The sequence below is a fragment of the Acanthochromis polyacanthus genome, chromosome 10 (assembly GCF_021347895.1).
Source record: "Acanthochromis polyacanthus isolate Apoly-LR-REF ecotype Palm Island chromosome 10, KAUST_Apoly_ChrSc, whole genome shotgun sequence".
Taxonomy (NCBI): Eukaryota; Metazoa; Chordata; class Actinopteri; family Pomacentridae; genus Acanthochromis; species Acanthochromis polyacanthus.
Window position 1 is genome coordinate 10,767,471 of NC_067122.1, and position 51,885 is coordinate 10,819,355.

The 51,885-nt window shown below is 39.5% G+C and overlaps 4 protein-coding genes across 6 annotated transcripts; all 4 read right to left on the reverse strand.

Moving 5' to 3' along the window:
• Nucleotides 1–1,557: 1,557 nt before the first annotated feature.
• On the reverse strand, nucleotides 1,558–22,478 carry klhl3 (kelch-like family member 3). Of its 2 annotated transcripts, none has more exons than XM_051954918.1 (15): nucleotides 22,295–22,478; nucleotides 19,881–20,039; nucleotides 19,288–19,394; nucleotides 19,078–19,199; nucleotides 15,917–16,079; nucleotides 15,505–15,614; nucleotides 12,606–12,722; nucleotides 11,518–11,667; nucleotides 10,624–10,741; nucleotides 9,361–9,558; nucleotides 6,740–6,841; nucleotides 6,525–6,653; nucleotides 4,886–5,026; nucleotides 4,409–4,552; nucleotides 1,558–4,243 (listed from the first exon to the last, which is right to left on the reverse strand). In XM_051954918.1, exons 1-15 carry the CDS (start codon nucleotides 22,342–22,344, stop codon nucleotides 4,215–4,217), a joined length of 1,839 nt encoding a protein of 612 aa, XP_051810878.1. In that variant the 5' UTR covers nucleotides 22,345–22,478; the 3' UTR covers nucleotides 1,558–4,214. The 2 variants fall into 2 exon arrangements, with proteins under 2 accessions (XP_051810878.1, XP_022075435.1); XM_022219743.2 differs by having other exon boundaries at nucleotides 19,881–20,015; nucleotides 22,295–22,475.
• Nucleotides 22,479–25,977: 3,499 nt separating this feature from the next.
• Nucleotides 25,978–27,631, reverse strand: LOC110969628 (heterogeneous nuclear ribonucleoprotein A0-like). Its single transcript, XM_022219745.2, has one exon. It carries the CDS (start codon nucleotides 27,550–27,552, stop codon nucleotides 26,653–26,655), a length of 900 nt encoding a protein of 299 aa, XP_022075437.1. The 5' UTR covers nucleotides 27,553–27,631; the 3' UTR covers nucleotides 25,978–26,652.
• Nucleotides 27,632–29,816: 2,185 nt separating this feature from the next.
• Nucleotides 29,817–34,130, reverse strand: LOC110969629 (heterogeneous nuclear ribonucleoprotein A0-like). The gene has a single exon (XM_022219746.2). The coding sequence runs from the start codon at nucleotides 34,049–34,051 to the stop codon at nucleotides 33,167–33,169; it is 885 nt and encodes a 294-aa protein (XP_022075438.1). The 5' UTR covers nucleotides 34,052–34,130; the 3' UTR covers nucleotides 29,817–33,166.
• Nucleotides 34,131–35,814: 1,684 nt separating this feature from the next.
• Nucleotides 35,815–50,200, reverse strand: maea (macrophage erythroblast attacher, E3 ubiquitin ligase). 2 transcript variants are annotated; one of them, XM_022219740.2, is made up of 9 exons: nucleotides 50,090–50,200; nucleotides 46,177–46,359; nucleotides 43,686–43,889; nucleotides 43,384–43,506; nucleotides 42,083–42,159; nucleotides 41,823–41,931; nucleotides 39,752–39,885; nucleotides 38,521–38,716; nucleotides 35,815–37,740 (listed from the first exon to the last, which is right to left on the reverse strand). In XM_022219740.2, exons 1-9 carry the CDS (start codon nucleotides 50,156–50,158, stop codon nucleotides 37,645–37,647), a joined length of 1,191 nt encoding a protein of 396 aa, XP_022075432.1. In that variant the 5' UTR covers nucleotides 50,159–50,200; the 3' UTR covers nucleotides 35,815–37,644. The 2 variants fall into 2 exon arrangements, with proteins under 2 accessions (XP_022075432.1, XP_022075433.1); XM_022219741.2 differs by lacking the exon at nucleotides 50,090–50,200 and adding an exon at nucleotides 49,050–49,248.
• Nucleotides 50,201–51,885: the final 1,685 nt, after the last annotated feature.

The window sequence follows — 51,885 nt, forward strand, 5'->3', positions numbered from 1 at the left end:
TCCAAAAACTGACAAAAACGTCATAGTTTAGTATGTCGTCCAAAATGTGACAAAAATGTCATAGTTTAGTATGTCGTCCAAAATGTGACAAAAACGTCATAGTTTAGTCCACTTTTTGGTCTGATCCGGTCCAGGTTTTCCTCAACTCCAGTCCGGTCCGCTTTTTGGAGCGATCCGGTCCAGGTTTTCCTCAACTCCAGTCCGGTCCGCTTTTTGGAGCGATCCGGTCCACGTTTTCCTCAACTCCAGTCCGGTCCGCTTTTTGGAGCAATCCGGTCCACGTTGTCCTCAACTCCAGTCCGGTCCGCTTTTTCCTCCGATCCGGGCCACGTTTTCCTCAACTCCAGTCCGGTTCACTTTTTGGAGCATTAGGTCCACGTTTTCCTCAACTCCAGTCCGGTCCACTTTTTGGAGCCATCCGGTCCACGTTTTCCTCAACTCCAGTCCGGTCCACTTTTTGGAGCCATCCGGTCCACGTTTTCCTCAACTCCAGTCCGGTCCACTTTTTGGAGCCATCCGGTCCACGTTTTCCTCAACTCCAGTCCGGTCCACTTTTTGGAGCGATCCGGTCTAATGGGTCGGCGATGTATCAGACAGCTTCTTCAAATCCAAACTAAATACAATCAAAAGATCAAACTAACGTCATTCAGGTGCAGTCGGACAACGAAGTTGCGTTCAGGAGCATCGGAAATCGGAATATCAGATGTAAATTTCCAACGAAAATTATGGGGGGTGGGGGGGGGGGGCACACGGGGTGGCCAATCAGATCACAGGGGGGGCCACTGCCTGCCTGTGCCCCCACGGATGAGCCGCCACTGCCCCTGATACAGATTAAAGTTTCACTGAAACAACTGGTTTCATGCCGTTTAATCCAAATTTTTAAGACTTTGACTATCTATGGTTCCAAATTTTCTTCATGAAAAGAGAAACCAACATATTTTTTTGCACTTTCAACTACATTGTAAAAAATAGTCTATTTTGTACTGTATTCAAATCAGCAAAAATATTATTTTACATACATTTGCTGTTATTTGAAAGAAAAATCAAGTGCATTACAGGAAGCTACTAAAATCATAGAACAATGTCTACATTAAAAAAAATGTTTTTACAAACGATACTTTGTTCTTTGACATTTTCTTACTGTATTTAAATCAGCAAAAACATAATTATCTTACAGAAATGTATTATTGGAAACAAATGTGTATTAAGGAATTTTAAAAAATGGGAAATTGTTTTTTAAAGTCATAGTTGGCACATTTTCCCTGTTTTGTTAAATTACACACATCAAAGTATTCAGTTGAATAACATGTACTTCGAAGAAAAATGCCAGTTTATGTTCTTCTATGTAGCAATTAAACAAATAAAAACTAAATGCATACTTTTATCCTTTCAGGCACTAAAAAAAGTCAGTTTTGAGTTGTTTTTTTTGCTAAGTAACCCTGCTTAGTTTTTGTGTTAAAGTTTTACAAATCACTTGTAAATACAGTGACCCAGCCTCAGAAAGTCCAAACATCAAGTCACATGAACATGTCGATTAATGAACTCAAAGTCAACCGGTTGGTTCACAACATCCACAGTTTATATTAAAAATAGAACATCTGCACTCAGTAAGAACATTATTAGGAAATTTCAGCTACCACAAAGATTCTCACTTCAAAGCCCATTTAGTAGCTGCTGTGGAGATTCTGACCATCATCAACATGACTAAATGCTCTGTAAGATGAAATACATCAGAATTAACTCTAAACATCAACCACACAAGTGTTGTTTTACATTTTAGTCCATCAAACTGCATATAGTATTAAGTTACTATCGATTATGGTCTGTAGAATCACAACGCTTATAGATTGAAAAATGTTTTTTTCATTAGTTTCCATTATTTTCTGAACATCGTCAAGTAAATATGACCTGAATTAGCTTGAGACAGATGCCAGTGAACTGTGTGGAGTTTGTATTTTAAAAAAAGTAGTGATGACAGTTTTGATTGTGAGGAAAAATCCTATTCGGTGGTGGGTTCAGGTGCTGATGAGAGGCTTCAATGTCCTCATGTGTGCCTGAAACCACCTCTTATTTGCCTAAGTGCATTAAATTATCTCCACTCGTGCTATTCAAGAGTCTTATTCTCAGTTTGTGATCCATTCTTTGCTGCTAAAGTGAAAAGTGTGACATTATTTCTGGATCTAGTGTGCAGTGTTACCTTATTAAAAAGTTCCAACTTTAATTTTGTGCTTCAAATACTCCCAAACTGGTGCTATCTGCTGATTCTCTCAAAAAACTGGAATGTTCACAGTGATCACTTACAGCATCTGAAGCATATTTCAAGTCGCTCCAAGTCTTGAATCATAAGAACTGAAACTAACATGAAACATTCACTCATAAACCTGCAAGTCTGGATGAGACTAATGACTAGCAACAGTACAATCTTATTAGCATTTCATGTACTTCCAATTCCGTCAAGTAACTGATTTTTGGAAGATCACAGACAGAAATCGAAGGTTGGCCCAAAAAAAATTAAAATAAAACCTTGTATAAAACAGCTTCGATAAATCTATATTCTTCAAAGCGATGGCACCATTCAGTGAACTAATAACTACATCTAAAATATACCCACCGTCATCTAAATGGATGTGATGAGGGCACGAATGCAACATTATCAGGCTGACAAAATGACTTCGTTATTAGTAAATGCTATGTGATCAACTGAACCAAAACAATAAATAAAAATCTTAAACCTGCATCTTTTACATAATTTTACAATTGAACTTTTACAGTGCATTTTGATATACTCCGTAAGACAATGAGGAGAGACAATTCATTATTTCAGTTTGTTACTAAGCGATAAAAACATCTCCAGCATTGTTCTGGTTCTGATCATCGTAACTGGCACATTTTTCGTTTACAATTTCTGATGATTGTTGGCTTTTAAATGGTGAGTTTAAAAGCTCCCATGAGTGTGATCAGTAACAGACAGACAGCAGAGCAGCCGTCTGTCCAACAGCAGGTCGGCGATCCAGTTCGTTGGTCAGTCAGAAAGACGGGCAGACGTCAAGCCGGCCAATCGGTGAGTCAGACAGCCAGCCTGCCGGTCTGCAGCAGTCAGTGCAAATGATCAGTGCATCAGTAGTGTGCTGAATCAAGTCCCATCACTTCAGATCAACTGGCTCGGAGCCTGAAGCCACAGCAGTGGTGCTCAGCCCCTTTGAAAACTCAAAAATATTAAATATGACACTTCATTTGCATAAGGGATGTTTTGTACATTCTTTATCATATCTTGCAGCTCCTTTTAGATAATGGCCTTTGAGATGAGAACCGATACTTCCTGGCAACTGAGACGTAACCACGCAGCAACTCGTTTTTCATTTAGTCCGACTGCTGGACCTGCTGATGGTCGGCACAAGAGTCACACAGCGCGATTCATTTCTCTCATTCAAGCTGATAAAATAGTTGCCACAAGCATTTTTTGTATTCTAAGAACAGGGGCAAGTCTTTTTTTTTTTTTTAAATGGCTCCCACTGCGCACCCGCAATTCCAGGTTTATGAATATAGCTCTTGCAACAGCCAGTCACAGGCCAGCGTTGCAACGTGCAGATTATTGCAGCGACGTCCTTAATGCTGTAAGCAGCCAGTCCGTCTGAAGCAGCGCATTTTGTGCAGCCAGTCGACGTTTTGTCAGCTGGTGTTTCAAAGTATTCAGTTCTCGGAGTCTGATACAGTCCAACATGTAAATGCTATTATACCACTGAGCTTCGAAAGCACTTCATCCATTTGGCGCATCGATATCACTTCCTTCCTGGCAGCGAGTCTTTCCAACGTCCACATCTGAGTGAGTCTCATGACAGCTGATGCAGCTGCTCGGTATGTGCTTGGCGTTTGGAAACTTCTCCTCAGAAGTTTGTATAAGAACACAATCCTGAAGCCGTTGCTTCCTATCTAGTGCAACAGTGTCCTTAAAAGTCAGGATGTCACAGAGCTCTAAAGGAAATGGCTTGGAGACAGCAACAACTTTAGGTTGTGGGTAAAGCCCCCAAAACACACACACAAAAATCAAGATTGATTTGTGACTGTGTTAGCTGAGGATTGAGGGCGTCTCTTCATTCTGGATAATATCTATTATAGGCGTTACTTCTCCATTTGCCTGTTGAGCTTCAGATGTCAGGATGAGTCTCTGTGCAACTGGCTGCTGACTCAGAGTTGATGCTGTGTGAAGCTTCTGGTCATAGCGGCTTGTCAATCACTGCTACTCCTGCAGGAGTGGGAAACGACCATCAGTGAGAGAAAACAGCTTTACCAACATTGTAGGCACCCTATGCTATCTGTTTGACCAGCACAATTGGCACATCAGTTACATGCTCTTTCATTCATTGTTATCTATCTATAACATGAGTAGATAGTTTATGCTGAGACCTACCAGCATAGCTGCGTCCGTTGCTCATGTTGGTGGGAATGAGGCTCCACTTGTCTGTGGCTGGGTTATAAAATTCTACAGAGGAAAGGTTGCAGGACCCATCGTCTCCTCCGATCACATACAGCAGCCCGTTAATGGCACAGACACCTTGAGAGGAGAGTAGAACACATTTAACAACTCTTTTTGTCATTTATTTTATGTCCGTCTTGGTTTTCATGAATCAGATTTCAAACTCCGATAAATGGGCGAAAAGTTAGAGAATGTAGCTCAGTCCAAGGTGGTGTACAACCGGAACGCAAACAAATCCGTCTAATAGCGTTGTATTCATCCGCTCATCAACTAGTTCCACATAACCAGTTCCGACATAACGACCAAATGCCGTAGGTCGATGACATCGCAAACCGAGGACCCTCTGCACTTAACATAAACAGCAACTACACTTAACTGAGCTCTCTGCTGTGTGTGTGTTCTTTGTCTGACCTGCGTTTCGTCGACACATGTTCATGTCGCACACCAGTCTCCAGCTGTTGGTCTGTGGGTCGTACACCTCGACGCTCTTCCTCACCAGAGGACCGTCATGTCCACCTGCTGCATACAGCTGACCGCCCAACACACCCACACCTGGACAAGAAGAACACATAAAAATGCTGCAGAGTTGTCTTTCGGGAGCAGCTAATCACTATTTACGTGATCACCAAATCTGCTGGTTACATTTTATTGTTTAACTGCAAGTTGTCCGCTATGATTTGTGAAAGACAAAGACAGTATATTGAAATTACTTATTTTATCTGGCCAAAACTCCAAAATATTAGGCGTTAGAAGATTTAATACAAATACCATAACAGTCTACTGATGGACTAATTCATCGACTTCTTTGTTTTGTTGAAACACGGTTCATGTTGAGTGTAATGGATTAAAATGTGCTGATCAAAAAATGAAGGGAATACTTAATCATCACAGTACTACGTCAATTCAACTAAACTTCTGGGATATTTATCTGTTCAGTGAGGGAATAGAAGTGATTGTGAATCCACCCCTCAGTCAGTTAAGATTTGTGTTTTCCACGGTCCAATCATTGATTTAAACAGTTTATGGAGGAAAAAATGACATGAGAATGAAGTGTTGCCTTAAATTGTTTAGTTTTGTTCAGCAGTGCTCAGAGTCCACCAGAGGGCGCTGCTGCTTCATATGTAATTGGCAGCAAGAGCTCAGTATTGTTTCAACTGCAGCACGGCATCATGTGATAATGTTGGCTTAAGGCAGGGGTGTCAAACTCATTTTAGTACAGGGGCCACATTCAGCCCAGTTTGAGCTCAAATACGCCGGATCAGTTAAATCAGAGCATAATAACCTAAAAATAACCACAATCCCAATTTTCTCCTTTGTTTCAGTGCAAAAAAGGTACATTCTGAAAATGTTTACATTTAAAGGAATTGTCTTTTTTTTTTTTTTACAAAACATCATGAACAACCTGAACTTTTTAAAGAAAAATAAGTGAAATTTCAACAATATTATGTCTCAGTTTATCATTTACACATTACAACTATAAAGGAACAACATTTAGTCACAGGTATCTGGAACTGAATGCTGTATTTTACTTTATCATCAAAACGCCAAAAGTCAGACAAAAAACAACAAAAACAAGTCAAAATATTACAAAAATTAGACCCAAAGTGACAAAAAATGGGCGACACAAGCGAGACAAAAAAAGACACAAAATAACAAAAACGAGAAACAAAACAACAATATGATAAAAATGAGGCGCAAAAAATGACGAAAGAACAATGAACAATCTAGTATTTTATTTGATGATAAAAAAAAACTTGTCATGGTCTAAAAATTATTTTAAATTTATAGTTTTACTAATTTACAATCTGCAGCTATGTCGTCTCTGTAATTTTTACACTTTGAGGGCCAAATTGGACCCTCTGGAGGGCCAGTGTTGGCCTGTGGGCCGCGTGTTTGACACCCCTGACTTAAGCCATTATTGTACCATTATTAGAAAACGTAATACTTAAAGTGATCATCTCTAGTGTGTAAATGTGTCCACCACTGCTGCTCCCTCAGTACATTTTGTGTGTCGGTAGGGCAGGCTACAGTGTGTGTTTGTTGCGTTTACCTGCTCCACTCCGCCGTGTGCTCATGTCAGCTACATAACACCACTGATCAGACACCGGGTCGTACTCTTCCACGGTGCTGAGACACTGACGTGAAGCTCCGTCATAGCCTCCTACCGCGTACAGCTTACCTGCAGGCAAACACACAGTCGTTAAAAATTAGTGATATTTCGCTTTTGCGCTTTCATTGGAATGGCAACACACGCTTTGTTCTTACCATCCACCACCCCTACACCCACACTGCTGCGTCGTGTGTTCATGGAGGCCACGTATATCCACTCATTGGTTTTATGATTGAACGTCTCTACTGTGGACAAACCTGTAGCAGATATGCAGAGAGATGAAGGGACAGAGATGACACCGGCTGAAACGTAGACATAAAACAGAAAAACGAGCAGGAAGGCAAACAAAAAGGTGAACAGCAGTAAATGGTTACTGAGTGTGCTTGTGCATCAATCTGTGGGTGTTTTTCCATCCAGCAGAAAGGCCTTTTAAGGTTACATCTACACTAATACATTTTTGTTTTTGAATGCCATTTTGAAACAAAAACAAGCTCTCTCTACAGATATTTTGCAAAATGAACATTTTCCTCCACCTCTGAGCTTCTCATCCAAACACAGACAGTGTGAGTATGTGTGTTTCCGTGTGGATATGGAGAGTTTGGAAAGCGATGATGTTAAATGTCAATGTCGTGAATGCCCACTGGTACTTTGTGTAATGATCATGTGCCTGAACTCGATGTTGTCTCTACATCTGAATCTGCAGTTTGAAGCCCATAGAAACAACAAAATGAAAATATCTGCTGGTCTGGTATTTGACGTATCATTGATATAGGCTGGTCATGTTTACATCCTCATGTGTTAGGACATATTTTGCAAAACGATGGTTTGTGTGGAAAGCAGTTTTTTTTTTAAAAAAAAAAACTGAAGAGGAACAGATCATTCCAGAAAAATATCCAAAGGCCTCAAAAATTCTCTGTCCATACAAATGCCTGAAGGCGCAGATCACACAACTTTTCCTGTACAATGAGCAGGGACTGAACTTCTATGGAGATCATACTATGGTGAAAAATAGGACAAGAAATTTATTTGCTGAGACCAGAGGTGTCAAACATACAGCCTGCAGATGACTTTGTAAAGCGTAAAAATTACAGAAAAGACATTAACTGCAAATTGTAAACATGTAAAAACAATTTCTCAACCAAGACAAGTTGCTTTGATCTTATAGTAAAATACTAGATTGTTCATTGTTCTTTTGTGTCTCATTTTGTAATGTTTTGTCTTTGACATTTGTTCAACATTAGTGTCATTTTGTGCTCTTTTTGTTTCACTTGTGTTTTTTGTCTAAATTTTGCCATTTTGTGTTTTGCCATAATCATTGTTTTGTGGATTGTTTTTGTCATTTTGTTTCACGCTTTTTTCATTTTTGTCTTGTTTTTGTTGTTTGTCCATTATTTGTTGCTTTGTAACTACTTTGTCTAATTTTTTGTCTCTTTTTTCATGTCGTTTGTCTCATTTATTGTTTTTCGTTTTTATCGTTTTGTGTCTCATTTTTGTAATATTTTGTATGTTTTTTGTTGTTTTTTTAAATCTTTTGCTCTCTGACTTTCATCATTTTGATCAAGTAAAATATTTTATCATTCGGTGCCAGTGCCACTTATTTTTCTCAAGAAATTTCAGTTTGTTCAGGATGTTTTGTAGAAAGATAATTTCTTAAATGTGAACATTTTCAGAATGTACTTTCTTGCACTAAAACAAGGGAAAAATGTGGAGTTGTCGTTATTCATAGGTCATTATGCTAAGGTTTTACTGGTCCGGCCCACTTGAGATCACATTGGGATGTATGTGGCCTCTGAACTAAAATGAGTTTGACACTCCTGGCTTAGACCAAAAACAAAGTCATATGGATACTGAAAGTATAAGGCGGTGATGGCGGCAGAAAAAACATTTTGTGAGTCATGGAGTCACAAATCAGTGAAGGACACTGATAAGACCCGAACAGGAAGCAAACGCTGGTGTCATTGTTTAAAAAAGTCTCAGTTTCTGGCCATTCAGACTGAAGCTAAATCACAAGGTTGTCAAACTAAAAACTAGTCAGCAGTGTTTCCAAACGGTTTCAATTTTGGAAACGCCAGAGCAGGGCAACGCAAACGTTAGACAATTCCAAACAAAAATCCCTGAATGTGGATGCAGCTCAAGAAAAGAAAACGGCTCCATCGCCTCCTCAGTTTAACACTGCCGTTGTGCTACTATAAGCAATTATACCTGCTCACACTGGTGGTACAGTGCAGCTGAAGAAGAGTCAAATATTGATGCAAAGTCTGATGGGAAAAACTCCTTTCAAAAAATTTTAGGCATTTTTTTTAAAAATCTGAAAATACTTGTCTTGGCCTGGATGGGAACTAGTGTAGTGTGCATCACTGTGGGTTAATAATTAAATCTGGAAAGTTAAGGAAGGGTGTGAAAGCTAAACACATTCAGACCTTGTTAAATTTATATCTAAGTAATAGCCATAAACTGCAGACTTTCAACAAGCCATCTCAATACAAAGCTTTTTCAGCCTGGATAGTACCAAGCGTAACTTTAAACTGCAGAGTCGAATCGTTCCTTCTCTCAAGTTTTGCTTTAGCTTTACAGTCCCACACAATATCCAGAATTGCAAAACATATTTTCACCATGAGCAGCAACTGCATGACTGCAATCCTCCAAAAATTAGTATTTTCTTTTCTTTTGTCACAGTTTCACGAGACCTCAAATCTGTTGTGTGCATGTTACTCGACAGCAGACACAAACAATAACCTCCTGCTAATAACTACTAGCATGGGTGCGTGTTGTGTACCTATGCTTCCGTTAAAGCCTCCCACAGCATACAGTAAATCCCCCAACACAGCAGCTCCCAGTGTGCTGCGCCTCTCCTGCATGCTGGCCACTGCGCTCCACTGGTCTCTGAGTCCATCGTACACGTCCACCGTTCGCTCCCGCAGTGAACTGTTGAAGCCTCCGACTGCATACACTCTGCCTCCCATAGAAACCACACCTGGGGAACGAAACAGAAGCAATCTGAGCATGTCGTGGCTGGTGAAAATGTACTGAAATTGACTTATATTTGGAAATGCATTTCAATTTTTGGATGCTTAAGGTAAAAACGGCTTTGAAGGTGTAAGCCCATTAAAAACTAATTGCTTACATGTTGTCTCATTGGCACCGATTTCATGAAACCAACCAAAAATTTTGTTTTACTGTAGAATTACAGATTCTTTCCACATTTTATGTTCTGTGATTTTTGCTAAAGGTTACTGTATGGTTATTTTTTTTTTTTAACATATTCATATCAAATAGGAACGTGTGAAGTTTGTAATGTTACATTTTATTAAGATGCTGTCAGCTGACGTGTTCATTCAGCTCTGAGATCCTGAGATTCTATTCATTATTTTGCGTATTTCTCTTATTGTGTCATTACACAGCCAACAGTCAGAGTGCAGAGGTTGTTTGTCATTGTTTATCAGATAGATCAGGGCTCCAGAATGCAAACAAAATGGTCGCATTTGCAATCTCTTCATGAGAATGTGGGAGTTAAAATTTCAAGTGGTTGCATTGAGCGAGTAAATGATGATCATTAAGCTGTATTAGTGTCGCTTTAAGCGGCACAGACAGCTTCTGTGTTAACCACAGTGGTGGAAAGTAATGCATTTTTAATTTCAGTGTACTGTGGTCTTTATGCTTAAAAATGCAATCTTCATGTGAAAAGTGGAGCACACACACATGCGCTGCATATCGAAAAGCGTGCATGTAGAAAAAAATTATTCGGTTTCATCTGGGACAAATCTGACAGTACAACTCCCTGGTTTACCTCATTTCAAAATAATTTTGGTCTCAAACCTGTCAGAGCACTGCAGCTACCAAGCAGCAGCTAGATACAGCAGTGAGTCTGCAATGTGAGGCGTTGGTAAATTGTAGCATCTATTGAAAACAAGATGTTCAGCAAAGGATATGTTCTGCCTGTGACAAGGTGGTTGGTGTGACTAAATGAGAAAGCTGGCCACACAAGTACAAAAGTCCCTGTGGAGCCCTGTAGATACTATGCACTGAAACACTAACTAACCTGCTCGGCAGCGTCTTGAGGGCAAGTCTGCTACTTGGTACCAGCGATCTTCCTGGAAGTCGTAACACTCCACACTGCGGATGGCCTTGGGAGCCTGACCACCCACCACAATCATCACCTGCACATGAACAGAGTCAGAGTTAGACTGATCACAGTAAGAAAAGCACTCAGAGACTACTCCGTCAAGGCTGCTCAGTCGTCGTATCACTTCAGACGGCTGAAATCTTGAAAAATTGGTGGCAGAAATCATGGCGCCATAGAATGTGGCCATTTAATATAGATGTACTCACAAACAAAATGTCGTTATGCTGAGCACGGGCATGTGTTCCGCATGTGTACGTTATGTACGGATACTGAATCACATGACCGAAATATGCAGCAGGCGGCGGGAATTGATGAGACTTTGAAACACCCCCACAGTTTAATCAATTGTTTCTGGTATTATTTCCAATGGATAAGTCTCAATAAGTCCACAGTGGTGGATTTGTAGTACGATCAATCATGTGATCATCAGCAAGCAGCTGTTCTCACTTGTTCTCATAGTTACAGTGACACCGTGCCGCTATCTCGCAATGATACAGAAATCTTTAACAAATCCGTGGATCCAGACTATAAGCTTCATCACTACCAAAATCTAATTGGTTGGACCTTGTATCATTTTTGACCGTCCCTGAAAATTTCATCCAAATGCTTTAGTCCAGGTTTTTAATAATGTTGCGCACAGAAAGACAGAAACAAACCGAAGGACAAACATGCGCTGATCATCACATAACTGCTGCGTTCCTTAGTGGAGTAATACAGTAGCTTAGCATAAGGTGCACACATGTGATTGTTTTAGTAAGGACTACAAGTTCCATGTGTCTCATCGAGCATCATGTATGTTTGTTTGTAAACCTTCGGGATGCTGATAGGAGTTCGTGGTCGTGTCCTGTCGTTCTTGATGAGGTGTCGCTGGTCAGCCGGCAGCAGGTGATACTTCATGGCTTCTATGAGAAAATCTTTGCAGGTGTTGTTGTTCTTTATCAAAGCTTCTTCCTCAACAATCTGAAACAGGCAGCATATTTCACCTTCATTTACTGCACAAAGAAACAGGGCTCTATCATGTACTTGAGTCAGCAGGTTATTAGGCCTCTGGGGATAAACTGATTTTAAATACAAGGATGCATTGCTCCATGTAATGATCTCTGCTTTCATCCAGCCAATCTGCTGTTATCATGCTTGTTTACAATCTATTGTTATACACATGTGTACTTGTAAAAAGCTAATTAGAAATCCGGTTTTCTGCATGAATGGCAAAAAATCCGCCTTCTCTGGAGAAATCTAGCTGGGAAAAATAAATCCGTTCTCTTCTAATCCCCTCCTCTGATTATGGAAAACACGTTTCTTGATTGCACGACATTAAAGAAAGCAGCCAAGTGGAAAAAGCTTCCTGCAACCCAGTTACTAAAGTGAATGTAATAGCAGTAATAATGGGCAGTGAGCCCAAGAACTGACTAATGTACTGTACATTCAAAAAGAAAGCAGTGAATTATTACAATATCTACCCAATTCACTCCAGTAAATTCTGAACTACAATACTGTTAGTTTCAGGCATTATAGTCCAATGAAATGATGGTTAGATATTGTACTTCTTTAAAAGGACCAAAATACATCATGAAGCAACTAAAGCATTTTGGTCAACTTTATGTGTGGATGTAGCAGCACCTGGACTTAGTTAGATCTCGATTTGGTTTCCACTCATTAAAGAAGATTCTTCTAAACGAAAAGGCTCTTGGAGAACTAGTGGAATATCTTGAGGCCTGATTTACCACAATATCGAATGATTTAGAAGAATGAGAAACCTGACTGACGCGAATGTTTGGTGGTCAGAGATTTCATATCAGGTTACGTTTTTATTCATTTAACGACGCAGCAGGCAACGCTAAATAAATAAAGTTTAAAGCTGATTTTTTTTGCAGAGCACAGCAGAAAATGTCTTTTACCTGCACCAGGTAATCTCTGGACAGTAGTGGAAGTCTGACATGCTCCATTAATTTGGGCATGTACTCCAGGCGAGCCGGCTGATCGTGTTTGATCCAAGATATCATTGCTTCAAACACCTGGGAGAGAAATGAAAATAAGAGTCAGACAGCAGCAAAGAAGAGAGCACAATGAGTTAACATAGAGACTCAGATGATGAGACAAAGGCAAAAGAAGACTGATTTTTTTTTTTAACAAATGTACTGTAGTCACATTCCTTGTTTGAAATTATTTTCTTTGTCTTAACTGCTCTTCAAAACACAGCGACTTGTCTTTGTCAGCACTTCACTTCACACTTCTTTGGTGTGAAAAACCCAGATTTTTTTGCAATCAAAGGCCAAAACTGAGAGGAAAATGTATTTACACAAGCAGAGTATTATCACATCACAACACCTGGTCAAAAGCTATGTGAAGTGGGCGTGATTGGCATTTTTGGGAAGCTGTTGGGCATCAGAAATGTGTGGGATGAGAGGGTTTCAGACACTGTTTGACAATCTGATGAGCACTTCACCTGAAAGATTACTGGTGCGAGTCTCCTAGCTTAGCTTTAGCTTTTGTGAGAACTGCAGTGCTTGAGCTGTAGATACTGTGTTCTTTCATAGAGAAATAACAATATCGATTACTCCCAGCAGCAATCAACATAACAAAGGGTGAAGGCCGCTCAAAACAGTAATCTAATGTTCCATATTCATTGATCTGCACACATTCACACTTGATCATCTCTGAATGGCCTGTGGAGCAGCTCGACTGGAGCAAGTGAGGGACTGAGTGTCCCCCCCCGTGGAGCACAAAGGACATCAACGATGGTTGAAGGCAAGACGATCGTTACTCAGTTCCCATCCAGACCTTTTCTTCTTTCAGTGTTGAAACTCACTGATGAAACTAAAACTGGAAACCCTCTATCAATTACTGTAGGGCTGGCCCGAATAGTGGTTTCTGGTCTCCGGATATTCGGGCCCTATTAAAGACGAATATCCGAATATTCGTTCTGCCTGTAACGTCCGACGGGGTGGCGGAGACGGCCCGAATATTTGGATCCACTCGTCTGGTCTCCCAGACACAAACTTTGCACTCTGCCTTCGTTTTGTCTTCAGTTAAACTGAAGAATTCCCAAACAGCGGAGGTCCTCGGCATCTTGTTTTGTGTTCATGCAACGAAGTGAAGCGTGACGTCAGAGTCGGCAGCAACCTGGCCATTCGGGTGGTGTTAAACAGAAATGGATGAGCCAAGATGAGCTGAAGGCGAAGGGAAGAGATGAGCTCTGAATATTCCTATTTTTGTCTGGGGGGAGGAGGGGGTGATCACATACACATATGTGTATATATCATAGACATATGTGTGTATGTTTATGTGATCACACGACGGGATGAGCCGATATGAGCCGATGTGGGCCGAAGGTGGAGAGAAGACAGTAACGCTGAATATTTGTTCCATCTGGCAAATATCTGGATACCAAAATTAATATCCGGATACTGCCGTAGCGAATGAATATTCGGATATTCTCGATATTCGGGTCCAGCCCTACTATCAACATGACACAAAAGCTGGATCCGTTTCAGACTGATGAGAGACACATATCTTGTAATATGATGCAGTGCTTCAGTTTAAAGGGAACAATCAGAAGTAATTCTGTCATGTATTGCTGAAATTTAGCCATACCACAACAAAGAGAGAAAATCCTGCTCACTTCCTTGTTGTAAGGTCAAATTGAAAGTAGTGTGTTTCACTTGGTGAAAAAAACTGCATAAATCTACAAACCAGTGGCACCAGCTGCAAAGCCACCATCTTTCATGGTTACATCCAAATAAAGTCCAACATCAATATTAACACAATGGCTTTAGCGAGAGTTTACAGAAGCACCACATGCATATAGAAAATCAACTAATTCAGGGGTAATTTCAGGTAATTCACAAACTTAACGGTTCAGATAAAATCATGGCTTTTGAATCAGGATTTTTTTGGATTAAAAAGGAGACAGACACTACCATGACTGTCACTGTCATCCAATTTTAATATGCTTTATTTATGCTGAGCTTGGCACTGCAGGTCTGCAGCAAGATGTAGGGAATTATTTCTTGTAGGGGCAGAGGTATGTTTTCAGTGTCTTTTGTTTGTGTGTAAGCAGGATTACTGGATCACTTTCTTTACAATGCAAGATATGGAATTCCCCCAGGTGGAGGACTACCCTCTTTAAGTGCTCTTCTAGTCATTTGAAAAAGTAGCACTGGCAGAAAAAGTGTATTTATTCCAGTGTTCAAGTGATTACACCACTATTCCATTTCTATGAATATGATGTGACTTTAAGGGTAGAAATAGAAAGCAACTGTATTTTAATCATGTGTGGAAGCTCTCAAAATAAAATACCAGGCAGTTTTCCCATTTTATTTTTCAACAAAACTGACTTGTCCTAAGTAGTTAATTTACAAACTTGATTTAACACCAATAAAATACAGAAAATAACTCAACAGTTACTGAATGCAGTCTGTTTGATAACTCATGTGGAAGATGACAGTGTCAAGGTATCTGTCTGACTGAACCAGCCGACACCTTGACTGCTGCCGCTCTGACAGCAGGATGACACACAGCTGTTCTGTCAAAGCCTTCCTGTTGACTGGCTAACCACAGTCCAATGTGCCATCCTCTAGAATATGTCTGCTGCCAGCTTCAACCCATCATATACAGTAAGTATGGGAAGGGACACCAATATCCTAATCCTGTCCCTTTCACACTATGTCTGCTATTTTGCATAGATGAGAAATCCCATAGAAATTCAAGTCTTTCACATTTTATCACTCATAAGGGGAGACAGAATCTGCCTTTTTTAAGAATCTATAAGTATTTGTGTCCACGGTGCTGTCTGACCTTTTCCTCAGTGGAGACAGTGAGTTTGTCACTGGAGATGAGGCTGCACACCTGCTGCAGAGAAAGGCCCAGAAACTCCTCACCCTGCACCACCTCAGTGAAATGCTGCTCTGAGAGACACAAACATGCAGAGTTACTCACGGCACACATTAAATCATTCAGCTAACATGATATATAAATGCACACCATATCGGACAAACCTCAAATGCTAACACTGTTTTGCTTTTTTCTCAAAAGACATCTGTGCTGTCATTTTCAACATGGAATACCCTCCCTGGATATGTAGCAGTTTTCCAGAGGTTTCAGCATTTTCAAAGCAGGCAAAAGTGTTACATAAAAGCAGCACAACCTGCCACACATGCACGTACACGTTGGCAGGCATGATTTGTGATGCCAACAGCAAAAGGCTTACCAGCATATGCGTGGGCCTGGTTGAGAAGCTGTGTGCATGTGTGCAGGTCTGCGAAGGCTCGGATGCCCAGGCAGTTGGTGGGGTGAAGCTGAGACTGCAGGAATTCACAACAAACCTGACGAACATCCATCAGCTGGAGGAGACTGGCAGCCGGAAGCAGAACCTGACAGAAAAGCAAAACGGATTTTATTAGAGAAACGAAAGGAGCTTGCAAGCATGCGTTTTAAAAATAACACGGCAGAGAGCAGTTGTTGCTCACTTACAGCCAAAGATTTAGAAATATCTGGTTATAAGGAAGTCAGTGAGTTGTTTACGGGTACAACCAGTCTCTGAGCAAACAACTCAAAGCTGCATCAACCTTGCTGGTCTGTCGTTTAGTTTAACTCACAAGCTACTCAACTAATCTGCCCAGACGTTGGCTGTGAGTTAATTCAGCAAGCTAAACATGAAAATCTGCAGCCGATCCAGCTGTAACCCAGTCATTCTATCAGCGGGCCGGCGGGATTATGAAACTGTTATTGTTTTCTGACAATGTCTGACACCATGGGCAATAGAAAAGTCAAATAAATAAGTCAAAAGTCAATAAATGGCCAACTGTAAACAAAATAAGCAGTTTTCAGGCAAAACAAATCAGTGTATATGACTTCGATTTCTACAGTGTAGACAGGCAGCTACTACTGCATTTTCTTAGGTCAAAACTTGAAAGATTTCCAGGATGGCACTTTAAATCAGACAAGACCTGAGGTGACAGTAAGTCAACAGATGTAGTACATCAAGTCCACTTAGAATCGTACATTGTATACATAAAGACATAGAATATCAACAATATTATACAACAATATATATTTTGTGTTACACTGGTCATTGTAACAAAGGGGATATACCTCAAATTTAAATCTATTTGGTCCTATAATTTGCAACAGCCATTTCTAAAATGTCACCACATTACATCAACATATCTTCATAAAGCTACTTGTTTTTTTTTTTAAATATAAGTGAACTACCACACCTTTTCTCTATTGTGCTGCCTTACAGACACCCTAAGCAGTTATTTAGATATACACAACAGTGCGGCAAAGCGGCTCAAGTACTGGTGACACACATTACAGTAACAGACACGTAAACACCAAACACCAGTTTGTAAAACACTTAGACATTATTTTAGATTTCTAGGAAGTTATCACAGAGCTAATAATTACATCATAATGATCACAAAGTTAACATATACAGTGTTTACATTACAAACAAATGCATCAGGAATGTGCAGTGGCATCAACTGCATCTCACGATGTTACACTGCAGCAACTGTTGGGCCAGGTTAATTTTTTATTGCTGCACAACACAGCTCTCAGTTGTATAAGTGGTTGGAAAACTGGTCTGTCCGTGTCGGCCGGCAGTTAGTCAGCACACTGTGGAAAGCATGATGCTAATAGACAAACCTACGGTTTGAAGCATCGCTACACATTAGCTTAACTAGGTCAGGGAGACGATCTGTGTGTGCCGCTGTGCCTCTCTGTCCATCTGCACACTCACTCATCCTCTGAGTCAGTATTGTTACCGTCTCCTCTGTTTCCTGTGCACAGCTGCCATGAAACCTTGTGTCTTCTAAAAGGGAGCATCAGGCCCACTGACACACCGTTTACAGCAGCTGTGACACGCTAACACACGCACACAAAGGACTGCAAGCAGGACAAACAACACACATTATACAAAGGAAACACTGAGTTTGAAGAAATTGAAAGAAAAAGTCATATTTTACCGAATATAACAGTGAAAACACAAATTTCACACTCCCAAGTGAGCCAATCAGGCAGGCACGTTGGTAACTGTGGGAGGATTTCCTGCCTCTCTCCATGCACACTTCCTGTGCTAATAATCAGAGGAAGTATTCTGCCTTCAGCTGGATCAAGCTGAGCTGTGAGCAGAGTCATGCATCCACCAAGAGTTAATGCTGTAGAGATAAACAAGGCCTCAGTCCTGCACTTTCACAGCAAAACACTCCTCACAACCAATACCTCCTCTGACATCCTCTGTAGTAAACATCTGCTCTTCAAATGGGTTTGCTCTGAATTTGAAGGAAAAACCAAAGACTTCAAGTGACCAGGCTTTCAAGAGCAACTTCCCTTATTGAGCATGCAGTCGTGTGCAGCACTTACCCTTACAGACAATAACCAAGAATTTATGTTACTATATTGTGATCGGTAAAACACTGATACCTGAAAAAACATTTCAAGTAAATAACAAAATCACTATTTTATCAAAAACAAGCCTGTTCATGTTGTTCCTCTATCAGTGTCAGATATACAGTTTTAAGCCAACAAAAAAGGATTTAATAGTTCAATGTAGAAGTCTGTCTTGAAATTTGCAAAGAAAGGATAGGCACCATCACAAACTGGATTTTTGTGGCAGTTTGTAAATCAAAAAGTTAACTATACAATGGTAGCTACTAGATTTTAGAGCAAAAGTTCAAAACATGTGCATTCTGAATTAGTGGTTTGGCAAAAGGGGCTTAAAGTTTTATAACTGCACACAGCTCATAGAACTACTCTGAAATTCTTAAAGACTAAAGGCCACTTTACTCGTATGAACCCCACTTTTATTACCAGACGTTTGCATAAACTGCTGGACAAAAAAAACAAACGTCCGCGCAAAGAAAAAGGTCAAAGGCAGCTGTTACAAGAAAACTTTCCATCTGAATAACAAGGAAGTTCTGACTAATGCAGCTTTCTTTTTGCTGGAGGCAGCAGCACTGCTTTGATTTAATTATCCAAACTGTATAAAAGGAAAAATGTGTGACAAATGAATTGAGTTGGTGTTTGAAATGCAGCTACATGTTGACTTCTTCAACCTTAAACCCACAACAGAGGAGAGGAATAGCTAACATCTATTTTTCATTACTCTTATTAATAGAATAAGATTTAAAAGTAGCCACTGCTGGTTGCTTTTAGGACCACAGAGGGTAGTTTTACAGCAACTGGTATCTAGAAAGAAAATGCATTCTCACTCTCATGCATGAATTAAACAATTTAATAGAACTGTAGGTTTATTGTTAATATTTCAAGCAAAACCAGGTTTGAAGACGAGATAAAAGCCACAACAACGGAAGAAAAAAATCAAGCAAATATAGGAAAACACTCAAAAACACTGTAACACACACTCACCTGGACATTGTCTTCTGTGACCTCGATCTCAGCTGTGTAAATGTAGTCAACCAGTTTTCTCAGGGTCTGACCGTCCACTTCTCTGATCTCCACCTGATAGGCTTTGCTCTCGCTCATATCACCTGCACACAAAGAAAACAGCTAAACATAACAGCAGACACTCACATCAGCTACAATGCCGAACAAACAACAGTGTGCACGTGTGTGTACCTGTGAACATGGCACAGAAGTAGGGGCTACAGGATGCTAAGACCACCCTGTGAGCTGGCACTTCCACGCTCCCTGCCACCAGCTGGACGTCACACAGCATCTTTTTACTGGAGGACAGAGTGTGACAGATAGTTTAATTTATGAGACTTAACGTGATGGTGGTTCACCTTGTCTAAAGGCTCTGCTAGGTGCTGCAAGAACTGAACCAAAAAACAAAACAAAATTGAACCATGTTGACAGAACTGAAAGATGTTAGAGCCATCGTGTCAGTCATATAACAGGGTAGGGGGAAAAAAAATCACATCACCATCAAATCAAAGTGGACTGCCAGTATCTGTTTGTGACCGTGTTACTTTTATTTTTTTTAGGGTGAACTTTCCTTTTTAAAAATGAAAGTGTTCCAGTTTAGACAGAAGCAATTCACTGCTGCACTGACAAAGCTGAATATGTGTTAATACATTATTTCTGACTTAGAAAGCTCACTAAAGCCTCTTTACTCTCAAAACACAAAACAAAAAAAAATAACAAATGCAGGCTACAGTTAAATCTCTGTATGTGAACAAACAACGCTGGCAGCAGCAGCAACAACACACCTTCTCAGGTCGTTCATCAGCTGAAACGCCTTCCTCATGTGCGTCTGGTTGAAGGTGTGCATCCCTCCATTCACGGTGTCCTCCTCTGATTCTGTGGTGCAGTTTGGATGCGGTGAGGCCGGTGTGGCCACCAGACTGGGAAGACATGAGAGGCAGTGTCTGGATCAATGGAGATAGATGGTGACCCACCAGTTAGACAGGCTACTTCATGGTTTACTCCTGGGGCTTTGTAAAAGAGGATGGGACATGCGGAGCATAATTAAGCCTCCACAACCAAATCTATATAAAAGAAACACACTGAGCTCTTTAAACACACAAATTCATGAACAGATTGTACTATTCACTCCACATTTTTTAGATCAAGTTTATTATCATGATTCAAAAAACTGCAAGACACGAGGGGATGATTTTTGGCAAAGTTCACTGCCTGCCAGTGCTTGCTATTTTTGAATGCTTGCATGATGCATGATCCTCCTTTAATAATCCTCAGTTCTTCATGGTAATCTGCTTTGCTGGTCATGAAACTTAGATGCTGCACAAAAGGCACTCCATCATCTAGAATGAATGATGCATTAACTAATACAGCTTTTTTTTTTTAAAGAATTAAACACCTGGACAAATTTTGATTACTGGATTAAATATTGAATATAAAATTGGAAAATAGATATTTGGTAACAGTGTGCTATTCTAAAACACAGTTTAAATTGTACCCATGCCACTGATATCTTATTATATTAGGAAGATGCTGCAATCAGTGTCCTCAACAGACTGGCAAAAGCGTGATTTTAAACCTTACTTGTAGAGAGAATAGAATAGACACAACGTGTAAATATATAAAATTGCATGTACCATGATATAAGAATAAGCCCCTATTCTCCACTTCTAAAGTCCATTATATGTAAACCTATTCCATTAAACTAATGCATGCCCTATATTTTATGCTCTAAATGCACTAAATAACCATTCAAGCATGACAATTTGAGGATGCTTGTTGTTTCCAAGATAACTGTATGAAAGCATTCCCTGACCCATATCCATTAATCATATTCTCAAGTCATGTGGACTTAAAGGATAAGGCAGGAGATAGTACATATTTTTTCTTCAGGTCGACAAATCCCATGAGGTGATCCAAATCAGCGACGGGTCAATCTCAGTACTGTTCCCTATTCGTTCTGTGTCATTCTTTCTGCAAGAGTTAAAGATAAAGCTGAACGATTTGGGGGAAATGTCTAATGCAATCTATTGAAGAAGAGCTTAATTTAAAACGTGATGGAGAATTACCACATAAGACACAATCAATATATACGGGTTTATTGCTTTTAAAATGCTAACTAATTTCATTCGCAGCAGGGTAGTGCAATTTTTCCCCAAACACGTCTCAAGCAGAGGTGATTTGTGCATTTATTAGAGGCTACTTTGTTGTGGTAAATTTGTCCACGTTTACATGCAGTTTTGGTCTTTGATGGGGATTAAATGACACCAAAATAAAACTAATACAACCAGCTTTATTTTCTCAGGCTCACTCAGACAGGTTTACAAAGAAAAATGACTGCTACCCTGTTTGGTAATGTGGAAATCAGACCTTTTAGTGGGGTTTATATATCAGGAAATAAGGCTTTAAATTCAACTTGTAACCAATTGTGAGTCGTGCAAAGGTAAAAGCAGCACCGATAACAGGGCATCAGCTTGGTTTCAAGTCTTCCAGTTAGTTAGAAAGTGCTTGGCTGTCTTCACTGTGCGTCTACTGTTCTGTGTCTTATCTCAACTCTCACAATGACCCACACCTTGATAGATGAAGGAATAATGATGCAGCTCCTCAAACACACTAGATGGTAACGCAAGACACGACATCACAAGTCTGTCAACTGCTTAATATACATTATACAGTCCATTAGGTCACAGGAAGCTTTGTGGCCAACAACAAAAGGCGGTTTTAACAGGGAATAGTGTTTGTTTTGAGTTTACTGTGCGTCAACCTGGCAGGCAGGCTAGCTCCTAGCATTGCTAACCATTTAACTTCATTGCTAACATAAGCTGATGATAGCTACCGTTAACTGCCATAAATCACTGCTCAAACGACGTGAATACAAACATGTTTTTAGGATTGCTACGAGCCAGTCCACATTCGGTTCACCATGAGAAAGCAACAACCCCACGACAGGTGCCCAAATGTCGACATGTTAACTTTGGTTAGCAACTTAAGTGCATCAGCTGAGCGGCGATGCTAGCTAACGTAACGAAGCTATCCAGTCAACACGGCTAGCTTGAGTTCGTGCGAGAGGAAAAGAGCTATTGGGCTGCTCGTGTTGGGTTTATGGCCGGTGGATCATGTGGGCTAAAATGTTATCCAACAGATGCAGAAGCAGCGTGAATCACAGCTTTACTAAATAATCCCCAGTGCTGAGCCAACTCACCCCAACGACACACCGTCCATCCTCCCGGAGTCAGACACCACGGCGGGCATGAGCGCTGAGCGGCCACAGATCGTCTATTACCGGATGAACCACCGCGTAGTGTGGAAGCGGCACCGGCACTTGTACACTCTGGTATAAGGGACCCACTTCAAAAATATATTTGTTATGCCTTTTTTTTTTAACATATGAAACATTTTAACAGTTCTAGTAGCTGCAGTAGAAAGCAGCTACATTTCTTTATTTATTCTTGATGAGATCTCACCTCTCAGGGGGCATCTTTTTTTTTTAATGCAAAAGAGAAAATAAATGCACAATACTATAAACAAAACCTAAACTAACGTCTAAAAACGAATAGGATGCAATACCTCCTATATATCTCCACATTTCTTCTCCCACTGCTTCCTGTTTGCATCAAGCCTTATACGTTTGTCTTTAAAAACTCCAGAGCACAATTACTTTTCCACATTTCCATATTTTTCAAGGAATCATTTAATGTATTCTTTCTGATTTATCTTTAGAGTTGCACCCCATATACTGATAGACACTCTACTCTTCATGGAGCTACGAACAAATGACTTTTTACAATGAAAATGTCTTCTTAATTCAAAACCTGCAGTTTTATTGCTCAACAGTTGTATGCTATTAGGGAGTTAGTTGCTGCACAATCCTAAATTTAACTAAATCAAGAAATTTTAAAGTGTTTGCTTTGGGAAACAATATGTCTGTGTGCTCATTATATCCCACGCTATACACTATCCTAATACAATTTCATTTAGCAGACATTTTTATCCAAAGCAGTGTACACCTGAGAGTAGATGCAACACATCACTCTGATGCCAGTGTAACTGACACTTTACACAAAGTGAATCAAATAATAAAAAGAAGGACTGCCTCCATATTCTTTGGGGAAACCTAAAATTATCAGTCAGAGATGGATGTTGGAAGCTGTAGGGTGTTCCAAAAGACAATAAGCTCAAACACACACAAAAGGTGGTAAACAAATCGATAAATCAGGCTAGATTTAAGGTTTTAAACTGGTTTCCCCATCGCAAACCTGTGGACTGAGCTGAAAAAAAAGAAGTAGTTTAATGGTGCCAATTCTGTCAAGAGGAGTGGTCAGACATACCACCAGAAGTTTCTTTTCTTTGCCACTTTGATGGAGACAGTCTCAGTCTGGTGCTGTAAGGATCAGATAACCTTCAGCTCATGTTGGAGTGGGTGATGGAATATATTTCTGGAACTCTCCATTTGTCAGTTAGACCTGAAGAAGCCTCTTGGATGTGACAAAATGTCTTTATCATGCAAAATGGGGGGAAAAACAGCACTTATCATGATCTGGTTGACTGAGAATCTACATGGATAGTTTTAGCAGTTGTCTCCACTACATTTTTCAAGTTAGATACAAATAAACAATCTAACACCATGACACAAACCATCTCCCCTCCTCAACAAGCTACAGCAATAAGTTCAAGATGAAAAATATTCAATTAAAGCAAGCAAGACAGACAGAAATGGTACAGCTCATTTCATCACATTCCACATTCCTGTACACAATTACTCACTTTTTAGTCTTTTTTTATTTGCTTTTATTTATTTTTTTTTTATCAGCATGATCATGAGACATAACACTGATCTATATTTTTTCTGGTACTAACATGATAAATTTGATTTTAAGTTGTAAATGGATTATGGTTGCATTTTTTAAAATTTCAAACAATCACCTGATTAGTTACTAGATTAATCAGTTATTTAATTCCACAAAAATAAATACATAAATGCTGGATATAGTCAAGACGTTACAGTCGTGGATTCCTGAAGGCCAAAATGATGCATTTACGTTATCTAAATAGTTTAGATTAATTATCTGTAAATTGACTAATCAAAGAACAGTTTCAAGTCTAACATTAAACATAACATTTTCCAGTTAGCTAGTTTAGGATGAATAAGATTAAACACAACTGCATTTACAATGACAGGAACATTCGTTAGTTTCATTCTGATGATGCTTAAGACAACGCCTCTTTCAGGGATTTAAAGTCTGAATGTGATGCAGATCAGAACACAATCAAAGGATGCAAATCATACTAGCTGAAGATAATTTATATTGTTTTACATGTCGTTCAAATGTGGATCGTTTCATATATATATATATATATATATATATATATATATATATATATATATTGGCTTATTTTGCTTGTATGTCTTGTAGAACAATTAAGAGAGCTTTACTGTCATAATTTCATACAAAGCAAAATTGTGTAAAAATGTATTATCGTGCAGCAACCATACATAGTTTGTACTCTTTGTAAATTTTCCTACTATAAAGTTGGTTTTAATGAATCTGTGATTTGAAATAAGGATAATTTCAGCTATACTGTGCTGGTTGTGGGTAATTTGATGGCAAACAATACCCAGATTGTGCAGAGTGTGCTAAATGACGGATCTTGGAGCAGCAAAGAAATAGGTTTCAGCAATTAATTCTAATGTGAAGTGTTTTATTTATTCTTTTGTTGTTGTTCTTTACAGTCCTAATAGACACAGGAAGCCAGAGAGGGGCCAAGGTTCATGATCAACTGCCACTTTAGCTAATTAGGTAAAAAAAAAAAAAACTTCAAAGCACTGAGAGTTTTAGGTTCAAGCAAGTGAAGTTTGTAAAATATTGCCAAAATGAAACATGAAATTTTTAAACTTAATTTAAATCAAGAGTTTCATTCATGGATTAAACTGCTATGTATTTGTTATTTTAATAATTTCAAGTTCTTTTGTCAATTTTACCTGCCATTTTTTATTTCTTGTTTACAACACCTTTAATTACATTGTTAAAATGCAAATAACACTCAATTCAAATTGTGCTACAAAATAATACATAAATAAATCCACTATACTGCCGATCAGTTTCACTTCAAAAAATGCTTTATTTAATAATCCAACCTTTAGATGTGTTTATGCCCACAAAAGAAGGAAAAAGTAAGAGCTCACCCTTTTTCTTCCTCTCTGCCAGTACAGCTACTTCTCCCCAGAAAATCTCAATCATGTTCACATAAAATCCATCCCTTTTATTATTACAGTGTTAGAGACCATCATTACATTCATGACCGGTACAAAGCACCATTAGCTTGCCAATTAGAAAGTACTTAGATTCCTGACAAATTTGGTAAATTTAATGGCATTTTTTTAACCTAACACTGGCTGTATGTGTGTAGCATTATGAAGGCAAACAAAACCAGGAGTTCAGGAAAAACGTGTTCAAGTGTTGCAATCTTAGGAACCCACTTCACCAGATGCAATGAAAAAGAACGGAGCCTTCAAAGAAGAGAAAGGACTCATTCAGTGCAGTATGAAGTTATTAATCATCATGATATACCCTTGAAAACTGTTCTTCTGCACACATTCACTTAGAAAACATTTGTCATTCTGCATTGGCTCTCACTTAAATTAGTCTTAAAGATCATAAATAAGTGCTTCTGGTGATGCAGATAATGATCTTGATCAAGCCCCAAATTACAACTACCAGTATAAAATGGCCGATGGACTGGAAACGCTGGCATCTATAGGCAACACTCCCCCCTGGTGGTGGCTTTGGGAACTGAAAGAGGTTACAGATACTTTGATAATTCAAAAAGCTAAAAATGCGGGACCTGCTGAAAGTGTAAAATTTGAATTAAGACTGCGAGATTAGATAGATTTTCAAAACATTAAAAACTTTAATAAAAGCAGAATAAAACATAGGGGTGAACTGAACACATGAATTTCAAACAGTTTTAATCTAAACAAAAAAATATATGCAATGGGACGGGAAAGTGGAAAAAACGAATTTACAGTTACCAAAAACACTTCGTGACATTTCTCTAAAAAATACTTTGTCACGAAAATGTTTTCTTTTTTTAAGATCAAGAAACTCAAGCAATCGAGTCCCATGCTGCCCGACACTGCCATCAACTTCACTTAAAACCCTGAGTTCATGATGCAAAAATAACAGACACATCTGGCTGGTTTGCAAGACAAACAAACTCAATTCTGAGTTGAAAAGCAGTGACTGACATGGTTTACGGCTTTACAAATGGTTCAAAACAAGTCTTCCCCCCAACATAACAAAATACAGTTCAATAATTCACAACTCCTAGTAGTAAAGTCCATAATGTGTGGAATAAGGACAGATGGGGTCCGGGTGGGGGCAGCTGGGATCCAGGGGACAGTCTCATTCATTCCGTGTGGGTGATGGGCACTGCTCCCTTTAACTCAACAAAAGACCCCGCACCTGGGCTTGTGTAAAGTGTGTGTGTGTGAGTGAGTGTGTATGAATTCAAGTTCGTTTCAATCAGAAATTTCCCCATGAAGATAATTTGGAGGTGCCACTAATAACCTCCGCTGAAGCCGCCGCTGCCGCCACCCCTGCCGTAGCCTCCGCCGCCTCTGCTGTAAGGAGCCGGGCTCCTATAGGAATAGTTGCCCCCCTTCACGGCTCCATAATTAGAGTGTTGCTGTCCATAGCCGTCCCCAAAGTCACCGTTGCTGTAGCCTCCCCCCATCTGGTTGTCGTAGTCGTCGTATCCCCCACCGTAGCCACCGTAGCCTCCTCCACCACCGTTGTAACCCCCGCCATAGCCGTAGCCGCCTCCGTAACTGCCGCCGTAGCCACCTCCGTAGCCGCCGCCTACTCTTCCGCCGCCATAGTTCTGCATCCCTCTCCCTCGACCTCTTCCTCCCCGGCCACCGGTGGACATCTCCTGCTTGGTCAGAGCTTTCTTCACCTCCACCTTGTTCCCGTTGATGGTGTGGTATTTGGTCAGCACTGCTTTTGTGGCGGAGTCGGTGTCCTCGAAGAAGACAAAGCCGAAGCCTCTCTTCCTGCCGGTCTGCTTGTCAGAGATGATCTCGGCCTTCTCCACCACGCCGAACTGGGAGAAATACTCGGTCAGATTGTCTGCCTCGATATGGTCTTTGACGCCGCCGACGAAAATTTTCTTGACGTTGGCGAGGATGTCCGGGTTATTGGCGTCTTCTCGTGCTATGGCCCTCTTCAGTTCCACGCTGTTGCCTTCGACGACATGTGGCTTAGCCGCCATTGCTGCGTCGGCCTCCTCCGGCGTCGAGTAGGTGATGAAGCCGAAGCAGCGGGACCGGCCGAGTTGCTGGTTCATCACCACCACGCAGTCGCTGAGCGCCCCGAACTGTTCGAAATACTTGCGGAGGCCATCTTCCGTGGTCTCCACGTTCAGTCCCCCGACAAAAAGCTTGCAAAGTTTAGCCGTCATGATTGAATTTCTCGTGAGGATGGTGCGCTGAGACCGTCCCTCTTCTTCTTCAATGAACGACGTCAGGGCGGGCCGTTTGACTCGTTCGCCTTCGTAAGACGTTGCCCTCGCTGATTGGTCAGCTTGAAAAAATGCACCCCCCACAAGCGCAACCCAGCCAATCACAGCATGCTGCCTTCACTTCGTGTCGAAAATCGTAATTTCAATTCCCGAATAAGCGAGGGAAAGCGTGATTTTCGACCTTTGTAATCGTTCGTTTTGTTCTAATACAATTCAAAGCACCGAAAGCTGTGGCCCATTTAATTTCATTGTCTTATATCACACGACCTATTTGATTAGATTGATATTTTGATTAGATGACTACTTGAACACAACAGCCATCAGGTGATCAATGAAAAGGCGAATTAAAATGTAGCATTTCACTACACCTAGCTTCTCATAATTACACTAGACGTCAGTTTTCCATACAATATAACACATTTGGGGAAAATCCGGACCACCAGTGTATGATGTGACGGCTAGTAATCAACAAACTGATGAAATGATTGGATTAAAACATCTATTTCCAGGTATCTATGTCCAGAAACACAGTTTCACGGTGCTTTAACACCTTCACTATTCCTTACATTAAACACAGATAACTGGTCTTACCGGTTGTGAACCAATAAAGAAAGAAAATATGGGAGCAACTACAAATAAACACAACATAAGCTGTGACATTCATTTCTTTTACTTTAAGAATGAGGGGATTTCTAGAATGGCTGAGAAAATGTCTGTCTCGGTGGTTTTGGTTAGTATTTCATAATAAATCTCAGTTCCCTCCCTTTAGGCTGTTGAAAAAAAAAAAAAACTAGCCTACGGGACTACAGCACATTGTGTTGCAACATGACATGTTTTAGTCACTATGAACTGCAGCAGCTCCCATTAGCCACTTCTGAACAGTTTTTGTTTTTTTTGTTTAACAAGGCCGTATCAAGAAAGATGAGGCATTTTGTGGTTTATAATTAACACAAAGCAACACTGAGCTCCTTATTTTCAATGTGCTACATTGGGAATACAAATTCTACAAACTCAGAAGATACTCTGTAGTGTCTGACCTGTATTTTTGTTTGTTTAAAGTTTGGCCCACAATATGACGTTATGCGCCCTCGTTAGTCAAGCCCTTTTAACTGAAAAATGATTTCTACGTAAGATTTTTTCCCCATTTCAACTTATTTTCTAGTTATGATTCCAAGTGAAAACATCCTACAGGATTTTCTTTTGGGGTATCAGAAACTAAGATCCTAGTTGCAATTTAATTGTTGATATCTCAAACGAGAATCTGATACATATGAGAAATCCCGAGTTTTGCCAGTATTGTTCCTTAAAATACATCTGCCATTTTTGTCAATCTTACTAGTCAAGATGAATTAGTTATTCATTTAACCTATCTATATAGAAATCTCAGGAAATCACTGAGGCCATGACCCCATTTTCAATAATGTCCCAGAGTACTATGAAACAGAGAAGTTGCAAAATTAACATTTTAAAACAGGCATACTTACATTTGTATTTTGACATTTGTTGTAAAATGTTCTAGGTGTATGCAGCAGAAAAAGGCAGTTCTCCCAAATTCAGCATATGTAGATTTCAATTGAGTGAATACTTTGAGTCTAGTCCAACTGAATTTTTGTTTGTGTCCAAGATGCCATTACACTTGTTATATATGTTTAAAGGCTCATCATACCCTCCAGGTGTTTCCAGAATATTACACAGAACTGCAAGCAGCTGTCATATGCCTAATTATGCAGCAGTTTTATAACAAACACAAGGAAGAAGACTTAACATGGATATTAACTGTGCACAATTTAAAATACTTACTATACATGTTTACCAAATGAATTTCAGACCTTCAGGTGTGAGATTTGCAGATTGAGATTCAGAAAACATGAAATTTAGGCCTTCAGGAATATTTACAAATCCTTTGCAGTCACCAAAAAAGGCAAAAACCATGATATTACCAAAGCTCAGCCAAGCTTGTTGCATGTACCAGCACTTAATAGTTAAAGCACTGAAAGGCCTCAAAATGTACTCCAAGCAGGGTTTATACAATTCTAGCCTGGCTGCAAAAAAAGACAAGCCTATGGACAATTGCAAACCTCTGACAGAATGAAAATAATCAGCATGACCAGTTGACAACTTTCTTCCCAACTCTTTGTGAGACGTATTACCAGGTCAGGCATGCGACCAAACGTTCAATACAAAAAAGTAACATAACAACTCTCTTGGTATATAAAAATATATAAATTTATTGTGGATTCATAAAAAGCACGTCCAGCATAAGAGAGGTTTCCTTCTCCTACGGGGTGATCAGAGACCATCACGCAAACATTATCCTATAAAAGGTAACAAGAGAACAATAAAATTTACACTCATCACATGCATTACTAACATTTATCACACCAATTTATGCCACACCGGACCAACAGTGTCACAGTACCTCAGACAGGGTTGAGTTCTAGTACTGTGCTTTTTCCTGTTATATGAAATTGCAAATTATTGGTAAGGCATAACCATTGTATTAAAATTTGATTTTGTGATTTTATATACTATAGGTAAAACATCAGGCTTGGAATTACTTATCCATAAAGCACTCCTGTGTTTTTTTCTTTTAACTGACAGTCTGTTATGGCTTGGTTGAGCACAATTTAAGCACTGATTAATGCTGTTCAATTAGTGGTACAAGTCAGTAGAATAAAGCCCACTAACTAAGATGCATAAAGACCTCATTAACAACATATTTAAAGACAAAAACTCAAATTTGCCTCCAACATGCTGCTTACTGGCCTGTTGTTGCCTCCTGATTGTCTTGCAGCCAAATCCCTGCAAATGTTACTGAAAAACAAACAAAAAAAAAAAAACACTGCAGAATTTGTTCTTGCACCAGAACATGATGCAAATTTAAGATGCATTAAATGACCCAATTGCGTAAAATGTTAAGCCCAATTTGTACAAACATGCTGTGAAGACAAATCTACACCACCATTTGCTGGTTGGTCTGTTCACTCCGCAGCCTTTCAAAAGTCAATGAATTATTAACAGACTGCATTAAGCTGCAGGGTCAAAATGCAGATACTGAACTGCTGTCATTTCTTTGGTACTTACTGAATAGACCCAGTGTGCAAGCAGACCATATGGCACCTTTACTGGCAGGTAAATGAATAACATACTTCCAATATAAGCAGCATGTAGGAGCACTGTCTGTATTTTTAAAGACTGCAGATAAAAGTATGTCAATCGCAACTTAAGTGTAGATGAAGTCTTCAAAACCTTTTTATAATGCCCATGTAAAACAGTTCAAACAGTTAAATATTCAGGACTGGTTTTCCCTGCTCAAAGAAAATATTTTGAGTAAATGTACACATTCATGGAATTGAAAATCTCTGTAGACCTTTAATAACAAGAACACTGTACTTTGAAACCCACAGTACCAAAATTCAAATTTACTCTCCTGGACACCTAGTCAGTGGTTTCCAATATCAAGACTCATCTTCTATTTGGTCACTGTTGATGCAAAAGGATGCTGAAAGTCTGAGACTGTGGACTTGGGATGAAACCGTAATGTGTAGCTCATCTCAGGTTCCTGCATCACTCAGAAGGATTTGAACCACCACAACTAGTACCGAAATCAATCCCCGAGTCCAACACAAGGACAGGACAAATAACCTACAAAAGGAAAGACTGCATAGAGGGGTCATGAGGCCAAGAAGGCTGGAAACCTCCGACAAGTGTATTGATTGAAAAGATCATATTAATGAATGGGAAGAATTAAGTACAATACTGTGTCATCAAAGTTCCCACAATCCGGCAACCAAACATATCTTCATAAAACATTTGAATGACAACCACGTTTGACTCGTAAGTGCTTTTGACCATACTGGGGAATCCTTTGTGAAAACTGACTTCACCTGAGGGGGAGAAGGCACAACCACTCTCCGGTCCCCAGTCAGCGTGGAGACACACACCCCAGCGTTTTCGGGGTGATGTCCTGGTGCCCAGGTTACCGTAGCAACCTGGAGGAGATGGGAGAAAAACACAGTGAAAGACTGGACCAAGCATGACTTCTCTGGAGGAGACACCAATCTATTTGTTCCATTATTTTTATTAAATTGTGGAACAAAATATGGGTCCCCTTGCACCCACTTAAATTTATCACAGATCAAATTAATTAACACCCCACCCATTTTTATTTTAAATTAGCTATATAATGTTTAGCTATATTGAGCTTTAAGTTAAGATTAAATAATGGCACACTTGTGTACCATCTCAAAGATATTCCATACATTGTTGACCAACACAGAGTGAAGACAGGTTGATTTACATACCTAGTTTGCTGGATGTGGATATCCTAAAGAGATATTTCAGACTCCTATCACAATCGACCCCAGGTAATCAACAGGGTCCTGATGTAGCCTACAAACAAACTGCTACGGCTATTTTGGCTGGGATAGCCTACTGGAATACGAGTAAGAACACCTAAATGTAGGAATAATCAAAGATAAATATCAGAGCCCTCATGTCGACATATAGATATGTATTCAAAAATGTAAAAGAAAAATGTTAAGTCATATTAGCAATATCTAAAAAACAACTTTTAAAACAAAAGGTCACACCCTACAAAGCCTACATGCATTGGCTGTGGGTAGACTACAACCATTCTGTGTTTCACCCACCTGAGTAAGGGAATAAACTGTGGGAGTGATGCCATGTAACTAAAGAACAAGATGATGACTTATAAACCTGTGGATGAACTTGAGGAAGCCTGGTTAAATAAGTAAAATAACTAAGCTAAGTGGTATAATGTTTTATTTAAAATGAACATACATAAGCATACCAAAGTGTTTTAACAGTAGGTTTTGTTCTGCAGACATGAAAGTATACAATATACATTAGATATTGCTACAGGTAGTGAAAATGAACAATATTTAGATTGAAACTATTACTATGCGTGAGGAATTTGAATACAGTAATGGGGAAGGAAACAAGGAAACTGGATCCTGCAGTATCACGTTCCCGCCTTGCTGAATGACCCAAATAAGTAATTATACAAATTAATATCAGAATGACATAGCTATGAAAACCACATAACATGCTTTCTCATCCTCATACAATGAAATCACACTAAATTTACTCCAGAAAACAAAGTCGAATCTAACTCCTTAAAATGCAAATATTAAAATAATCAGAACTTGTAAGCAAAACAATCCTACATCGAAATTTCAAAACAACGACTGAACGCAAATAAAAAATAATCCCAACTCTAAACGACAACTACACGCCAGTGGCGTGGTTACATAAAAAAAAGAAATCGCTGTGTTATTCTTCGTTAATGTGTCCTAGTCGAACGGCAACAACTGTTGCTCGTTATTATCAGGTGTTCTGGGAAGTGACCTTCCTACCTGTTTGGGTTTTTGCGGTCTTCATTATGATAAGGGGGTCTCTGTCCGTATCTCTGCCATGGTAGGATTGCACGGCAAACGCCCCGTTATTGACTTTGAGTTTTGGCGTCCAAATCCTGGCTGGGGGTAACTTGTGGCAAGGGGTGGGTTGGTTGCTTTCCGTGTTGCAGTCTCATCTAGTAGCCGCCGCCGCCGTAGCCCCCCCTCGGGTAGCCACCGCCGCCGCCGCCTCTGGTGTAGGGAGCACCGCTCCTCTGGCCGCCGAAAGGCCCTTTCATGGGGCCGTAGGCAGAAGAGTGCTGGCCATAGCTGCCAAACTCGTTGTAGCCGTTTCCACCGCCATAGCCGCTTCCCTGGTCATAGCCCCCATAGGGTCCGCCGTACCCTCCGTATCCGCCACAGTTGTAGCCTCCGCCATTTCCGTAGTTGTAGTTTCCGCCATAATCCCTGCCGTAGCCATTTTGACTTCCCCTTATGCCTCTACCAGGCCTTCCCCTCGGCGCCATACCGGTTCTGTTGGCTGCCTGCATCTCTTGCTTGGTCAGAGCTTTCTTTACCTCAACCTTGTGTCCATTGACTGTGTGGAATTTGACCACAACCGCCTTGTCGGCTGCGTCGTGGTCGGTGAAGTACACAAAGCCGAAGCCCCGTTTCTTTCCGGTCTCCTTCTCCGAGATGACTTCGGCCTTCTCGATTTGACCATATTGGGAGAAGTATTCAGTCAGATGTTCCTCTTCAATGTCGTCTTTCAGGCCGCCAACGAAGATTTTCTTCACCTTAGCGAGGGCTTCGGGCTTGTTAGCGTCTTCTCTGGCCACGGCTCGCTTTACCTCGACCGCATTGCCGTCGACGGTGTGCGGCCTAGCCGCCATTGCAGCGTCGGCCTCCTCTGGTGTGGAGTAGGTTACAAAGCCGAAGCAGCGGGATCGCTGCAGCTGCTTATTCACGACGACAACGCAGTCGGTGAGCGTACCGTACTGCTCAAAATGCTTGCGCAGACCATCGTCGTCGGTGTCCACGTTGAGTCCACCGACGAAAAGTTTGCAAAGCTGGTCACTCATTTTGTAATAAAGACGAGCTGATCTCCAGACGAGTTCAACAATGCGCTGATCTCAAGATGGCGGAGGAGGAGGAAGGCGGCTGTTTTTATAGCACGAGCTGTGACGAAACAGCAGCGGAAGGTCGCCCCGCCTCGTGAGGTCCTTTTTTCTCAACATAGGCTGTGAATGATTCTGTCATTTGTAGGAATAAGGATAGTCGATAATTTGATTAAAACGTATGAAATTACATGATCAAAATACCGCAATGATTATAAAATAAATTACTCAAAACTGCTTTAGTGTAGCGTTTTTGACGCTCTGCCTTTGGGGAGGACAGCTTTTGTCCCACTTATTGCATGTCGATGCTCAACATCAAAATAAAATCTCATTGCTCTGATAAATCCTAGCATTCTAAATATGAAATCTAAAATATGCGCGACTGACTTGAACCTAATCATTTTTATTCTCAATTATTATCTTGTTGTTTGGTCTTTAGAATGTAAGAAAATTGTGAAAAAAATCAGTCCAAGTCAAGTAAGTCCAAGATGACAAATGTCCTCAACCCAAAGACGTTTAGCTTACCGTCACAAAGGAGGAAATAAACTAATAATTACATATATTTAAGAATCTGGAAGAAGCGAAATTTGGCTTTTTACAATAAAAAAATACTGAAACAAATTAATCAACTGTCAAATTAGTTGATGTCTAGTATATTCATTATTGCAGTTCTCAAATATCTACCATCACTAAAATGCTCTACTCAGACTAAGTGAGGTTAGAATCGTTCCTTAGGTTTAAATATTGCAGCATATGTGATGCGTAAAATCAGGGCCAGTGTCTCTGGTACTACCTTTACTTTCCTAAAAGCTAAATCATTGCAGTACATTTGCAGGTATTAGTACATCTGACAAGAAATCCTAACTACTAGAAGCATGGCAGAGCGCAAGAATCTATAAACCATACATATGATTTCTGAATTAGGTTAAATGTTTCAATACAGATTTCTAATTTAAGAATTTTTTATTTTTTTTGCAAAACATGACACCACTTGCTTTAGTGTTTTAAATTACCTTGATTCTCATTAATTGCTAAAACAAAAATCATGTGCCAGGTTGAAAAAAATAATTTGTTGATGAAATTTTGAGTGAAAAATGTTAGTAGTTGCTGTCTTCTCTGTTACTGCAATGTGGATATCGTTGGGTATTTTTAGTGTTGGTAAACCAAGACGCGCAAACTAAAGTTGTTATCTTGAGTTCTGAAAACCTACTCTCTTATGGAGTTTTCAGTATTTTTACATTTACAAATTAAAGAGGAAATTAAAGAGGAAATGAATCTAATCTTAAAAGTTGCCCATTTCTATAACTCACTTTGTAAGTGGCTGATTTATGGTCACCATATTGTGACATAACAGAAGTGTCTGATTACAAAGGTGCTTTTTAAAGTTTTGGTTAGAGCAGTGTAAGATCAGAGTCAATTGTGCTGCCTAATCAGATTTGCCCAGTTCGATCTTCTGTTTCTTTACTGCCGTAAAATCCACTTTGCAGGTGAATGACCAATCATACAGAACACAACCAGCTGTATGCATGCTTTTCATTGCTGGACCAAAGAAACAGCCCCAAACTGAATGCTGACCTCCAGGACTATAGAACCAGAGTTTCAGGTGAAACACACATCACTTAGTTGAATTTCCATGTCAGCAGAGCCACACCTACCACACCTTATGGTAATGCTGACTTTAGAGCCCACAGAGCAAAGCAGACATTGCAAAGAAAGAAACACCGAAATCAAAGTTCGCTGAAATCTTTATGAGACATATTGCTCATGAAACAATCCCTATTTCTATTCTACCAACACAAACACACAGGACAGTCTGTGTCTGCACAGATACAGTTCAAAATCATTGATGGACACAAATGAGGCGACTTAGTTTGTTGATAAACACCAGATGGAAGAAACGATTGACCACAAAACTGATCATGTTCAACAGAAATCTGCATTTTTGGATTGCGTTCAATGGGGGTTCAGGGTTATATTTCAGAGTTCGTTGTGCGTTCGTTGACAATGAAGTCAAAATTACTGCTTTGTTTATTCACATTACATACCATCATCTACAGTAAGTTTGAAAGTCATAAAGGATGCTCAAATGAACCACGTTTTCAGATGACCACAACAATTTCCTTCTGACTTTGTTAGGAAAGGCGAGACTGGTAAATAAACACTGCCGTGGAGGTTTTAACCATGTCTTAAACAAAAGTAGGCATGTGCCTGGAACTAAATGATATGATGGTGAAGCTGGTGTACTTTGATGCTTGGTAAACCCTGTAGTATTAGTGCTGCAAGCAGCTTTAGCATAGGCAGAGTACAAGACTGAAAAACTATAAGCACAGTCTTTCCCTTTATCGCATTCTTCATTGGGAAATGAAAAAAATGAAATTAAAATTATGTGCAATTTTGAATTGACAAAAATCACCCAGGGTTTCCTTTATAAACTAAATAAATATCAAGCATTGACTGAGATGAAGTTAAGACCAAATCTCACAACAAAGGAAGACAGTTTGTTCATTTGGAGGAAAGAAAAGAGAGATGGTTGTCCTGTTTGAATAGTGTAAATTTCATTATGGTTTAAAAAAAACAACAACAAAAAAAACCCATAACCAATATCACCAATTGTGAAATCATAACATTTTTCAGAAATGAAAAATTATACTAAACCAGTTAACTTGAGGATACTGCAGGCTTTATCTGATTTGTAACACCCGAGAAAAAAAACTTGTTCAGTTTACACAGCAATCTTCACAGAAGGTTAATCTTCCTTGCCATAACTTGTCCCTAAAACTCCTGAATGCATAAATGAGGATGATCACTTCCTATCTAATATTTACATTTGAAAAGGAGACTATTGCACCCCAAACTAGACTCCAATTTCAGTCAAGGGAAGGATAAAATTCAGAAGTTAGGCAGTTTAAAGGAAGCATTTAACAAATTTCCCCCACAAAAACACGGCTAGAAGACAAAGGATGTCAACAGCATGCACCACATTGTGAAATGTGAACAGGCAGCCATGTTTGTTTAGAAAAACACCCAAATCTTGTGTTAATCTGGTTAATGCAGCGAGTAAATACATCTCTGCCACTTGTTATTGAAGTAACAAAGGAACATCACTAGTAAAAGGAAAAAAGTCAAAGTAACCTCAACAAGTTGGTTTTATTTATTTTGTTGTAGTAAAATCAAACATCTACCTAGCAGTTTTTCACCCCATCAGTCCTTTTCTCTAGTGTCTACTCTTCAGAGTGAAGGCCTGTAAGATAATGACAATGTTGATAGTCCATGTGCTTGAATGGATCAGATCAAATGACTTCTAGCCACATCTAAAACAGAGTCTGAAAGGAGACGAGCCCAGTTTCTGAGATCAAATGGAAAGGGGATACTGGGGAGGCTGAGCATTTATTGGGAAGAGGGGCAGGGAGGGTTGAAGGGCATCTCGGGTATGTCTGTGGGGGGTGGAGGGGCACTGGATCACAGCTCCACAGGTGGCTCTGAGTAGGCCAGGTCACAAGTGATGGACAACGGCCCATATTTGATCTCGTCAACACTCAGCTGTATCACCTGAGTGATCACATGATATAGACCTTCTCCGCCTGAGAGAAGTTGAAGACTTCTTTGGTTCTAGGACACACCACTTTGTCATCTTGGCGAATGGACAGAAGGGACTGGAAGAGATAACAGGGAGGCAATAGTAAATCAAACATTACAGTTTTTTGACTTGTGTCAATTCTGCATTTCGACGCCATGAACCCCCAGCAGGTTTTAAGAGGCATGATGTTTAAAAACAACAACAAAAAAACAGCATTTATCAAAGTCAGAAACTGAAAGCAGAAAACTATCAGCTTTTTAACTTTCCAACAGTCCCCAAACTATCCTGTGTGACTTTCAGTTTAATCTGATAAATGATTTATTCCACACATCCCATTAAAAATTTGCCAAAATGAACCGTTTCCCTCAGATTGTGTAAAAACAGAACATCTTCTGCTCCTTAGCCGGACTGAAAACATGACAAAAATTTGGGGAACTTTTTGACTAAACTGGGCTGGACTACATGCTACAGTGCAGATAGAAGACACGCATAGAAACAAATTTAAAAATGTAAGTAGTAAAAGATCTATAGCTTGAGGAACCACTATGCATTCCAAGGGTTAGTAACATCTGCAGGCATCTGGAATACTGTTTTACATGTTCAGTTGAAAAAATAAAACTTATGCCTTTTCTGTATTTTTATGGTTTATTAAAGAGTAACTGTCACACTGCATGGAAGGTATTTTTGAGTTGTCTCTACTTCTAGTCAAGGCTGTTCTATTTCTTTAAAGGTGACTTTATGTGACAAGGGAAAAATAAACACTCAGAAACGGCATAGTTTTCAGACGGTTGAAGGGATTTCACATTAACAGCTTTACACAGTCCAAAGTATTCTTGGCATGTCCCAGTGTACTTACATTGTAGCCATAGACGTATCCATTAGGCAGCATCATGGGAGGGTTGTTTTCATTCATGACCTCCCCAGAGATCTTACAGACTAGTCTGGAATTGGCACAGTGGGCCATTGGTAGAGGCTGGGCCAACTTGTTAAGAGATTTACTGCACACTGGGCAGTCTGGGTTTTTAGAGGTACCGTCCTCCTTGTAGCACTGACTGGAATGGACATGGGCATTAAGGATCACAATGTACTCTAGGGAACATATTTTTCACTGCAAGAGAGTGTCTCAGAAGACACCATCCTAATGTCAGGCTCAGACTAAAGAAGTGTTGGGGAGTTTCACCCCTTCCGACAACTGGAGGAAAAATCCGGCCTGGGACCTTTGTCTGAACTGATGTTCAGCCCAAATTTTTGGGTAATGTGAAGGGTTTACAGATCCAGCCTTAAACTTTCTGCACTTGCAGCACCAGTAATAATAAACACTTGATATTCACGAGTTAGAATTCTGATGATTCCCATTATTAAGCTATTGCTCAGAGCAGCGGTCACTGTTTCCAGTCAGTGCTTAACATTCTAACACTGACACTAATGTTAGCTACAGATAATGAAAGTGACAGTTAAAACTTCACTTCCATTACTGACTGAAGAATAGATAGCCTGTATTGGTCACATCTCACCAACCATTTGCTTATCCAGGCTCCTCATTAAACTTTCTGCTTTTGTCTTCTTCCTTCACTGCAAAGTGTTGTTAATGTTACAGCAACTTGTTACACCTGTCTGTACGGTGATATCACAAGCAGTGGCTCACTGCTCCCTGGGTCACAATAATCCTAAAAATATCCTGTAGTCTAACACACCGCTATTTTTAAACCTTGTCTCTATGTCTGAGATTAGAAACAAGAATATCCAAAGTTTGTCATTACGTGCTTGCTGCAACCCCATTTTGAAATTTGTTAGGATTTTACAACTGCTGTGATCTGAGCCTGCAATTAGACAGCAATGACCAGAGATGTGACGTAAGAAAACATGTTTTGTGTGATACAACCATCATCAAATCATTGCTAGCCACAAGGTACACACCAAAAAAGGAGCAAAAGATTATTTCTTTCATTTTGTCTTTAGTTTAAAACAAGTGTTTTCAGCGTTTTTCTTTATTCACAATAAAATATTCCAGAATCTGTAGTCTTAGAGAGTTTAAGAAGTTAAAAATCACAAGGGATGAATAATTAAATATTGGAATCAAAGGATACGGTGTCTTGATGGCAGACAGACCAGCCTGTAGGGTGATAGTAAAGACGGAGTTGTTTCCCAGCTGATGCAGTCTGTAATTATCATATCGGAACTGTTGGATCAGTATCTTCCAACGAGCTAGATCCAGAAGATCCTAATGGAACAGAAAGAACAAAAGACAAAAGGTAAAGTTTTTATATAGTCACTTTTCCCAAGTCAACTAAATTGTATGTAGGTAACCCAACAAAACAAATTTGCCTCAAGGGGCTACAGTCTTTGCAGCCTAATGCATCCTCTAAACCTCAATTTGGCAATTTGGATAAAAAGAAAAACTGCCTCAAAAAAACCTTTGAATAAATGCAATATGAAAGAAACTTTAACAAGTAGAGAGTAACTGAGAAGGTATCCTTCTTCCTGGATGAACAGACATGCAATAAATGGTGTGTGCTCAGAAAAGCAACAAAGCAGATTTGCCATATTAAAGATATGATGGAATGTGGCATATGAAGACTAACAGCCTGTCTCTAATATGATGTTGATACATTGAAATTGCAAGTCATGTTCCTGCTCAACATCACTGCAACCGTCACAAATAAAGTCAGCATTTTAATGCATCATGTGATACTCTAAGATTTGGTGTGTGTACTCTGTGGGAAATTAACCCCCCACCCCCCCAGCATGAGCTTCACCACACAGACAAACATGTCACACAAGTATAACTGTAATGATTAAAAAAATACTAAAAAAAAACAACAACTCAATTTTGGCCTCCACTTCAAATTTAAAGTGATTATAAATCATAGCTTTGTGTTTAGAGTACCAGCTCTGGTGTATCTGTCCATTCACATGTTAACATCATTTTCACAAATGTTAGTTTTGATCATACTGATTAACAGCTCTTTGCTTCCCAAACACAGCTGCAGGCCAGACTGTTTTCAGCACAAATACATTTTACAATTCTAATGTCCACAGACGCTTTGAATGAAGTTACAATGGCATTTCAATTCTTCGTATTCATCTCCAACCAATGGTGGCAAAAATTGTTACTCAGTCTGATTTTATTATTATGGAGCTTTGCATTTTCATACTAGCATCATGTAGAGGAAAGCTTCTGTGATTATGATTTCAGTATTGAGGAAACAACTATGATAATAATGCAAGCTGTAAATGCACCGTCTTGCAAACACACTGGCAGAAGTTCTCAGTTATGCTTCTGTCACACTGGCACATGTTGCTGGCAAAAATGTTTTAACAGTAGTCTGCTTACTCTGTCCTCCTTCCAAGCAGATGAAGCCAAATGCTTTCTGAGATAAAGCACTGCTATCATGGTGCCATGGTACAACTCAGAGCTCTTCTGAGTGGGAATGAAAATTAAAAATAACACTGTTACTGAAAGCAGAGACCCAAGGACAAGTCTGAACAAAGAGGGTTTTATTTTAGCAAAAGACAACAGAGGCCCTCTAGTGGTCTCTTCATATAGCACACTACAAGTATTTCAGCAGCATATTTCTAATAACAAAGGCTGACGTTAAACCATTTGTCAAGTTTATGATTTATACACCGTCTGCACAGGCATGTACTTCATCATGAATGCATAATGCAGACACAGCTCCTCTGAATGAAATGATAAGTTAGGGTGGTCTCTTAACAGCTCTGTCCTAAGTGCTTACAGCCATTCCAGTGTGGGAGGCTTTTAGTAAACTTCTTGAAAAAGGTTAAAAAGGTGTGCAGCAACAATTAACGTAATACCTGTCAATAACGTAATAATGTTGGCCATTATAAATGGAATAAAGTTTCCGAGTCAATAATGTGATAAGTTAATGTGTCAAAGGCCTAGCATTAAAAAAATGCTCTGAAAATGTAATACCTCCAGCAGATAACATAATAATACATAAACAGGACTACATTTTCTTGGAAATAAGTTATTACATTATTGGCTTTATTACATTTACAATGGCTACAATTATTACATTATTGGTTGCTACACAGTTGTACAATATTATTTGTGCCGTATGTAGGTGACAGGTGTGTGAACAAATAACTTTTTTTATCCATGTACACATTCCCACAAGAAAAGAGCATTTGTGTTACCTTGTATGGGGAGATGTGTGTGTCTGATGGGAAGGCCAGCATGCCCATCACCTGCCGAACCTCATCCAGCTGTCCACCTTCAGCTTGGCTGAAGTGCTTTCTAGCATGTCTGTCAAACACACACAAAGTCAGGACGTGCCATGTTGCAAATATGGAAATGCAGAGAACTGGTGTGTATAATGTTTCCATAACTGTGAAAATGTATCCAAAAGTATAAGCTGAAGCAGTTATGTGTGTGTGCTGTGATTCATGTCAAGTACCGGACTGCATCCATGCGTTTGTTTTGTCGAATGAGCTCGATGAACTCCTGGATTCTCAGACTGAACTCAAGACAACTCTGCCAAAGGAGGAGACAAAAGTTTAAACTAATTTAAGTGCTGCAAAACATTCACAATTCATTTTTAACCATACTTGGCCCTATGACAGAGCAGGCAGAAAACAGATCAATTTAATACAACTTCTACCGTCCCATTAATACAATAAAGTTAACTAACTAGGACCATTACTATGACTGCACAAGTTTGAATTCTTTGCGGTTTAATTGGATAATCTTGGGATCAACACTTTAACTTGCTGCCACCTTTAGCAAAACCCCAGGGAGAGTAACTGGACCTTAATAGGGCTGTTTTGGACAAAACAAAGCACTGTTTTGTTTAAATGTTGATCCTTGTTTAGTAGGAGTTGACATATGTATGAACTGATCAATAACAGGGTCCCTGCATGGGTCACCAAGTTAAACTTATGGCTCTTTTTCATATCACATATATCAATGAAAAGCAGTAACAACAACAGGGCCCAAATGACTTACCAAGTGGACTGCATCTAATTTTTTAATCACTTTTCATCACAGCAGTAAATGGCAACAATTACTAATATCTTCAATTAATCATTATACACGACCTGGACTAGAATAAAAAGCAGAAAATGGATGGATGAATGGGAAACCCACTTATTAAAGGTCTGGAACAACAGTGTTGGATGTGTCACTGCTTGGCTGTCCTAATTCACACAAAAAGTAGTAACAGCAGGGCCTACAAAAACCGTGAGCCTACTCCACACTACATAATGGGAAGCTGTAAGTTGTACTGGGCTAATTCAGCCGATGCGTTAGAATCAGAAATCAGTTCTGTGGAATAGTAATGATACATGAAGTCCCACCTCATAAGCTGATGGGACAGATTATGAAACCCATAAAGTCTAAAGCTGTGTTTCTGCATGATCGAAATGCTCAGCTATGGCACTAACTGCTTATTTTTATTACGTACGGACAATATCAATTCATAAATGGTCTATACTAAGTTCTGTGAGATGACATATGTTGTGAATCTGTGCTATATATTATATGATTTTACATGTCTTTTAGCATATAAAATCCCATATGGTCGTGTCACAGAGAGATTTTTTTTGACAACTTTGATAACAAAATTTTAGCTGGTTTAACATTATTAATATTGTTGACATTAATCTACTTTCTTTTACATGGCTTTAAAGTTTTTGTCAGGCCCCAATTTAAACCTTTTGGATTCACAAGGCTAAATTTTGACCTTTGCAAATGCACTACCTTCATCTTGCGGAGGCGGGACTTATTGTCGTGGCACCAGGCCAGGCAAGTGGCCGTCTCCTGTCTCTCCAGAGACTCCTCCACCTCCTTAGCTGTGAGGAACATCTCAATGTTCACTAGATCCTAAAAGCAAGTAATAGGGAATGAGAAAAAAATAACAAAACTAGAGACAAAAGAGAAGATGTAAGGTATAGCTATAGAGTACTGGGTATTTATGTACACTTTTTATATGAACTCTAAGAACTTTTACATTCTCACAACGACCTTATAACAACACAAGACTTTCAAAAATAGACAGTTACCTCTATACCGCTCTGTCTGGCCAGTTTAACGGCTGTGTTGTAGTAGCCACATCGCAGCAGATGCTCCACCATCATGCGGTCCATGCGTTTTTTCTTCCACAGATTGACTGAAGCTGGCTGGTCGCTGCTGTGCTCCTTCAAATGTTCGATGCGCCGCTTGCACAGCTTGGCACTCTCGTCTTCTGCTTGAATGGACTCAGCCGCCTGCAGGACGTATAACCAAGTACAATCAAGATAATTACAAAAACAGTTGAATGCACAGAATGCAAAACAGGTGTTCAACAGCTTTCAATATATAAATTTGTCATTTATTGTGAAATCAGAGAAACTGAGACTACTCAGCTTTTTACATTTCTTGTAACTTGTTCTGAGAAAGTTACCTAAGCAGTAACTAACTAAGCTAAATATGCTTCTGACATGTAACTCAGCTGGTGTTAAAATAAAAACAAGTCCTGAACGCCAAAGAAATGTATAACCTCTAAAACCATTTAAGTCTGGTCAGCTGTTTACCGTTCCACAGATAACCTGTTACGAGACAGAAATAAGCAGCATATCACAAACATAAAGGCCAGTGATCACACAAATTTAGAATTATATTCCCACTGCAACATGATCCATTTATGCCAGAAAATGTGTAATATGAGAAAGGAAACTGTGGTCTTTTAGCACATAATTATCTCCCAGGTTCACTGTTCTTTGCACCCTGCTGTTTCAGATTACGGTAAATCATTTATAAGCAAAATTACATTGCTTTGTGAAACATAGGTTCCCTAGTTCATTCTGCTTTGTTCACTTGCACAGATTGTATTTTTGGCTTTTGGAAAACTTTTCACTGTAGGGAAAGGTTCCCACACCCCCTGCAAAATCAGTGCAGTGTGCCTTAGCTTTGAACACAATCATGACGTTTGTTCTCCTGAACAACATGTTGGCATATGGTGGGAAAAAAAGCACACAAGTGTGCTTCGATTGCTTATTTTGTGTAATTTTAGAAAAAGCTTGTACAGAAACCAGCCAGGCAGCATTCCCTGGCAGACAAACCCAATCCACCAAGGCCACAGGTTTACCATTATAAAGAAACCACAGTCACAGTGAAGGGCTTTTGTTAACAGGAGCGAGCAATATGGCTTTTAATACTTGGCTCTGGCTGAAGTGAGATTTTATTTGTAGATGAAATACTGCTATATCCTGATACACTAGCACAATGACCCATATGTAGTTTATTCTGTTGCTCTTCAATATTTTACAAATTGGTCAATATCAGATGTGTAAGTGACAAGACTGACTAAAATTTTGCTGAACCAACAGCCTCAGAGGGGATGCAGGTTTTCAGTGTCAAATAAAGAGTGTCTGTGTTGACAATGAAACAGACCTGAGGATGAATTTTACTCGAGTTGACCACGAAAGTACAAAGTTTGCCAGTAAAGGAGCCTTGTTGGTGCCAATGTGTTGATCGGCTCCCCTATAGTTAACTTACTGGCCCCTCTTCTCAAACAACACTGGTATTTCTACACAGACGTACAGTTTGTTATTCCTTATCCACTTTCATTTAGTACCACTTACTAAAGGTGCATGCATTTAATTCCCAGAAGTTGTCTCTGAACCAGGGGGATCACAGTGGAAACAAAAGCAGAACCTTGGACAACAGTCAAGTTCAGCTACAGGTCAGTAAGATCTTGTGTTGGAAAAGGCAGACACCAGGGCCAACACCAGTATTTGCTTTTTTATACACAGAGGATTGGGTGAGTGCAAGGCTTTCTTAAATGTAAAGTCTATTTTATCTATTCATAAATGAAGTCTTCCTCAGAGCTGTTTAATGTAACATGATGATTTCTTTGGCCTTCTGCAAACTGTTTTATCTCTATCCAAGGACAGACTTCAAACACAGCCTCCAAAAATGTGAAAACACTGACCTTTAAGTGTAGCAACAACAGAGGAAACAGAGCTAAAAACACTAAAACTTTCAACAAACAAAGCTGACATAGCTGCACTTGCCAGCAATGTTAAGCCAATGTTTTGTTGCCTCTTATTATCTCTGTAAACTCCATTTTGCACAAAAACAGTTCTCCTAAAACATAAATGAAGAGATATGACACTGACAAAGCCTCTATTGTGTGCTCAGCTTTATTGGAACACAAGATAAGCAACCACAGAGAGGCAGAGGCAGAGGCAACAGAGCTTTACTCTGCTGGGGTCAAACAGAAAATGTGAAAAGCTGTGTTTGCTTAAAGGATATCTGTCCACTCATAATAACAAAGTAGTTGTAAAGATCTATTTTGTTGTTGTCGCTTGTAAGTGAACGGAAATAGAAAAAGATTGAGGCACCTTTGTTTTGCATTTAAGTTTGGAAAATTAATTTTAATAAGCTTCATATTCCAATCCCTTCCCAGCCTGGAAGGACTCAATAATTACAGTTACCTATGACTGCATGTGGTTTTACATACTCAAGCATGGAAAAAAAGTGAAGGTGTGCTTGTATATCTACATCCCTAACCTTCCTCTTCAGGGCGCTGAGTTTCTCAACCACTCCATCCAGCAGTGAGACCACAGAGTCGACCACTGGAAAACTGCTCAGCGTCTTCTCCAGCTCTGCAACCACCATCGTGACGTGACTCGTCTCCCTGTCGATGTTCTTCTGAGCTGCTCTGAAACGTTTGTTCAGAGTCTCGTATGGCACCTATAAAGACAAGCCCATAAGACATTTACCATGAGGCACTAGACATAGAGGTTTACAGTTGCAAAGGGCAAGTACACAGCTTGGTACAATTTTCCAGACTGGCATCACAGCTCGGCAATATGAAACTGACCTTGAACTGATGAGGATAGGAGGTTGTTTAAATAACAAAGTTGTAACTTATGCGTTCTGCCATCCAGTCTTCCTTGCTGCTGCTGCTGCTATCTATTCAGCATCAGAACACCACTTCTTTTAATTTCACCTGGTATTATATGATGCATCCCTCTAATACAGACTTAATTTATACTGTATCAGCTTGCAGCAACATTATACACATAATCCTAACAATCTATAGTTTAAATAGCTTCTCATATATCTGTGACCAACTCTAATTAGTGGTGCATATTTCAGCATTGGCCTAGAAAAAGACAGTCACACTGATTTTTTTATACCCTTTAAAGTTTATCAAACAACTAACTTTCTAAGACTTATAACCTTCTCTGACTTTTCACCAATCTGGGCCAAAACATGGTTTCCTTCCACATATCAACTGTACTGATTGTAGTATATATATATATATATATATATATATATATATATATTGATCTCTGCTTATTCATTTGAGAACAGTAATGAGCAAGAACCTCAATCAGACCACAAAGAGGACTAAACAAAAAAATAGTAGAATAAAGAATGTGGCCCGTACCAGTAAACACACAGTGGCATGTAGCGAATATGTGCTTTTCTCACATTCAAATGCGTAAAAAATAATGAAAACACAGCTTGAAACAGCAACAGCACAGCATCTCTAACCTTCTTGTGGTTCCTTGTCTAAAATATTGCCTAAATAGACAAGAGGAGTGAGCTTTGATCCATCGAAAGATTCTTTTTCTTTCAGGTTAGAGTCAGTTTGATTTCACAGATCACTAAGACTGAAGAGGAAAATTATGTAAATGTGCGAACATGGCAGAACAAATCTTGCTGGAATTTGGGAAATCCTACACTAAACTGAAGCCCAAAATGGGATGATATGTCTCAGAGATTTAACCGTGCCACATAACAGATCAGTATGCACTCGTAAGCATTCTTGAGTCTGCTGTTGGCAGAAACGGGTATATTCTGCCCAGGAATGTGCATAGCCAATGATTGGGAAAAGACGGGAAAGGCATTGTCTTTATGTCAGCTTGTCAAGCAATTTTTCCCCTTGACGGTACGTCAAGATCAGAATTTGCTATGGACATGTTTTGTCCAGCGAACAATGATTGCTCTGTGCCACAGATTACCAAATGAATTATAGAGGATATAACTGAGCTCCCATTTGTATTTAAAAGCTGTGTGGAAATATACATGCCTCATGGGACAAAAACCACAGCAGGAAAGACTGCTTTAGATAACACTGAATGTATATCTGCATTTACAAATTGATTTTACGTGTACTAATAACATCATGGATATATTGGACTGCTCCATCTCTAATTGTGAAGATTCTGTTTCTCCATCTATGCCAAACTAGCCAATATTTCTCAGATCTTGGTCCTTTCAGGAAATACTGCAATCAAGGTGAAAAGAAGCTAAGGACATTCAAATGGTATATTATCAATTAAGAGCTTTTCAATGAATGTCAAGAACATTCACTACATCATGATATATGCTGTTCACATTATATAAAAATACACACACCACAACATCATCTACATGACCCACATTGGAAAACAGGTGAGGGGGCGTGGCATGTGCAAAAAACATTGGCTACAATTTAATGAGAACCAATCTATTACAAAAATGGGCATTATTAGAAAACTGAAATATTCCACTTTTGACTATGACTGGCTCCTACAGCTTACATATATTATAGTAATTGGACATACTACCCTTTTCTACATGACCTTGATTTACTTGACAGTGGACATGTAAATTAGCCATGAACAGTTTCAGACACGACTAGGCTGACACCGCACGAGCATAATGGTTTTGTCTTTCATGATTTATTAAGAGGTGGATAACTGCAAGAGACCCTGACAGGCTCACTCCAAACAGTGAACATTATTCTCTCATGATAATCAGAATATTAACATTCATCACTGCATGGCTCAAGTAATGAATAGTAAGCCTCTATGATCATTCTGACTCTCCTTGAATACAGACCCTTTTTTAAAATATGAAACATTACAATGTCATTAGACTGTGAAGGGCCTGTACGTCCAGCATTTAGATTAACACCCAACAAGTTCACAAATCCAACACCTTTTATGTAAATGAGTAATTACATATATTTTAGGATTACTATTTCTACAAAGAATGCACTGATCAGATACCCACAAGGACATAATACACAACACATCATGTAAATATTTGGTAATACGGATTAGAGGCTTCCTCTGTGTCTGTGTCAGGCAACACTGTGAAATTATAATTTTGCTCAATATAGCTCCAAATGTAATCAACCCTGCTCTCCTCCAAATGTAGATCCCCATTTGATGCCAATTATAACCATCACTCCTGTCTTAAAATGGTGCCCATCATCTTACTGCAGCATCCAAGCAAAGACAGACACATCCCCAATCCACGGCAATGCATTCTGCACACAGAGACATCTTAACATCGCTGGCCACACGAAATGCCTACTTCTATTCATCATGGCAACGTTATGCCATTAGTTTCTACACAAAAGCTGTCCATGCCTTGGTACTCACAGCCGTGCTTTACACGACGACGCTATCTCGCTGTGTGAGGCGGCTGAACACAGGAAGCAGCCCGGACTTGTTTCAGCTCGTCTTTTAGCAGTGGTGTCGCAGCAACGTTATGTGGAATGGAGGAACAGTGCGTGTGTGCGGCAGCAGCCTGTGATTTCTCTCACTGGCCATTTTGAAGTGCAGAGAGGCAGCAGCAATCTGATGACACTGCGCTAACTCGCAGGACCGCTTCTCTGCCTCAGAGTGTGTTGCTACGGGCTCTTCCCCCAACTATTTCAACCCATCTCGCTCCCAAACGGCCACAATTTGCATGCTCGACGTTACGTACCGGGCAGGATGTTCGTCTTTTGCGACGATACACATGGCTAATGCTGGTTTCCACCACAGCGACCTAGCTAACGTTAGCAGGCCAATCACGTCTGCATGTTATTCCTTTGACGCCGTGGCTGTCTGCCGAAGGGACCAGCAACCATGTTGTCTCATGCTCTGCCAGTGATAACACCAGTCACCACGTATGTAACATCCTTTACACGAATATTTCCTCTTTTCACCTACACTTACCAACACAGCCGTTAAATCTGTACACGTTCACAAACGTCAATCAATTTGCTGTCAGCGCCGTTGAACCTTGAATAAATGTAAAGTTATGTGTAGTTAGCTAGCGTCAGCTGAAAAATCTGACAAGGACCATCCTGTTCAAACGAGCAGGCTTAAACTTCAGCTAAGAGCTTTGGGACCGTTAACGCCCTCAAAACTTTCAACAAAAATAAACAAACGCAGCAAACAGTCTGCTAACTTGCCACCAGCTCATGCTTTTTAACGACTTACTCAGTCTTTTCTATCGCTTTGCAAAAACAGGTAGTTCGTGGATGCTAGCTACCTGGCTAGGCAAGCTCAGCTAACGTTAGCCTCCCCGTTAAGTTCGCTCCCCCTCGCTATCTAATGAACTGCCAAGTCACATTTTCCAAATTGCATTGCGTATTTTGGGGACAGCAGAAGCGCTATGCTATCGATATACATCAGTTCCTGTCATTGTTTACCTTCAGGGTGGGATATTCTTGGACTTTGAGAGCCATGGACAGTTGAGATGCAGTCTCTTGCACCGCCATCTTGGTTTTGTGGTTTTCTTGTGGTTGTTTGTGTTTTTTTTCTATCAGCTCAGAATGGCCTCGGTGCTCACTACCGCCATCTGCTGGGACGGTGTCAGCATTGACTGTGTGTACGTAGTGGGGGTTCTGTTGCATGCCTTTAATATCTATACTGAACAAAAATATAAACACAGCATGTAGTATTTCATTGAATCATATCCATTCTTTATAACATACTGGAATAAATATTTACTGTTTACTTTACACATCAGTTTAATAAGACAGGTGCCCCAAAGTTTCAAAAAAAGATTACCTCACACTCCCAATAATAGTATATTATTAGTATATATATTCGCAATGATTGTGCAAATCTTTAACAGAAAGTGGTAACTAACTAATCAGTATACCCTCACATACATACTACAAATTACAACTTTAATACATATAGTAAAAGGAGGAATATATCTTAAAAGTTATTTACACGGAATTGGTGGAATCCAGGGATATGAATGGGCTAAAACCACAGTCTCAAAAATTTTAGATTTACAGTTTGTATATGAAGATAACCCTGCATTTACAATGACAAAATTGTTCAAAATAAGTAGGTAACATTAAACAAAAAGGAAAGGTTAACATCAATAATAAATTTACTCAAGACCCTCCCCAGTATGTCATATAAATAGACAACTCTACAACAGAATGGACGTCATGAAACAACTACGAACGTACAATAATGGAACAGATAAAGTGCAGATCAGGAGTGGAATTATAGACCAGAAATCACAAGTCAGTAACACAAAGAGTTAATGAGGCTATTGATGCTGCTCGTGGAATGTTATTATCCATCTAGAGCATCATATGACTGATTGTCTGTCATGCCATGTGGCCTGAAACAATTTCTTAGACAACAACTATTGGAGTTTTGGGCATTCAAGTGAATGCCAGCACCCAGTAGCCTGTTCTCTTCTTTCTCTTGTCATCTGTGGCATCTTGCCTTTCAAATAAAGCTGCATTTTAAGGTGGACTTTCATAGTCACTGGTCACAGGACTGTCTGTGTCTCGTTACTGACAAAAGTGTATAATAAATCTGCGATCAAGAATTTCTCACCTCTCAAAAACTGTCTGTGCACAACTGGATAAATTGAAAATTAAATTTAAATTTAGGAGCAGCACCCTGGTGTACTCAGCACTTCATGCGATGACAAGAAAACAAGCAATTGTACACCCAGTTTTAAAAATATTCATATATATATATATATATATAGATATAGATATAGATATATAGATATAGATATAGATATATAGATATAGTCACAGAGGTAAGGTTTAGCTTATGAACAACAGAAGTAAAAACTTTACATTAAAATGAATTGATTCATTAACCACATAGTTAAGATGCTGCATCTGGGTCTGGGAAATTGTGTATGTATTTTAAACAGTTGAAAAATGACTCATCAGATTAGCTGATGGTAAGAAAAAATTTATTTGTATCCCCAGTTTAGTGCACAGGTATAACTCACATTCAAATCTTGTTGCATTTTCACAAAAGACAGAAATATAGGTTTTCACATCCTGTTTACATAAAGCACCAAACATTACTTAGAATTTACAAGAGAGAAAAAAGTTAATAAATACATGCTCAATATCAGAAATATAAAGTTTGGGGAGGAAAAATGGCTTGACATTTGTAAAAATGAGGTCACTAGACTTAAAAATTCCTTGATTCCTTAAACCATCTAAAATAAAAT

Coding starts and splice junctions, on each gene's coding strand:
- LOC110969629 (XM_022219746.2), bottom strand. CDS start 34,051: ATGAGTGACCAGCTTTGCAAACTTTTCGTCGGTGGACTCAACGTGGAC.
- klhl3 (XM_051954918.1), bottom strand. CDS start 22,344: ATGCCCGCCGTGGTGTCTGACTCCGGGAGGATGGACGGTGTGTCGTTG. Junction 12,723..15,504: donor CTGTCTCCACTGAGGAAAAG/GTCAGACAGCAC, acceptor TTTCTCTCCCAG/GTGTTTGAAGCAATGATATC. Junction 9,559..10,623: donor CTCAAGACGCTGCCGAGCAG/GTTAGTTAGTGT, acceptor TTCGTTCCCCAG/GTGTGGTTTCTATGGGAGGC.
- maea (XM_022219740.2), bottom strand. CDS start 50,158: ATGGCGGTGCAAGAGACTGCATCTCAACTGTCCATGGCTCTCAAAGTC. Junction 41,932..42,082: donor AAACGCATGGATGCAGTCCG/GTACTTGACATG, acceptor TGTGTTTGACAG/ACATGCTAGAAAGCACTTCA. Junction 37,741..38,520: donor GATACGTCTATGGCTACAAT/GTAAGTACACTG, acceptor TATCTCTTCCAG/TCCCTTCTGTCCATTCGCCA.
- LOC110969628 (XM_022219745.2), bottom strand. CDS start 27,552: ATGACGGCTAAACTTTGCAAGCTTTTTGTCGGGGGACTGAACGTGGAG.